The sequence below is a fragment of the Panicum virgatum genome, chromosome 2N, assembly GCF_016808335.1.
Source record: "Panicum virgatum strain AP13 chromosome 2N, P.virgatum_v5, whole genome shotgun sequence".
Classification (NCBI taxonomy): domain Eukaryota; kingdom Viridiplantae; phylum Streptophyta; class Magnoliopsida; order Poales; family Poaceae; genus Panicum; species Panicum virgatum.
In genome coordinates, this window is record NC_053146.1 from 58592595 (window position 1) to 58660164 (window position 67570).

A 67570-nucleotide genomic window follows, 5' to 3' on the forward strand; every position below is an offset into this window, starting at 1 on the left:
CTTCCGGTTAATCTCCCAATCCTCAACTTGATTGAGATCTAAGGCATTAATTTCATTGACAAGAATATTTAATCGTGAGTACATGTCATGAGCATTTTCATTTGGAAGTTGTTTAAAGCTACTAAGCTCCTCGCCGAGAATATGATATTTTTGATTGTCAACATCCTTTGTGCCCTCATGATTCTCGACGATTTGCGTCCATAGCTTATGAGTATCTTCACAAGCATAAACACGATTAAACACACTATCACATAAAGCGGACAATAGAATTGATTTAGCAATGGCATCATATTGTCGCTCGGCCTTAGTCTCATTTTCTTGCCAACCTCGGTGACACGCCAAACATCAAGCCCCCGGGCTTGAAGATGTACTTGCATAAGCACTTTCTATCGTGGAAAACCCGTGCCATCAAAAAATGGAGCCCTATCGGTACTCATCCCTTCCCCGGACATGATACTCACTCAAGCTAGTTCTCTCAAGAACTAAGCCTAATCAAGCACTAAGCACTCTCACAAGTGTGCTTAAGCCTATATGATATACAATGAAGCTCTAAGGTGGTTGGAGAGGATCTTCAACTCTTTTATGCTTCCTTAGTCTCCAGCACTCACAAATGAGGCGTGGGGTGGCATATATATAGCCCAACCCCTCAAACTAGCCGTTGGGAAAATGCTGACGAAATTCCTTAACGCCGGTTGATCTGACGCTCAGTTTTTGTCATTACCGGTTCAACCGGTGAATGCTTTTTCCCAGTATCTAGCCGTTACTGCTCCAACGGCTACTTGATCAATTGCACCGATGCTCTTGAAAAGCACCGTCGGTTTTAACCGGTGTATGTAAGCTCAGAACCCCCAAAAAACGGAGTCTCTGGACAACTACACCGACGCATGTCTTCAGGCATCGTTGGTTCAACAGACGCCAAACCCTAGCCTCAGCTTCTGGGTTCATTGCACCGACGCCATCATTTTTCTCATCGTTGGTTCATCCGGTGCACTCTGCTGACTGAGTCTTCTCTGAGCTCATTGTACCGGTGTATGTAATTTACCTCACGTCGGTTTAACCGGTGAGTGCAAATTATCTCTGTCTTGGCCCTTTCGACCTGATTTCTTCGGGGTTTTGTATCTTTTCATCCCTTGGACCTATAAGCCTGATAATGATCATCTTAACACATATATTAGTTCAAGTGTTGTGTGTGTCATCAATCGCCAAAACATTATATTGAAATATGGCATGAGAGGCCATTTTCGCTACAGCATGTCCTACGACAAATACAAACATTGTATACCCTGTAAAAATAACATTTTTTTTTGTAACATACGCTTTATGCTCCAGTGGAATTAGGAAACAATGCTCTTTATGATCTAAAAAATGAACATGAGGTGGCCAGATGGGGCACAGCTTGGGGAGTCGGCGGGGAGAGATGACAAATTGATAACGATCAACAACTACCATGTAGCTAGGGATGAAAACGGGATGGGAAAATCCCGTTCCGACCGGCACCGTTTCCCGTATAAACCGACCGTGTACCGTTTCGGTAGAAAAAACAGGAAAAACCGGCAGGAACATGAACGAAAACAGGGGAGCTCTTTTCCTGACCGTTTTCACGGCAACCGAATTTCATACAAGAATCCCCGTCAGGATTTTCCCATTTCCAGGCCCAGTCCAGAGTGCCCTCCAACTTCTCCGTGGCTCCCTCACGCTCCTTCTCGGCCCAAGGCCCAAGCCCAGCCGACTCCAACAAAACTGCCCACTAAACCCTAGCTCCCACTGTCCCCCTATCCCACCCAGGCAGGCACAAGCAGGCACCTAGCCGCCGCCCACCGCCCAGGCAAGGCAGGCAGGCGCCCAGCCGCCGCCTGCCGCCCAGGCAAGGTAGGCGCAGCCGTGCGCTGCCACAACCCAGGCCCAAGCCAAGTCGCCAGCGCATGCTCCCCATCCGGCCGTCCCCGCCTCCCTGGACCACGCGCGGTCGGTTGCCATGAGCGGCGCCGGCGAGGAGAAGGAGCGACCTCGACCTGTTGTCTGTTGCCGCGCGCCCCGACCTCGACCCGGCAAAGTGGCAACCCGCCACCACCGGTCCGCCGCCGCATCAGGACTCCCCCGCCGCCTCCAGGACTCCCCGCCGCCTCCACCCTCCAGGCGACCAGGACACCGCCGCCCCTAAGAGTTACATGCTTGATTTTTCAGATCGAATCAGTAGCATTCTATTTTAGAATATAATGTACAGTGGACATTGATCAAATTAGGAGTATTATTTATGTCTTATGCATATATGTAACTTTTATCTTGAGATTTGTGTTTGAAGCGGTTACAAGTGTTACCGATTCCCGATCATTATATTCCGTTCCCGCTATCCCGTAATACCGGTCTCGGTTTTCCATCCGCCTTTCCCGTTTCCGTTTCCGTTCCCGACAAAAAAAAAAAGCAAGAACGGTTTTGGAGTTTTGCCGACCTTTTTCATCCGTACATGTAGCATCTAGTGGGCCCAGCGGGGTTGCCATTGGGGATGGCCCGGAGAAGAGCAGGAAGAGGAGCGAACAGCGAAGCACACGGAGAAGAGAATTTCCAAACGTTCGACGTCTAACATATCCAAGCGTTCGACGTCTAACATATCCAAACTTTCTAAAAATTGACCTCAAGATAACTCATTTTCTATGATGAATGAACTCGGCCAGGATAAATTGGATCCAGCAAATGTGCAAAACCGACGGCCAAACCCTCTGGTCGCCTTAGCCTTGCTTAGATGCCTTTAAAATTTCAAAACTTTACAAAATTTCTCATCACATCAAATTTTTGAACGCATGTATGAAGTATTAAATATTGTTAAATAAAATAACTAATTATACAATTTGTCTATAATTTGCGAGACGAATTTTTGAGCCTAATTAATCTATGGCGGGACAATAATCACCTAATACAAACGAAAGTACTACAAAATTTTACAATCAAAACTTTATGCATCTAAACCCAGCCTTATTTTCTATTTTGCTCCTCCGGCCGTCGCCGTCGCCGTCGTCTTCGAAAGTCTGGAACGGCCGAACTCAACCGACAGCAGAGGAAGGCAGAGGAGCACCACGAGCAAGACCCAGGCGGGGCCCGAACGCCGGAGCCCGGAAGGCCGGAACACGTCACCGTCACGCCCGGCGCTCATCACCGCCCTCGCTTTTATTATTTCAAACCCCCCTGCCCACACTTCACCAACCCTTCTCTTTCAATCTTCCGACCACCCTCGCCTCCCTCCCTCCCCTCACTTCCCGGCGAGAGGCCGGCCCCCTTCCGGCCCGCGCGGCTCCCCTCTGGCCCCTGTCTCCCCGGCGCCCGCCGGCATGGCCTCGCCCACCGTCGCCTCGCCGAGCCGGGCGAGCCCCGCGGTCACCCCCACCACCGCGCCCTCGCCGGCGTCCCCGCCGCGGCGCCTCTTGTCGGCGCCGCCCGCCGTCGACGCGTCCGGGGGATCCTCCCCGGCCTCCGCCCACCCCGGGGACCAGCTCTCCGCCCCCGACGCCTCGGTGGGTGCCGCTCGCTTGCGTGCGAATTCGAGCACCGCCGGAATCGCTCCCCGCTCTTTCCCCGCTACCCCTTTTGGTGTCTGACGTTGAGCGTTTTTTTTTATCGTGCAGAGCCCGATGCTCGCGAGCAGGAGCGAGGAGTACATGCTTCTGTTCCGGCTGCCGCCCGACGAGGTAATTTATTTCGACGCGCGGGCGATTGGGGTCCAGTGATCCCTAGCTCTTTACCCTGTTTCTGCGATCTAAGCTGTTGACTTTGGGCTGTGATCGTTCCGTTCTGGGGGAATTTGCGTGCTCAGCTTGCCGTACTGGGGCTGAGGGGATTTGATTTCGTGGGGACTTTGACTTTCTGATCACCGGTCGTTTTTTAGGACACACCGCAGCATAATTAATTCGCTGTTTTACTGTTTGCTCTGAACCATGTTGAGATCATGCTGTGGGATTTGGTTTGGTCGACAAAATGTGCCCTGCAGCGGTACTGATGGTTGATTTGTGAGTGAATGAAGAGTAACCTTGCAGTAATTATTAGTGCTGATCTTTTCGAGGATGTACTTTATTCCATACTGGTAGGCATTTAGTAGTTCCATAGTGTCTTCGATGTCTTAATTTTTTCGACATCTGATTGAATCACTGTCCTAAAGGATGCTTTTTTTAGTGATAAAACTTAATTGTATTGCTGGTAGTTGATTGGACATGATCTGATAGGATTTTGAGCAATAATTGCATTTTTGCAATGTAAGCTTATCTAACATGGCCTGTTGCCATACATGCCAAGTTTATTCTTTTGATTCAAGAGCAATTTTATGGGTTTGATGCGGATCATGTTTATGGAGTTTCATGTCCACTTAAATAAAGGACAGCACTGATTTCCATGCATGTCATTTGGATGTGCCACTTTCATTTTTGCAAGTGAGCATGCAGCTTGTTGTTTGCTGTTTACTTAACATTTGGTGTCCTCCAGGTTCTTGTGCAAGACTTTAACTGTGCACTCCAAGAAAATATTCTGCTTCAGGTGATTTTTTGTGGCATAGTTCTTTCTTATTTCGTGCAAGTTCCTGCATAATCGCCTCCATAACTATATGATAAAATATACATGTATCTATCATCCGTTATGTCTCCATGGTATTTTTTGTAATGACCTGTCACCTGTGTTTGGTGAAAATTGAAGTTCCGTTGTGGGATCTCGGACCTTTCATGTGAACACTAAGAATGAACAATAAAAATATATAGTGGGCAGCTAAAACAGTCCAATTCTTGTTCTTGTTGAATTTGGTTTACCAGTTCAGGATATATATATTTATTATTTATATGCTGAACAGTTATTCAATTCAATTTTGCATGTCAAATAAAACAATATATATACTAAACTTAATCTTGCAAGAGAATTTGCTTTTCCTATGCTAATGTGGCAAGCGTAATCTTCTTAATCGAATTAATCTCCAAAGTGCACGTTGTGCACAAATACTTAGATTTACTGCTTACATGATGCCACAAAAGTTAAGAGATCTACTCTGTCAATAAATTTTTATTTGATTTTTAGACTTACACACACAAGGAAGAAGACATAATATGAGTACAGGCTTCTATTGGTATTTTGTTGCTTTTCTGCTAATTATATCTCCTATTCTGAACTGACAAATAGATGAACAGATTTTGGTATGTTTTCTGAATATGCAGCAATGTCTGTTCAAAAACCTTATAGCCTCAAATGAAAATGAATACTTTACTTCTGAAGCATCAAACAAAAAATTGGAGGGGACACCTACTTAATGTCAAAGTCATCTGCTACCCTTGCTACCTACCTTACAAGTCTGACTTTACTTCTTCACGCATATTATACCTTTCTCTCTCATCAATAAGCCAGTGCTTTGTGCCTAAAATCTGCCAGGTCGTTTGCCAATTGTAAAACTGCTGCACTGAATTGCAACAACAACAGCAACAACATAGCCTTTTTGTCCCAAGCAAGTTGGGGTAGGCTAGAGATGAAACCCAAAAGAAACCAAGATAAGAGAAACACAAAAAAGAAAGACAGAAGGTAGAGATAGGGGTAGACAGAAACATAAATAAAGGTCATGGTTCTGGCATGTTGATTGCTAGTCTCCAAGCGCTCCTATCCATAGCTAATTCCTTGGAGATATTCCACTCCTCAAGGTCTCTCTTAACTGCACTGAATTGCAAACTTAGCTAATTTTATTTTTTCAGGAAATAAATGTGACTTAATCTCAGCGTTCTTGATGAACTTTGTTACTAATTTTTTGTTATCTTGCAGGGGCATATGTATTTATTTCTTCACCATATATGCTTCTACTCAAACATATTTGGATATGAGACAAAGGTTATAAATGATCTGAAGACAGTGTCACCATATATATTGTTCTAGCTTGCTTAGTTGCAGTTTCAGAAATGCTGACATTGTTCCTTTTTATCCAGAAAACAATACCTTTGCAGGAGGTAACTGATGTTCGTAAAGCAAAGACAGCTGCCATTTTTCCTAATGCCATTGAAATTGTTGCTGGTAGTAAAAGGGTAGGGACCTATCATTGTTTAAAGTTCTTGTATATAATGCATTATGAAACCTCATGGACTCATGTTCTGTTACTTTCAGCACTTTTTTGGATCTTTCTTGTCACGTGATGAAGCCTATCGAATTATAGTAGATGGTTGGGAACAGCATGTTAGTGATGCAAGATTGCTCCTTGAACGTCAGGTTAGCAGACTTGTTTCTTCATGACCACATGGTCACTTCATTTTATTGACATGGAGCTGCGTATGAGTGGTAGTTTGTTTCTAAACTGTTGTTAACATGTAATCTTTTAACTCGCTATAGGAGACAAAGTTAGCAAGTAGCAGTGAAGAAAATGGTTATGTTTTATTGGAAGGAACAAAGGAATCTAAACAAGATGAAGTGCCTTCACCAGTGGACAGGTTTTTTGCATTCTGAACAAAAATCTTTTGATTACTGGTTTCAAATCTGGACTTATTTTATCCATAATTATTTATAGTTCTTGATTTAAATGTATTGGACTGTAGGTCTGTCAATGGCCCAGCTGTCTCTAGTAGTAGTGCTGATGGTGGTGATTCCAACGTCAATATCTCCAAAAATCTTTCCAAAGTTGAGGAGAATGGAGCCGAAGACAACATCATTGCACTTAACCCATTCAACTTCGGGCCAGTTGATGAGGCTGCTCCTAGTGGTCGGTTTCGATCTTCCTTTTCCTGTTCATTTTTATATCAGTAATTGTTTGCTAGTCGCTCCTTACATGACTGTTTTACTAAATGGTCGTCATACATTTTCTCGCAGTACCTGAATCTTATACTATGCTTGTGGAGTCAAAGTTTCAGGTTTGCAAGATTTTTTTATGTAGTATTGGCAATAACTTTACACCACTAACATCCTGAACAACAGGTACCTGTGGAGCTCCTTTTCAATCTCTTATTGTCAGATGGTTCTTTTGACTTTTTGGATGATTTCCACAAAAAATGTGGTGACAAAGGTTAACTCCGTTTATCCTTTCATTATACAATGAACATCTTTCGTTCAATTAAAGTATTTTGAATTGTGACCTGGATGAGCTGCAGACTTTAGTTGTTCCAAATGGCATTCAGATGAGCAAGGAGGACTTGTGAGGGATGTCTCATTTTTGCATCCAATAAAATTCTTTCTTGGTATGTCAAGGGTTTTCGTCTAACAGTTTGACTGAACAAATTGATTGACATCAAATGTGCCATATTCTATGGCTTGCTTTAGGTTTTCTTAATGTCCATTTTGATTACTCTTGTCTTTAGGTGCAAAATTTGGGACCTGTCAGGAGGTTCAGAAACTTCGTGTTTACAAAAACCGGTTAGTATAAGATAGTTCCATTTGCAGCCCATCAGAAACTGTGTTCTCTAAAGCTTTTGATGGTTATGGAATAGAATTAAAAAAAAATCGAGATGTAGTGATAGCACTTATTTCATTTTCAGTTTTTTTGTTGGTTTGATTGGACTTTGCATTGTATTGTACCTGAACAAAATTCATGTCTTAATTTCTTATATTTGGACTTCAGTTAGGTTGCCTCCTTAGCTGTTTATGTGCATCTCTTAACTTTGCAACCTGATGTCCTGTGCTATCTTTTGCGTAATATTATCGATTTGGCATCCAGAGATGATTGTACTAGCATTAACATGTTGTTCTTATTGTTTGGCTTTACCACATGTTTGTTTCATGTAGTTTATGTTTCCTTCCTGAAGAATAATTGATGTTGAAACTTCCCGGTTTTAACTTGTTTGCAGACATCTAGTGATTCAAACCTCTCAATCAATAGGTGATGCACCATATGGGGACTATTTCACAGTAGAGGTGAGGAATCCACAATGTTATAATGTTGATGTTTATTTAGTTTGGAATTTCCCTTTTTTTGGAATGCAACTGTTTTTGAATATTCATTTCTCTTCTCTAAACCTTTGTTGTTATATGCCACATAAATACCGATTTGCTCTTAGCCTTAACTCCGTTTCATCTTAATTTTACCTGCAGGGGATCTGGGATGTTGAACAAGATAGCCTAGATGGGAACTGTTGTTTCCTCAGGATATATATTAATGTAGCCTTCTCAAAGAAAACCATATTTAGAGGTAAGATACATCCCTTGTATGCTGTATGCTCTAGTGAGAACCATATTTAGAGTTCAGATACATCCTTGTATCCTGGATTACCCAATACTTTCAATATATCACTCAATTTGCTTATATGCCTTCAGAATCCACCCCCACCGGCTCTAGTTTCCGTGAGAAATTAGTTTGAATTATTAAGCCAACATAACCGGGTTGTTTGGCTCTTATAAGCTTATATGTTTTTTTTATGGGAAGTTTCGGCTTATTTTTAATAAATCAAAACATAACTTGACAAGGAAAACCCCAGTGTTACAGCTTATATTAGCTCTATATTTCTGAAATGGTGGTGCACTTTTTTCTTAATATTTATGCTTTTTTATATAATGGCATAGTTGGAAAAAACATAAAAAAGTACATCTGAGTCTCATACAATGGTTTGCCTGGTTACCAAAGGCACAAGCAGTTATGATTTGTAAGTGGAGGAAACCCCTGCAGTTCAATAAGTTATATGCTTGATTTAGCCAGGTCGTTTCTTCTGATTGGTCATTAAATTCTCAATGGAATTGAGGGGTTTAGTTTATAGGAATGAATCACTATGAATAGACCTGTGGGGTGATGTTGAGACTTATGCACTCAGATCTTATACTGATGATCAAATTCCATGCCTACTTGAGTTTTGCATTTTGTTTTGAAACTATCTCTACATGTGTATGTTAGTGCAATTAGTTTATTCCAACAACCAATCATAAATGATATTGTTTATTTAGAATGTATCGTCTCACTGTTGCTTATTCTTTAAATATCTAAATCGCAGGGAAGATTGACCAGTCAACAAAAGATGAATGCCGTGAAGTTTTTGGGCTTTGGATTAAGCTCGTATGCCCTTTCTGATACTGCTACAATATTTGTAAGGGCTATTTTCCCTTTCAAGCTGTATATAATTTTTTTCCCATTTCATGTTTTTAGGGTCATGATCTTTTGAAGCAGGAGAACAATCGACCGAAAGGTATAGTTCATGTATCTATTATCTCCTCCAGTTTCTACTTTGCTTGATCCAAATTGCATCCTCTTTCACTGCAACGACTTAAGTTATGGAACAATTAAATGACTATTTCTCAATCCACTCCTACAGGCTCTTCCAACTCAACCAATGCTGGTCTTCAGTTAGGGGCTACAGACAATGTAGAAAATGCTGTGGAAAATGCAGTTCCATTGGCGAGTTCCGCGCAGGATGAATCTGGTGTAAGAAGCTCCATTCCTCCTATTCAAGATCACCAGCATAGAACAGGAAGAGATTCTTCTACAGCATCTACTTCACAAGAACTGTGGGGTTCACTAACATCGTATATGAGATCGAGCCAACTAGGCCCAGTGCTAGCAGTGGCACTGGTGGTTTTCATTATCCTAATGCAGGCAAGTATTTTGGATTCTGTACACTTGTTTGCGAAGGGTTATTTGGTCTACTGCTGGTTGTTGCTAGTTGTTTGCGCATTCAGTAGTTTGATTACAGGAATTTAAGTTGCAGTAAGGATGGTGTTACAAAATTGAACAAGGGAAGAATCTGAACATAACCAGTAGCATCAGAACGCAAAATCAAGCATTCACTCATTTCCAACTGTTCTGACACACAAACTTCTATTTCAGGTAACCATCATAGTCCTACTAACAAGATCCCCCCAGGTCCAAATGGCACCTCATGGGATTTCCACCGGCAGTTTAGGAAACAGCAAAGAAAGCATAGAGTGGTTGCAGAAGCGCCTCAGCTTACTAAGTGAGGAGATGCAGCTAGCGGAAGCGCACATGGAGACGATGAGGCGCGAGTTTGCCTGGCTCAGGTCACATCTGGAGAGACTGGAGAGGCTGAGGGGCAGTACATGACTCGTGGGTGTACTTGAGGGCATCAAGGGCTGATGGCGAGGTCGCATCGTGATCATGGACGCAAATACTGCTCAGAGATGTAATGTTCAGTGTTATTTTGTTCTTTGTTTCTATATATAGAGAGCGTACAGTTGCACACAGGATGCAGATGAATTGCCGTAAGGCAAATCGCGAAATCCCCGTATAGCATTCGATGTTAATTGTAAATAGTCGGACCTCCCATTGTGCTGGGATATACTGTATACCTATGAGGTTTGCTTGTCATCTTCACGCGAGGCACTCCCACTGGTGTATAAAAAACTTACTATCGCTCACGTAGCCATAATTGCTCTGGTTTTCGATATGATGAAATTGCGCTACGAACAGACTTGCAAGAACAGATTGTTTGCCAGAGGTGCGCTCTTAAATGGAAGGCAAATCCTTCGTTTGCGTTGGTGTGTTTAGTATTTTTACCATATGACGCACCATTCTCAAACTACAAATTGTTTTGACAACTTGTGCAAAACAACGATCGGCGATCTCACATTTGAAGCCTTAAATTTATGCAATTTGGCGCCAGAAGAGTTTTGGCTCAGCAGGAACCATAAATAACGTCATACATCACAGTTCAAAACCACGAGTGCTCATCTGATTCAGCTCAGTTCACAGCCAGGAAAAAGTACCCATCTAATTCACCTCGGTTCAGATGTCAAGAGTACAAGACTTCACAATATCTTGTTGACCTCACAAATAACTTAAAAATCAGAATGATCCATTCAGGATTCCAGTAAAGTAAGAAATTTTAGTGTTCCTTTGCGATAGCAAGATGAAAAATACAAAACTGGCATATAGGTCATGATAATTAACGGCAAGCACAGCTCATAACAAGGTTCCAAATTTCTCAAGTACATAACACATTCCAGAATCTTAACAAGACACTATTCAGACCAAAAAACACAAGCTCAGATGAGTTCTAGGAAATATCCTAATACTTTCATCATACTCCCTTCAATAGAAGAAACCTAGCACCTTGCCACCAACATTCTTCCGCCGGGCCTCCTCATGGTCCATAATGCCAGCAGAAGTTGTCAGCACTATGTAGCCGAACTGCATATCAAGTCAGAGAAAGCAAAATTAGCAAATTCAAGTGTGCAAACAATCCCAAACAGGATGTTAAAGAAAAGGAACAAACTTACCTGACGAGATGGGAGCAGTCTGGCAGTCCATCCTTCAATCTCCTTTACACCAACATCAAAGCGAGGGCTGATCACACCACACTTGTTTAGTCTTCCATTCAGTTCCACCACAATCTTCCCAGCACGGTGGTCATCCACGTATTCGAACTCACCAATGTAGCCTACATAATAGAACACTAATCAGGGACATCCTCAGAAATAGCTAGTGAAATGGAACACACAAGTGAGAACTAACCATGACGCTGCATGACCAACAAGAACTTGATGATAACCTTGGACGACGGCCTGATCATGACCTGCCTTTTCCCCCTCTTCTCAGCATTGTACATGGACTTCAGCGCATCGTTGAGCACACTGACCCTCACCATTCTGACCTTACCTGATGGGGGAAACAGTTGTAAGGGAAACAAGGTGGAGAGAGTAGCATATGAAACAACCATTTACATCTATTCAACACAATCATTGGTGGAAGGAAGAACAGCACAAGTAACCGTGTCGTCATATCAATGCAAAAGGATGTATAGGTTACTAACTCAATACAAACATTAAACAAATCATCCATCGCTAGATTGAGTTTCTTGCAGAAATGGTATGGCAAAGTTCATCATGTATTACTGTTCAGAGATAATAATAAAGTTCTCTTCAACTGCTCCGATTTAATTGAAGTATCAGAACAGCTTAATCACATGAACCCTACTGTTAACAATGATACAGTAACAACAGATTATTAATGGCACTAGCTTTAGTGCTTGATAAAAAATAACTACTCACTCATCCCATATACATTTTTTGTTTGTTTCATCAATGATCAATCAGATTGCACAGGCTGAATCTATGGTTCATCAACAACAGGTCATCAAATAAGTATTTGTACTACCCTTACCTAATATGCTCTAATTAATTTAAATAGTAATTAGCCTGTGGTGACAAACAATAATAAAATAACTGATCAATGCGCCATCTAATTAACCTGTCCAGCACCCAACTGATATCTACATTAACCATCATTCAACAGGTTTGAGACACCAGTAAACCGCCCACACAGCTGATGAGCAAGCACAAAGGCTTGCCCAATGGAAATCTAACGAACCTTAAAATCCCCCTACACAGTATGCGATCTCAAAGGCATCGCAACAATAATCCCCTGCACTGTATGCCCTCTATCCACAGCAACAAGGATGAAACACCAGCTGCCTGCTGCACTTGTCCACCAACTAACAGAACAGCCTCCCTGGACCTGAACCAAGACTCAGTTCCATTCCACAAGAACAGCAAGATTAGGCAAGCTTCGCGGATCATAAAGATGTGCGACACTCAACACAGCCATAGCCTAAATGGAAGGAACAGGAATCGAAATCAGTTACTAGTCACAATATTCCTACAAGGACCAAGCTAGCACGCAGAGGCAACAATCATACAAGATAGAAGCAGAGCCATTACCATCTCACCGCGAAACAGAGTCAAATAGCGGATCTGGAAAAAAAAACAACGCAGCTGAGGATGTGAGGACGGCGGGCATGGGACGCGGAGACTCACCTCGACGGACGGCGGGACCGCGAGGAGGTCGAAAGCGGCGGCGGCGCGGGAGAGGAGGTGAAAGGCTAGGGTTTGGCCCGGCGCAAGGCACTGCTCGTTATAAGGGCGGCCGCTGGAGCGAGGGTTTCTTCCTGGCCGTCGGATCTTACTGTTACTAGCGTGTCAGTTAAACTGTGGCCGTCCGATGCCACGGCCCGCGGGGCATTCCAACCTAGCTTTTTTTAGGGGGTGTGCCAACTTTACTCAAAGAGCGTAGCAGTACAAACTCCATCAGGAGGATAAAAAAAACCAAACATGTCTTCCTAATAATTCATAAATCGAGTTTCTAGCTAAAGCATGGGCATCAGTGTTCGACGCTCTCCCTTCATGGGCAACTTCTGCTCTTTCGAAATTCGCCATATCAGCCTTCATCTCTCTGATTACATGGCCATATCGACCCATTCCAGTCCCTGCCATGCTTCGGACAGCACAGGCGCAGTCTGTGGCAATCCGCACCCTCCTGATCAGGAGGTCCGCTGCAAGGGCTAGGCCTTCACGGCACGCCAGCACTTCCGCCGTCTCCGGGTCGGATATGCCCTTCATCACTAGGGCCGACGCTCCCATGAAAGTGCCCGCCCCATCCCTTGCCACCGCCGCCATCGCCACAATATTAGAATTCTTCGAAAGTGCAGCGTCGACATTTACCTTCATCAGGCCTTGTGGGGGGCGGAATCCATTTGGGAGCTGCAGCTGGTGCACAGCCCGCACCCACGTCCCCCTTCCTCTCCACTGTCGGCATAGCCGTCTCCAAGTCTGCAATAAACCTCGCTATGAAGCTGTGAGTGGACAACATGCTCTGAAAAATATTTTCATGAATTGCCTTCCTCCTCGCATGCTAAATTGCCCACAAAGTTTCAACAAGTCTCACCAACTTATCATGAGCGAGACTTGCTATTGCTTTGTGGATCCACCCGCGTGCATTGTCATCTTGTGCGTGACTGATGAAATCAACAAGTTCATCACATTGTAAAGTCCAAACGCACCTGGCCATATTGCATTCCAGCAGCGAGTGCTTCCACAAATCCTGACCGCCACAGATAGAGCAATTGCTTGTCTGTGCCATGTTTCTGCGATGCCGCACATCGCCTGTCGGAATGGAGTGCTTAGCGAGCCTCCATAGGAACACCCGGATCTTCGATGGGACCTTGACTGACCACAGATCCGTCCAGTCTTTCTGGTCCGCCTTGACATCTGATCTCCCCGGGTTGTGTTCAATCCAGTTCGACCGCCGTTCCCGTGTCGTGACCAGCATCCGGTAAGCCGATCTAACAGAGAAAACTCCGGACTTCTCGTAATGCCAGGCCCAAAAATCCTCCTGCCTCCGCCCAGACAGCAGAATGCTTCTGATCAGCTCGCCATCCATCGGCGGGAATTGTGTGTCCACCGCCTGCAAGTCCCATGTAAATGTCAGCGGGTTAATCAGTTCACTAACCTTTCCTGGTGGTGTGTCACTCATGCATCATATTGGTCGTAGCTGCCCATCCCTCGGAAGCCAATTTGAGTGCCACACCTCCGTATCTTCCCCGGTTCCAATCCTACGAATTAAGCCTTGTTTGAGCACTTCTTTGCCATTGACAATAGCCTGCCAAACTCTAGATGGAGAGGGTCCCAGGTCTGCCTCTAAAAATAAGTTGCTCGGGAAGTACACTGCTTTGAGAACCCTTGCGCTAAGTGAGTCAGGATCTTGCAGGATCCGCCACGCCTGTCGTGCCAGTAGTGCAAGGTTGAAAATCTCTGTCTCGGAAACCCATGCCCCCATGTATTTTGGTTTGGCCATCTCCTCCCATGCGACCCAGTATGTCTTCCTTTTACCCTCCTTGCTTCCCCACCAGAAACTCCGGAGTAGATTGTCAATGTGCTGGCATAGCCCCTGTGGTTGTCTGAAGCATGACATAGAAAAAGTTGGGATCGCTTGCGGTACAGACTTGATCAGGACTTCTTTTCCTCCAGATGAAAGAGTCGGTTCCAGCCAGCCTTGAACTCGCTTCCACACACTATCTTTTAGGTACTTGAACGCCCCATTTGTTGAGACACCAACATCCGAGGGCATGCCCAGATACTTCTCACTCAATGCAACATTATGGACCTGTAAGGAGTCCATGACAGCCTCACGAATGCTCCCACTGACACCTTTTGCAAAATGTATCGAAGATTTACCCATATTAATCCGCTGCCCAGAGGCTTGGCAATAGATGTGTAGCACATCCTTCACCTGATCCGCACTCTCCCTGTTTGCCTTAAAAAACAGCAGGCTGTCATCTGCGAACAGTAAGTGACTAACCATCGGAGCCGAGGCTGCCACTGTGATTCCCCTGAGGTTCGATGACTGGATTCTGGACTTCAAAAGGCACGAAAGGCCCTCAGCTGCTAGCAAGAACAAATAGGGTGAGACTGGATCCCCCTAGCGGATCCCTCTAGAAGTCACCCTGGGCATTCGGTAATACCAAACCGATCAGTTCGGTTCTTCGGTGCCCATACAAATTCGGTTCCTCAGTAAGTCAGTACCGATCGGTTCCTGCAAAAACTCGGTACCGAGGAAATTCGGTATCGGTACTTTCGGTTCGGTTCCGGTATTTACCGAAAGAACCGAACAGACTACAATGACATGCAATATCAAGTTTCAATAGCCAACTTTGACACAAATTCAACATGATTCCATAGAGAATAATAGTATAAAAATCATACATATAAAAGGCCACAATACTACATGAGTAGATTACTGTAAATATGTAACAAAGTTGTCCATAAATACATAACAAATACGTAACATGAGCTGCTACTTGCGTAATTCGGTACTAGTTCGGTACTTCGGTTTACCGAGATACAGAACCGAATATACCTCGGTAAATTCGGTTCCCCAGAACTAGGAACCGAACAGGGAACCGAATATTTCGGTTTCGGTACTTTCGGTTCGGTTCTCGGTAAATTCGGTTCGGTACTCGGTATTCGATATTTCATGCCCAGGGTTATCTAGAAGGTACAAACCTCTCCTGTCGCTCCTCATTAAAAAGAACAGAGAAAGAAACCGAGGTTACCAATCTCATAATGGTGTCGACCCACAAACGATGAAAGACAAGCCGTATCATAATAGCCTGTAAATAGCTCCACTCTACCCGGTCATAGGCTTTTCTCATATCCAGCTTGAGGGCAGCGAACCTGCTGTCGCGGGCTCTCTTCTTCTTAATGAAATGCATACACTCATAAGCTGTAATTATATTGTCAGTAATCGAGCGCCCTGGCACAAAGGCTGACTGCTCATCTGAAATAAGATCAGGGAGCACCTTCTTCAGCCTATTGGCCATCACCTTGGAAGCAATTTTATACACCACGTTGCAAAGACTTATTGGCCGAAACTGGCCTAGCTCCTCCGGGCTATCGAATTTTGGAATGAGCACAATACAGGTGTTATTAAATATTGATGGATCATCCTCCCCCCTCAGTACTCTGAAGACAACCGCAGTTACCTCATCGCCGCATAATTCCCAATGGCGCTGGAAAAAATGTGCTGGCATGCCATTGACCCGGGCGCCTTGGTCGGAAACATTTGGAAAAGAGCTATTTTTACTTCCTCCTTCTCGAAGGGCGCCAACAGTCCCTCATTCATAGCCGCTGTCACCTTAATAGGGGCTGTGTTCAAAACACGGTCCATATCAGTCGTGCCTTCTGATCGGTACAGCGTCTTATAGAAATCTGTCGCCATAGCTCCCATCTCGTCCTCATTCTCAGTGAACCGACCATTTGATTTCTTGAGCTTTGAGATTTTATTTTTCCTCCTTCTTTGGCTGGCCCTAAGATGGAAGAATTGTGTGTTTTTGTCGCCCGCTGACAGCCACATTATTCTGGATCGTTGTTTCCACATGATTTCCTCCCTGTAGTTCAGCTCCATAATTCTCTCCACCACCTTAATCTCTGCATGCGACGGCCCCACGCGCGAAGGAACTGATCTCATACGGTCGAGTTCCTCATTTAGCGCCTTCAACTCCTGGCGGACATGGCCAAATGTCTGTGTATCCCACAAACTGAGACTCCCAGCTAAAGATGTCAACTTGTCATGCAATTCTCTAAGAGTATGCGCCTTCCCAGCGCCCTGCCAAGTTCGAGCCAACATGGCCTCAAACTCGTCGTGAGACTCCCACATCACCTCATATCTGAACATCTTCTTCCTGTGTTTCCTTCTTCCCCGCTGCACCTCCCTATCCCAGCGGAGGAGGATGGGGTCATGGTCCAAGGCAGCAGCAGTGAGGTGCGACACATGTGCAAGAGGAAAACGAGAACACCAATCTGCAGTTGCTAGTGCTCTGTCCAGCCTCACGCGGCAGAAAGTTCCTCCCGCCACTTTCTTCTCGAAAGTCCACTTCCGACCCACAAAACCGAGGTCGTACAAACCACAAATGTCAACCATCTCCCGGAACCCCTCGATCTGCGCCCGGCTTCGTTCTTGCACCCCCTGAGTGCTCATCTCTATGCAAGACCTCATTAAAATCGCCGATACAGACCCACGATAAATTAGATGATGTCTTGATAAATTTCAGCATATCCCATGTCTTATGGCGCTCTGCAACCTGTGCCTCGCCATAAACACACGTCAACCTCCAGGGGTCATGCCCATTCTTCGTAACAATAGCATCGATATGGTACTGGGAGAACGGTAAAATCTCAACTCTAGTATTATTATTTCAGTAGATACCGAGTCCACCACTGCGGCCAGCACTACTTACAGCAAAAGCATTATCATACCCTAGAGTATTCTTCAGACCTTCTACCCGTGCCTTAGTTTCGAGCACACACAGCACGGTCGGGGCAACCTTCTTCGCGAGATCGCGAAGTTCCTTCACCGTCGAGGCGTTGCCCAGTCCTCGACAGTTCCAACTTAAGTAACTCATTGCTCCTGGCGGCGCTCCGACATGGAGCCCGCCACATCGTGTGAAAATTCACCTCCTGCGCTCGTCGTGCTCTTCTTCCTGTCTCTCGGCAAGACGTACACCGCAGCCATCCATTTGATCGCCGGTAAAATCGCGCTGTCATCCTTCGTTAGCAACACCCCCTCTCGTTCCGTCTCACTGAGGCAGAGCTTCTGCTCCTCCACCTCGATGTCCTGCTTCCCTGTCTTCGTGCGCGAAAGTCCCGCCGCCATGGTCACTCTCATCCTCACAGATCGAAAACTGAAACCCACCAAAGCCGGGCAGCTAAGTCAGATCAGCCCCATGGTCAGCCCGAGTAGGAACAGATCGAACCCAGGTGAGGAGGAGGTGCGGCGTTGGTGGAAAATCCTTCGCCCGGCGGAGATCGCCGACGGAGTCACTGGAACCCTGGCAGCGCAGCCAGGTAGATTTCTTGGTTGCTGAGTTACTGTTGTGGATAGGGGGTAGCTGAGGATTCGGATTCCAACCTAGCTGAGCTCGCTCTGTTGGCGCAGCGCTGGAGCTGGACTGGACCGGCCCGGCCCCAAAAGCTCTTCGGTGAGAACACTGAAGTTTGAAAAGATGACCGAAATTTAAATGACAGGGTAGTGTTCCTACCGTTTTTTTTCATCAAAAAGAAAAAGGAAGAAGATGACCGAAATTTGATAGCATTTCAAGTGCAAACTAAAGGCCTGATGCCTCAACAAGAGGTCTTTGCAGGTTAGTGAACGTCGTGATTGATTGAAACGGGAACGATTGCTCCTTTTTATTTTTATCAAGTATCACTGGCTTGTGGCTTCTCGTCTGGTATAAATGTAGAATTACTGGTCTGTTCAGTGATTTTTTTGGGATCACAGATCTGATTGTCGTTTCTAGTTCAGACGGGCAAGAAACGTACGCTAGGTTCAGAGAAGTGACACAACTGATCATACACAAGAGTCTACTAGTATAGCCGATCAACCACTATCTTATTACCTTCAGAAGAAGCAATTCCTCCCAATTTTGTAGTGACGGCACAAGTCGGAGCACCAGCAACTGGCACGTCAGCAAACACAACTGCAGGCAACGGCGGAACCAGGGGGGGCGAGCAGGGGCCACGGCCCCCCCTAAAATCAGTGAAAATTTTTAACCCCCACCTATATTTTAAAGCCCAACACAAAGGTCAATCAATGCAACGATGCTTTGTACTTAAGTTTTTCGGCTATCGTCCTTAACAAACCCAACAACACATATTGAACGGTGCACGTATACACATCTACCTAGGCAGCTAGCTAAATACTAGTCAAATCCAACCCGAAGACTCCAATATTACTCCCTCCGTCACCAAATATAAGGCATTCTGGAGTTTTTAGAATAAATTATGGCTATATAAAAGACTCTCCTACCCCTAATTACCCTAATTATTAAGTATTGGGACTCTATTTGGTTAACTAAATATGTGCTAATAATTAAAGTAACATGACATTTCTGTTCGCCGATGGCAAAGCGCCGACGGCAGCTACAGGGACGGCGAAGCCCTTGTTTGCCGTGTGTCAAAAGTCGCGCACACGGCGAACCTTTTCGCCGTGTGTATATATAGGCGCACGGCGAAAAAAAGCGAGAAGACGCCGTCCGGGCTAGCTGACGGCGTCGGCGTCTGTTCGCCGTGTGTCTGCACCGTGGACACACGGTGAACTTTCAGACTTCGCCGTGTGTCCTTGGTTCTGGCACACGGCGAAGAGCAAGGTTTGCCGTGTGCTGGCCCTTGGCACACGGCGAAGAGTAGGGTTTCCCGTGTGTTTTTGCTTTGCCGTGTGTTCTTCTGGCGACACACGGTAAAAAAGGTCTTCGTCGTGTGTCCGAAATAATGCACACGGCGAAGATTCTAGCACACGGCAAAATACCGTTTTCCGGTAGTGAATACCCTACATTTCTAGAAAACCAAATAAATAATGCGGTTTTCAATCATAATTGGTAGAAATAATTAGGGGTAACAAAGTCATTTGTTTAGATAAGTAATGTGTCTGAAATTTCCTAAAACTACACTCTTTGTGGGACGGAGGGAGCATGTTATAATTTTTTTCAGAAAACATGGTCAAACTAAAAAAACGAAGACATTTGATATTATTTTATGAAAGAAAGAGAATACAAATTCGCAATACGTCTGCGAAGTTGTAAAGTGCAAACAGAACATATGTAAATCATTTTCTCTATCTAAAATATTAGTAACACGTATATATATCTTGATATGTTTCCCACGTATAATATAAAGTATCTGCTCGGCCCCCCTTATTCAAAATTTCTGGTTCCGCCGCTGACTGCAGGCAATTTGATCTTCTTCTCGGTCTGATTGTTGCCACTGCTCATATCTTCCACTTGACTCTGAGTAGTACGCAGATAGTATCTGTCATTTTTGAAAAAAAATTAGATTTGTACCATTAAAAAATCCCAAAGTTAGATATATACCATCGTGACCCACATGTCATTGACTCCTGTGAATCCCACATGCCAGTGAGATAATGATAATATATATCTAACTTTGAGATCTTTGAATGGTACAGATTCAAATTTCCCGTCATTTTTTTTTGCTATTGGGTAGTTGACAACAGTATGAAGCAGGCTGAGCCTAACTCGCGATCAGTAGGCCTGTTTGCAGAGCATTTGGCCCCGTTTGGTTTATTCCTAGAAGATCCTAGAACACACTTTGACCGCTAATTAGGAGTGTTAAATAAAAATAATTTATAAAATCAACTCCACAACCCTTGTGCTAGGAACCCTAAAGAATTTAATAAGACATTTGACCATCTAATAAGACCTCTGACCGCATGATTAGATGATAGTTATTATAATATTATTGTAGCCAATCATCAATTAATTATCGTCATTAAATTTATCACGAAAAGTTACACCCATCCATAAAGAGATTTTACAAATAGATTTCATTTAGCCCGCATGCATAAAAGATTCCACGTTATAGAATTCCTAAACGGGGAACCAAACACGGCCAATAAAAACAAGGTGAATCCCTGAATCCCCAAATTTAAAACAAAAACCGTTCAAGTAAATAATAAATAATTTCAAAAGGTTTCAATATTATGAACTGGAAGAAAATATGCGAATATTTTTCGCACACCCTACTGATATTTTTTCTTTGAGCCAACTAATTATCTACATGGCCATGGGAAAAGCTGCAGCCTTTCGAGTTCCGATCATGGCGACTGCGGCGCCGGCTCGATTAGATCGCACTCGAAGTTGGTGTGCTCCAGGAACGGACCCAGCCTGACGAGCCTCGGGATCACCACGCCGTCGCGCGCTGCGCACACCGCGGGGTTCTCCCACTGCACCAGCGCGCCCACGAGCCCCGCGCGCGCCGTCAGCGGGAACACGCGCGCCCAACGCTCCGCCTCGTACGCGCGCATCGCCGCCTCGACGCCGTCCGCGCGGCCCGTGGCGCCCGCGGCCGCGAGGCGGCGTGCCAGGACGACAGCGTCCTCGAGCGCGCAGCACGCGCCCTGGCCGAGGTTGGGCGTCATGGGGTGCCACGCGTCGCCGGCCAGCACCACGCGGCCGCCCCGCGACGCGCTCGGCGCCCGGCCCGACCAGAGCCACCGGTCCACGAGCGGCGTCCGCACCACGGCGCCCTCGGGCGTGCTGCGCATCACGGCGAGGAGGTCGGACGGCCAGCCGCGGACGAGGTCCAGCGCCTCGCTCTTGAGCACTGCCGGGTCGGTGATCTTTGATCCTGGCATGTCAAGAACACAAGCAGCCTGTCATGTCAAGAACACAAGCAGCCTGTCATGCGTTGTCAGCCAGTGATGGCCATTGCAGCTGTCTTGTTATGGTCATGCATGCTAGAAACTGTTTTGCATTTTCCCCTCTTCGCGGCAAAAATACATTTTCTTTTCTTTCTTTTTATTCAATTCAGGTCTTGTTTAGATTACTTTGTATTTTGGTTTTTTGGATTTTTAGAAGGGAATCTTCAACATTTTAAGTACTTAAAATATAGACTAATTACAGATCTCGTCTGTAAAGTACGAGACGAATCTAATGAGCCTAATTAATACATTATTAGAGCATGTTTACTGTAGTATTACTGTAACAATTTAGTATCTAATCACGTCCTAATTAGGCTCATTAGATTCGTGTCGCGATTTACAGTCCATTTGTGTAATGTGATTTATTTTTCGACTACATCTAATACACTATGCAAGTGATTTATAAAATTTTTGTATTTTGACTTTATGGATCTAAACATGGCCTCAATGAAAGCCCGAATGCTAGATCTGTGGAATCATAGCAGTTGTAATCTGAATATATATACCTGAATCTTGTCTGTTGAAGCAGATGAACCAGTAGACTTTGGTCGGGGAGACCGGGACAAAGCCGGCACGGACACCTCGGCCGTAGATGTAGTTCACCTTGGGCTCGAACGGTTGCCCGTCGGCGTACTCGGCGAGCCCCCGGAACGCCATGTGCCCGACGTACCGGGGCTCTGAGAAGCCCATCCACCTCGCGATCGACGAGTTCACGCCGTCGCAGCCGATCACAATCTGCGTGTCGCCAACTCGCCATAGTTTTCATTAACGTCAGAAGGGTTTTAAAAAAAAGTGTCCTGCTGCTGTCCGTCAGCAGGGTACCTTCAGAATCCAAGCAGCATTTACTATTTCTGCTCTTTGAATGGACCAAGAATGGAAACACAATTTACTCAATGGACCTTCCTCACTAACCTTGGAGAGAATTTGTCGCCCATCCTCGAGTTCCAGCAGGGTGCCATCAGGCCCTTGCTCTGCAATCGATTTCAGTTTGGATGAGAATGATATCGTGCCTGGTGGCAGCTTTGAAGCAAGCGTCTCGAGAAGCACTCTCCTCTCCACCGCTCGCACCTCCTGCCTGCCAAAGTTCCCAGCAAATTAAACAGCGAAAGGATCACCCAGTAGGATATACGTAGCCATCATGCACACATTGCAAATTCAAAATGGAGCCCAGGAGTTCGAGTTTGCAGTCAGAATCGGAGCACAAAACTTGTCTACAGATGTATGAAGAACAGTCAAAACTGCTACAACAGTCGAAACAGTCGGTGGCAATATCTGGACTAGTTCAGTTTCACTACCTCACTGTTGTCGTCTAGATGTAACATGGTCGCACATCAACAAGTATTTGGTATTGAATAATCAAAGAAAGTGTGTGATCAGCCTGAAGCCCTGAACCTATTGACCATTTGATGTTTCACTGCCCTGTCCGAGATTCTCTGCAGAGCACAAAAAATGGGTTCGTACTTCAAAATGAGGTAGTGAACTGAACTTTTCAGTGGTATAAGTGATTGCTGTAGTGTCTGCATATTACGAATTACTCCTTTTAACAAATCGGGTGTTGTGATGAGCTTGCAATTCGTGTGTCCTGGTAACAATCTAGTTCTAGTCTAGGTACGGAAAACCCACCACGAATTACTAGCGACAGGAGACAGATCGCACTTACCCGGGGGCTTCTTCCTCGAAGGAGAACTCGCGCAGATCCCGCCCTCCCGCCGCCGGCGACCGCATCCTCATCCTGCGCTCAGCTGGAACCTCACAATGCAGCTCAGAACACACGCAACGGCTCACGAACGCGACACAGCAGCAGCAGCAGCTTGGATCGATCACGCGGGAGGAACGCACCCCTGGATGCGCAGGTACTTGGCGCGGAGCTCGTCGGCGACGCCGATGGCGTCCAGCACGCGCCACCCGTTCTTGAACAGCGTCAGGGACGTGCCGCCCGCGCGAAGGGCCGCGCCCTGCTCCAGCACGGCCGCGCCCACGCCGAGCCGGCGCAGGGCGAGCGCGGTGGCCAGGCCCGCGACGCCCGCGCCCACGATGACGATGTTCTCATCCGACCGCTGCGTCACCGCCTCGGCGGTGACGGTGGGCGCGGCGGTACTGTACCGGCGGCGGAGGCGGGGACGGCGGGGACAGGGGAGTGGAGGTGAGCAGAGGGAGGTGGAGGTGGCCAGTGCCATGACCATGGCAGGAGTTTCTTGAGCAGGGGCTCGAGAGCTGGCGCCATGGGGCTGTCGAGAATTCCAGGTTTGAAAGGCTCGAGGACCTGGAGCCACATGTTCCTGACCAGGAGTAAGCGAGCAAGCACAAGACACGTCCACGCAGGACTTCACGGCCAGAAATTCTTCACTGTAACTAGAGAAGAAATGTAGTAACCAGATATCTAAAATTGTCCGGTCCGGCACCTAGTCTGCACCTAGCCACCTGTTGTTGGTCTATCATAACAGTTACGCCTACAAAACTTTCATAGTTCATACTCAGGAACCAATAGCACAAAACTGGTTAATCAACAGAAATTGCGCTGATGTAACACGCAAAAAGAACCGTCATGCTTGTTTTATAGTAATTTCATAGCGTACCACTAATTGAACATTCACAACACATAAAGGTGGGATCCGCTAAAGCAAATAAACTTGCACTGACCTCAAGTTTCTAGCAAATACCAGGTCGACATTTTATTTCAGATCTCATTAACTGGTTTGCAATTACAGTAGATTAAAATATTAAAGCAGGAACAAAGAAAAAAACACGAATGCCACCAAGTTCAGGGCTTCAGCCTTCAGGCACATTTAACTGTTCTATATACCACAAAACACTGGACATGACTCCACAGCTAGAGCCAACCGATAACTTCAAGGAAAAACTCAATTTTAAAGGAAACCACACTTCCAGTAGTATCTCGAAGCTTAAGCCTCATAGATCCAGGGATGAAGGTTGCTTCTCCACTCTGCCACACCTGAAGGGAACCAAAGAGCAATCTCCTTCTTTGCATTGTCCACCGAGTCACTTCCATGGATGACATTCCTGCACAAGATGTAACAAATTTAGCACTGTACCAAACATGCAGGGATCCAGGAACCATGTATTATCTATTATCTTATTATTTGGCCAATAAACGGAGCCTCCATATTCGCTCTCAAGGCCTAGAAATTCCCACGTTAATCGGAGTAAAATAGAAAAATAAAAATTACCCACCACTGCCATTATGATAAAATTAGCCTAAAATACCCCTTGCCTAATTAAAAATCACCCACCAATGCCATTATGAAAAATTAAATATAAAATACAATTTAGCTATGTATCAGTTACAAATTTATACTATTAATAAAAACTAAAGCTAACAACAATCCATCAAAATAAAACGAAAATAAAAATAATTATATGCATAATATTATTAAAGCTCAACAAATCAAATTATTATTATAGGTAGATCATATTTGAATTGTTTTAACCAACAATAAGATATAATTTACGATAATGAACAGGGTGATGTATGGTAAAAAAATAGTATAATCTTTAAATAAGGATACACGACATGTAATTTTTTAAATTTTCAATACTAGCCGCGCAAATACGCGGGCTATACGTCTAGTTTCAAACAGATTACATAACCCAGAGTTCCAGCTAAGTTTAGCATGATAACCAACAGCCAAGCACAGATGATAATCTACTGCATACTTCAAACAGACCAATATTATTTGCTTCATGCTTAATCTACTACATACTTTAAACAAACCAATTATCGATCATCATGCAACTTTTACGTACTTGAAAATTCTTTTTTCTAAAACATAGGTACTCAGAATACATATTTAAGCATGGGGCATATCCACACAAGCTGATTATTTGATTGAAAATGATTAAATCCATGAACCACACATTTAGTTGAATTGGGTATCAAAACTATCAGGACAATGCTTAAAAATTAAAATCGGAGCTATATAAAGTACAATCAATGACAAAGAAAGGATTGTTCACCTGCCAACTTCAACGGCATAGTCACCACGGATGGTGCCAGGAGCAGCCTCCCAAGGCCTGGTGGCCCCAATTATCCTGCGGCCAGTCAACACAACGTCCTTCCCCTCCCACACCATTGCGACAACAGGTCCAGAAATAATGTACTCCACCAACCCAGGAAAGAAGGGCTTGTCAGAAAGGTCAGCGTAGTGCTGCTGTGCAAAGGACCTCTCCACATTCATAAACTTCATCCCTGCATTATTGTAGAAAGTAAAAAAATCATTAATTGCTTCAAATCCACTAAGACAACCACATGTGAATAGTTATGTGTGTACTCAAGTTGATTATTCATGCAATAAGCAAAGCACTGTAGTAATACGTACCAAGTCTTATATGAGCATTAAAGATTGCACATAATGGGGTATGACTAGCATGTGCCAAAATACAATGGATTCAATCCTTTTCTTTTGAAAAAAATGGGGAGGATGTTTTCTCAAATTCACTTGATACTGAATTTAGAGATTGTAGTGTACTCAATTGACTCTGAAAAGCTGGAGCATACTAATTGGGTACAGATGGGCACGCTGCAGGGCTCTTTAGGCAACAGCTGCTGCTGTGCTAGCCCAGGTAGTCCGAGCTAGGGAGCGAGAGCAACACATCAAGCGCCATGGCCGTCAAGCTACAGATGGCTTGAGCTGCGAGCTTATAAATGCTACGGCTGCTCTATGTTGTTGTTTGATGTCAAGCCAGCGCTGTGCACTTGCAAAGTTGCAATTGAGGTTGTGGATGAGTGTGTTGTGGGCTTGAGGCTTCCTAGGCTCCAACGCCGTTAGTTAGCTGATTAGATTGCAACTTTGCAGCATGGGGTTTGGATTTGGACTAGGGGCTACTGTAGACATGATGTACGTGACTGCTAAAGGCTGGGCTAGTTCAGATCTTTAGAAATTAGAAAAAAAAATGGTTGGCAAGGCAGGGCCAGAACCCAATTTCACCTCCACTTGTTCCGCCCCTGCAATCAAGGTTTTATTCTGTTTCATCTTGAAGAATCAATTAGTTTTTTCTGCATGATATCCATAATATCAATAAAACGAATGGCCAAGCACTACCAGAAAATGGAAATTTCATGGCGGTGAGGTATTTTCGTGAGAGGTATTGGGGAACCGTCATGAAAATTCTTATTTTCGTGAAGGTGCGTCAAAACCCGCCATGAAAATATATTTTTGTGGAGGTGTTCCATACACCGTCACGAAAATGTACTAATTTCGTGAAGGTGTGCCATATACCGTCACGAGAGTGTACTATTTTCGTGATGTTATCGTGTAGACTCTCACGAAAATAAGCTATCCCCCTCACGGAAAAAGTTAACTGATTGAGATGAGGAACACATAAATAGTTGGTCTTTCTCTTTTTAATCTAGAATTAAAACTTGTATATAGTATTTCTCTATCATAGATAATCCAAATTTGATGATTCTTTTTTTAAAATTTTTTCTAAAATCAAGCTCTTTCATTCATTAGATTTTGTTTGTATAGAATTGTTATTCCCCAAATTTTTTATGTAGCTTCTTTTTTCTTCTAACTAATTACAAAATAGAAAAACATTTTATGGCATAGTAATTGCTAATGTAACTTCATATTTTCTAATACTAAGATAAACATAAGTTCGTGCCAAAATTTGAGGAGCATACGAGTTTTAAAACATTCCAAGATGTGAAAACTATATCATTTAAATTGAAGTGTATGAAACCTTAAAAGAAATGTGTCCTATATATGAACAATGTATACTCCAATTTTTGTAAAATCTTATGAAACTTTTATGGCAACATTATGGGTGGAAAATATGTTGTCACGTTAATTTGTAGAATTTTATGACCAAATGTAGATATTATTTTAATTATTATGTGGTGATTTGGATATAGAAGTTTGAACTATTCGTAGAAGATAAATGTATTTTTGATCTATCTCTAAGACATGAGATGTAATGGAACATATTAGTCTAAATATATTTTTTATAAAATTTTTCAAATCTTATTGGAGGTTCACGTAGTTAAACTTGAGATTACTTTTTGATAAGGACACAAAGTCACTTAAATGAAAGAAAATAGCAGATCCACTCAATAATTACTGAAACTCCTACATAACAACGTTAGATTGTGTATTATAGGTAAAAAATATATTGGTATGTATAATATTATTATTTTTATGTGTTACTTCATAATGGTGCAATAAATAAAAGAAGAGAAAAAGAAAAACATTGACAAAACAAATCCCATTTCAGTCCTAAATGGCCCAACTAATTTTGACCATCCATTCCCGATTTGATGGTTCCGGTTGCTGCAGAATGTTGAAATTTGATGACAGTGATGTATTTTCATGGGAGGCACTAAGAAACCGTCATGAAATTTTTTATTTTCATGAAGGTGTTCCAAGCACCGCCACGAAAAATAACTGATTTCGTGATATTAATGTGTAAACCCTCATGAAAATAAAGCTATTCCCCTCACAAAAAAGTTTGAGCGCCAAAAACATTTTCATGCGTGAGATTTTCGCGCTCTTTTTTGCACATATGCGCGCTAACCCAGCGTCAAGGGCCCACTGTCATCCACGGTAAAAACCCTAACTTTACCCATGGCAATCAAACCTCTCCCCTGAAGCCGCCGCCACAGCCAAGTCCAGAAACCTGCCGCCTCCCCCCGACCGCTCGCCCCCCACCCGTGACCCGCCCTCCCGCTCGCACCCCACCCGCCCTCGCGCGAGTGCGAGACCGCCGCCGCCCCACGCTCGCGCCCCTCCCCCTCCCCCCCTTCCTCCCGCTGGTGCTCGTGTGCGACAAGAGACCGCCGCCCCCCCCTTCCTGCCAGCATGACCAGAGCCGCGTTCTGCCGCTGGATCTGCTCTCGCTCTCGCTGAATCTCGTGCTCGCACCGCCCCCTACTGCTGGTGCTCGCCTGCTGCCTCCCGTCGAGCAGGGCTGCCGTCGCAAAGGTCCTCACCCCTCCCGAGCAGCCTCTTCGCCAAGGCCGCTGCCAAGCTGCACCATCCGTCTTTGCGCTGGCGGTCGGAGGCCTCGCAGCGCGACGGGACCGGCAGAGGCGCCCACCTGGTCGAGCTGCTGCACGTCAACGCCGGAGTTGATAACGTGACAGATCTGCTTCTCCAATCGAACTGAGGTAATTTTTGTTGTTTTTTCTTCAGAAATCAGTACATGTCGAGCTCTACTAGTGAATATGCGTTGTGAAAATTGAATGTGTATTCGATTAGTTTGTAGCCAACCACTATAGCACTGCTAAGTTGATCTTTGGGGTTAGATTGTTGAGATTCTAAATATTCTATCTTTTTAAATCAGAACCAAACAATGGAAGATCGTGAGTGGATGTACACTGGTTGGTCTCGTACGCAAGTTCCCTCAAATAACTGGATTGAAAATACCAACAAATTTTTGGATCATGCCTTCTATGTGCCTAATATAGTTGAAGATGAAACCATTAAGTGTCCTTGTGCTAGGTGTCGGAATTGTGTTAGGAATAAAAGGTTTACAGTAGAGATGCACTTGTGCAGATTTGGATTTAAGGAAGATTATAAAATATGGACAGCACATGGTGAGGGACTTATTGATAGTTCAATTGAAGGTGGATATGGTGAGAGATTTGGTGAAACTAACCGCATGGATGAAATGTTAGTTGACCTAGCAGGTGAGCATCCACCGCCAATTGATGAGGAGCCAGCAGCATATGCTCGAGCTTTTTATAGGATGGTTGAGAGTGCAGAACAGTCAGTCCAGGAGAAAACAACACATTCATCTCTTTCTGCCATAGCACGTCTATTAGCTCTAAAATCTCAGTACAACATGTCAATTGCACACTTTGAAGCTGCCGGGATCTTTTGTCATTGACTTAGGGATTGAGCTGGACAATATAAATTTGAATGGCTCTGATGAGATAACAGATCCAGATGATTTGGAATTTTTGTCCAAACTGAATGCTGGAATTATTGATGAAGCAATGGATAATCTAGAAGGGGATGAAGAGTATGAAGAGGACCAAGATGATCTGCCTCAATATGCACCCAACGATCCAGATGATTATTAGATTTGTATTTTTTATGATTATTAGATTATGTTCTATTTATGGAATTCTCAGAACAATTGTAGCTGGAATTTATATGTTTTCATCTCATTTATTGGAAATATGTGAGCTTATATGTGGAGTAGAATTCTTTGTTACTATATAGTTGAAAGTTCTTTGAAAAATGTGATATTTTCTGAAATGTGTAGTGAGCTAACTATTTTTTGATAATGCAGAATATGCATGGTCTTCGACACAAAAGGCTTGCAGGGAGGACACGTGCAGCCCCTGGTGGCAGCTCCCAAGAGACCAATGATGCTGCTGCCAACTCCCAGATGAGCATTGATGGTGGTGATGACTCCAATGCTGCTGTTGATGGCAACATTCTCCATGGAGAGGAGCCTCACAAAAAAGGAAGAGGGAGAGGGAAGAGGAATAGGACACAAGTGAAAGTGCCTCCACATGAGGGGAAGGTTATGTTGAGGCCAGCGGGAAACCGGTGAGAATGCAATTCAATATCTGCATAGTAGTAGTGTCTTACTTCTGCATGGCATCCATTTGTATTCTTTTTTGTAAATTTATGAACTGATGTGTCATATCCTTTGTTATAGACAATTCACCTATGTCAATTACAATCCTACAGTCTACAAGTATGGCTCACAAGTTGGAGTAATTATCAAACGACTTTATCCTGGTGAGATCAAAATTTGTGATGATAAAGGCAGGGTTGTTGAAACACGGGCGGCATTGTCATGGCATGATTACTTCTACAAAAAGGATGAACTTGGTTTGACATATGCTAGACGAGTAAAGCAGGAATTCTGGGTAATTGAACTAGCAGCATGTACATTATCACTTCTATTTGATAGGAAGCTCCTAACTTTGTCTTTCTTATATTTATGTTTGTAGAGTTTGTTCACAACCACTCGAGATGATGTAAGAAGAGCCAGCCGTAATTTGGAGACATATCTTGTGAAAAGAGTATCTGATCTGATATATCAAGCTCGTTTGGATGCTGTAAAGAAGCATGAGGGCTGTGATGATAATCAAGCACGCGATATAGAACTTACAGAAGAACAATAATTAAAGTGCAGACCTGATTGGGGCACTAGGGAAGGTTGGGCAGCCTTATGCAAGTACTGGACTAGTGAGAAGTACAAGGAAAAGAGGAGAGCAGCTCGAGCAGCACGTCTAAAATCTGCTGACGTTGCTCAGAATAGAGGTGGTTCAAGGCCATGGGCAGAAACACAACAATTGCTGGTATGATATTTTCGAGCTTTCGATTGTGTTTTGCTTCTGCTACTAAATGAGACATGATATGAATAATAATGCCATGATTTTACATAGAGTTAATTACCTTAAGTTTCAAACATCATGTAACATTAGTATGATGGTCTTGTAGGAGCATAAATTTGGTCTAGAGAAGGCTGGCACTTTAAACACATATGCAGTGATGAAATCTGGATTCAAAAATGTGGATAGCACTGGAAAAAGTGCTCCAATCCCCAGCCAAAAAAGCACAAAAGCGCTTGGTATGTATGCCATGCTTAACATTTTGATATGAACTTTTTCTAGTCATGCTTAGCACACTGGTATTTCATTTTAGGATGAATACAATGCAAGAGCAATGCTTGCTGAGAATCCAAAGGATTTAGATGCACACACTCTGTATCACATGGAAGGTGGTTTGCCCCATGGTCGTGTACCAATAGCTGATGGTGTAGTGGATAAGGAAGAGGTTAGAGTAGTTGCAAAATCCAATAATCTACGTCCAGTCAATACTGCTTCTTATCGAACCGTGGTGGATGAAAATGATGAGCTGAAGGAGATGAATAAGGAGTTGAGGGAGATTAATCGGGATCTAAAGCAAAACAATGTTGAATTGACGGAGAAAAATGAGATACTCACCGAGGAAAATAGTGTCAACCGTGACATGATCATGGTAACATTTGCCCCTGTGCTTATAACAATGTATTGATCTTATGCATGTATATTTATCAGCTACCTACCTTATCAATTGCAGAGGTTTTATGCAGATTTTGGCAAGGAGATACCTGCTGATTTGGTAATCCGTCTAGCAAATATTGATGCCCGTCATCAACAGGTAAACACATCAGATGATTGTTGCTGGATCAGATTTTTCCAATGGAAAATAGCTTAACAACATGTGTATGTGTTTCAGGTTACAACATCATCACATGCCAGGACTAATACGGAAGATATGCAAAGCAACGGCAATGAAATGAATAGCGATGAAGATGAGGACTACATTATGGATCGTGAAGATGGCCGTGATGATGATGATGACTTGGATGACACAGATGAAGATGATGGTGGCAGCGAAGAGGTTGATGGCAGTTGATCGAATGGACAACAATGAAACTAGTGCTTGACTCCTAACTTTTGGGCTCTTTTGGCTATGCAAGGTTTCTTTTGGTAACCTGTGCCTTTGGCTAGTACTTTGGTTCATACCAAACCTTTTGCTGTTGTGGTATTGATGGCTAAACTATGGGAGCCTTTGCACTGATGTTGTGCCCTTTTGTATGATAGCTAGGCCCTAATGATAGCTAGAACTTGATGTATATGTATGACATTATTGCCTTATGAGGCTGGTTAAATGAGTGGGACTCATTCTTATGTATGTCCATTCATCTTTGTTCAATAATCTCTTGATCATGATCATATATGAGCCTGCATCTGTTTGCTGAATATATGAGCTATATTCAGATTTGGAGGATGTGATTATTCAAATTTTCATGACGGTATCAAAGTATTTTCATGACGGTTTCTCACTGTCACGAAAATAAGATGTTTCATGACGGTGTGACCACATTTTCGTGGCAGTGCTGGGCTCTCACGAAAGTTATATATTTCGTGGTGGTTCATTCATTTTCATGACGGGTTCGCGCTCCCATGAAATTAGATTTCGTGGTGGCTATACACTCTCATGAAAATATATATTCCTGTGTGTTTTGGACCGCCACGAATTATTTTCGTGTCGTGTTTCTAAACCTGGCGACACTCCATTTTCATGGCGGTGGTTCACCCCCATGAAAACGATACGTGACGGTTCACTCCCACGAAAACTCTATTTTCGTGGCGTTAGATTCGTGAGGGTTATTTCGTGACGGGCGCCCGTCACGAAACATTTTCGTGGCGGGATTCATAGTTTTCGTGACGGTTTCTCACTCTCACGAAATTTCTGTTTTCTGGTAGTGAAGCATTGATTGTCTTCTATTATATTGTTGTGTTGTAAAAGTTTATCCGTTTCTGAATTCAGATCCTAGAATCTTCCATTTTTTTAACAGTAGTGTTGATCTGTAGTTCATCCAGTTCAAGATTAGTCTTTACAATGCATCAGCAGCTGAAATGCTGAATTAATTCCACATCAATAGGACCATCTGCTTTCCAGATACAAAGATCCTATCAATGGCACACAATAGGAAGATATTGCCATTTCAATAAAAAAAAACTAGATCTCCACAACTTATTCCTATACCGTACCACAACATATGTTTTTCCAGATGCTAATCAAACCCCAATACGTGTTCTCACAAAAAGAACCCAACGAAGATAAACTGAACAGATTCAAGATATCATTAGACTGAGACTGTGAATTCTAGGTCTGTGTAGACCAACCTTAGCTTAAATTAACACTTTTTTGAAATAATAAATTAATACTCCTGTTTCAAATCAATTGCCACTCTAACTTCGTCCTAAGTCAATCATTTCTATATTTGATCATCAATTCTTAGAAATTCATATGGATTAACAACATTCTCTTCATGAATCTAAGAACATAAATCTTATGATGTTTTTTTTATTGGAAAAATCTTATGATGTTCAATGTACGATTCCTAGAAATTAATGATCAAATTACAAAGATTTTGACTTAACACCAAACTAGGATGTCAACCAACATGAAACGGAGGAATTAGGGAAATTAATATATATACAACTGAACACCGTTACCCTTGAGGTAGAACCCTTTCTTCTCGAACCGACTGATGATGTCCCCGATCTACACAAGAAACTCCCAATCAATAAATAAAAAAAAAAGCACCACCAAACATGACGCGACGAGATCCAAACCAAACCAGAATTCTTGCAGATAGATAAACATCAAGCCCCCAAGATTAGCTAAATCACCAAAATCTTCTCTGGAAAAGAACACGGGGAAGGGGAGCAAAGATTACCAGGCCCCGCTGGACGCCGTCGGGCTTGATCATGATGAAGGTCTGCTCCATCCTCGCGGCAACGGCGGCGACGCGGATCGGTCGATCGAGGAGAAGGCACGAGGCTGTGGGAGGCTGGGAGCGCAAACCCGGAGGCGATGAGCGGATGGGGGAAGGGGAAGGGGAGGGAGTCGTGGCTCGTGGGTGGCGAAAGGGACGGGGCGGGCTTGTATATGTGGGGTTTGGAGCTCCTTTTCCGCGGTGGGAAACGAATCGCCCGCGAGATATTCGCCCACCGAGACAGAAACGGTGTGCTTTGGCAGATGTTTCGGCGTCCGGGTTGGCTGCTTTCAGTTTCAGATACTGACGATACACAAACAAAACTCCGGCCACTCGCTTTGCAGGATTTTGCTGGGCTCAAATGTTTTTGTCTTCCTTGCAGCCCAAGATGGCCTGGCCATGATCCAAACCCAAGCCCAACCAAACACTGACAAAAAAAAATGCAAGAAGATGCAGTAGTAGTAGATTCATAATGGCAAAAGCATCAACCTATTGTCTGGTCCTTGTAGATTTCTGCAACGAAAAAGTAAAAGGGCAAAAAAGTTCATGACTACCTCATCACTTTGACACTGTATAACAACGTGCAGATCGGGAGCTTCTCAATAAGTGCGACGGTCACGATTAGAAGCTCTGGTACGACTTTTCTGCCGACTTCAGTGTACGGCCCTTCACAAGGATCGCAGAAAACGGCCTGCAGCACATCCGCGCCCTCAGACTATCCACACCTCATCTCCCCTAAATTTCAACTCTAAAAGGAATATTCCTGCCTGGTCAGCGAGATTCTTCCTCCTACACCAACTTCACCCACATTCCATTAACTCTACATTTTAACTCTATACCCCACTACCACATATTATATTCATCCCACCACAACCACCACCCAACCGCCCAACGGCTGCGCGCGCGGGGCTCGCCAGGCGCGGGGGTGTTTCACGGGCGCGTTGGTCTTCGTTTCACACGGGCGCGGTGTGCATGCTGTGGCCGTGCATGCGTTTGGCAGCATGCAGCGCATGCATGCAGCAGCCAGTAGCATCTAGTGCTTTTGCTTTTTCTTTGATTTTGCTTTTGCTTTTTCTTTGGTTTTGGCATGCATGGTGCCGGGACACATTGATGCATGGATGTGCATGTGTCACGTGCCGCTGTCGTTTGCGACGCGAGGAGTGAATATATGGCACACGACATCACACCGACGGCTCACTCCACGGCACTTTCATCAAGCTCACATATTCCAAACCACAGAGAAGAAATGCGTCGCCGCTCGTTTACAGGGAGGAGTTGGATGTCAAGGGCGTGGACGATGGAGGAAGAAGAGAACGACGACTCGGAATTTTTGTTCGACGATGATGCCGAGCAGGCAACAATGCTGGCACAACTTCAGGCGGGCGAAGAAGGTAGCAGCCGGCGCGGTCCGAGGCCCCCAAAGGTAATCCGACCCCGTGATCATGAAGCTGGTGATGAGCGGATTCGTAAGCACTACTTCGACGCGAAGCCTGTGTACAACGATTTCCAGTTTCGGCGTAGGTACGGAACGTCAACATAATTTGGCCGTACTAATAACGTAGGTTTATGTAATTGACGTACAATATTTTGCAGGTTTCGCATGCGACGACATGTTGTTCTCAGGATTCTTGACAGCGTTGAGAGCTACGACAACTACTTCACGAAAAGATACGACGCGTTTGGGAACGAACCATTGTCCGGTTTGCAGAAGGTCGTCGCGTGTCTCCGCATTCTCGCGTACGGGTTGCCTGCGGACGCCGTTGATGAGTATATCGGTATAGCCGAGTCCACGGCCCGCCAGGCGCTTGAGAAATTCTGTGATGCTATCATTCATCAATTTGGCCCCTACTACCTTAGAGCGCCGAATGAATCTGATGTAGCTAGTCTACTTCGCACCGGAGAGGAGCGTGGGTTTCCAGGGATGCTAGGTAGCACTGACTGCATGCACTGGGAGTGGAAGAACTGTCCTACTTCTTGGCGAGGACAGTTCACAGGTCGTGGTTCTCATCCAACCATGATCCTAGAGGCAGTTGCGTCACACAACCTACACATTTGGCATGCTTACTTTGGGATGCCCGGCAGTAACAACGACACAAACGTGCTGCATAGGTCGCCAATTTTCTCGGCATACCTTAGGGGTCAGCAAATGCCTGTTAGCTACATTGTCAATGGGAACACGTACGACATGGGGTATTTCCTTGCCGATGGCATATACCCCGAATGGCCTGCGTTTGTCAAGACCGTCCGGCACCCAATGGACCCAAAGACGAAGCACTTCGCTAAATGCCAGGAAGGAGCTCGAAAGGACATTGAGCGGGCATTTGGCGTTCTCCAGGCTAGGTGGGCAGTGGTGCGTGGTCCGGCATATGGCTGGAGTGCTGATAATATACATAGCATCATGATGACTTGCATCATTCTGCACAACATGATAATCGAAGATGAAGGGCGAGGTGCAAACAACATAAACTTTGATCGAGTAGGAGAGCTTGCAGTGCCATACACCAACTCTGTGGACAGGGAGCAATTCATTCAGCGGCACCACAAGCTTCGAAACGTGGCTGCTCATCGCCAATTGCAGTACGACCTGATTGAGCACCAGTGGGCGAGGTTAGGCTCCCAAGGAGGTAACTGAAGGTGGATTCTTTATGTGCTAGTAGTCTGAAAATGTTGGTTTATGTAAGATCGAAATGTTGTTGTTGTAGCAATGGTAGTATGTTAGTAAGTATTTTTAATATATGTATGCGCGGTCATCACCATTAGCCATGAATCCAAGTAAAGTAAGCACAAATAAATTGGTGTCCACCGTACAAACAAAATTACACAAATAAATTGGTCTCCGACTTGCAAACAAATTTACACAAATAAATTGGTCTCCGACTTACAAACAACATTACACAAATAAATTGGTGTCCGACATACAAACAACATGACACAAATACATTGCTCTGCGAACTTACATCACCATCAGTTATCCGGCTCCTCACCCCCTTCATTTGCAGCATACTTCTTCAGTATCGCCGCACGCCGAGACCGGTAAAATACCCGCAGCTCTGGAGTACAGGCAGCAAGGTCAATCTTCAGAATGCGCTCATCTTCCATGAGTTCCTGCCTCGCAGACTTTACTCTTTGGAGCTCCACAGATTCCCGCTGCAGTTTAACCTTCTCTACCTCAAGCTTCTTCATGAAATCATCATATTCACACTGCTTGTCGAACCTCTTCGACTCAATATCATTCATGGTGTCGAATCGTTCAACTTTCTTTGAATTTTCATCACTCCACATACTCATTCTTTGCAAAGACAGGTCCTCCATCCTCGATGCATACTCTGAAGACGACGATGTCGAACAACTCTTTTTACCTTTAGACTTGGCCGCATCCCTCCCAATTGGCCTCTTTGCTGCCGGCCCCCTTGCTGAATCCTCCCTCTCAACATCAATTGGAATCACTCCTGGGGTTAAGTTATCAGCAGTAGCTTCTTGTGCCATAGGCTTCCCTTTCAACGGCCTCAGGTCTTGCCATTTCGGCTCGTCCTTCAAGAACTCCCAGCAGTGCATGTATGGAAAATTAGTATTTTCCACATCAGCATACGTCGCAGCAGCCATGGTAGTCTGAAACATGAGACAAACAATCATTTCCAATGGATGTTCTTCTCCAATGCAATACCCAAAAACAAATCGAGAGGGCAGGTACCTTATCAGCGTCTAAAGTGCCGCTAGCGTGCACCCGATGGGCCTCAGCCAAGTAACCAGCAAATTTGCTCGATGCAGCTCTTATCTTGTCCCAGCGTCCTTGCAGAGAACGATCATTTCTAATAGGAAAGTCCCCCCGCCGTGTATCATACCGCTCAATCACACGTACCCAAAAATTTTCATTCTTCTGCCCGGTGTTAACGACCGGATCACAACTTATCTCCAGCCATGACTTAACTAGGTTCACATCTTCTTCAGGTGTGAAATTTGCCTGTTTCACTTTGCCCCTCTCCTTTCTCCTAGAGGCCCCTACTGGATTAGTAATAACTACAACCTCATCATCTCCACCTGAATTGTCTAAGTGAGGTGGCAGTGTTGGTCGCATAGCTGCATTTGGTGGTGGGTGCATGGCATTTTGGGGGAAGTAACCATGTGGTCCGGACATGAACCCATGCATGTAAGGGTTCCATTCTGCCAGGTTATTTTGGCTTGGCCACCATTGGCCCTGAAAATTGAGTGCAGTGCCACTTTGGTTTTGGCTTCCCTCAGGCTGGCTAAACTGGCTTGGGTGCCATTGGCCCTGAAAAGGAGGTGGAGTTGCACTTCGGTTTTGCCTTCCCTCAGGTTGGCTAAACTGGCTTGGGTGTCATTGGCCCTGAAAAGGAGTTGTAGTGGCACGAGGGGTGTGGCTGGGGTCATGCTGGTTCACTTGGTTTCCATTCCAGGGGCCCTGCATTTGGTTATCATCCATCCTGAAAATAGAGGGCCACATATTCAACATAGTGATTTATTTCAATATACAAGGGCATAGTTGGCACATCCAGAATGAAAATTCACAGTCATTATTAGCATCAGGTGCCCACAAGAAAACCAAAGCTGTATTATAAGAACACTTAAAAGACGGTTGCTTGTAATTTGCAACAATTAAACTCTCCATTCAAAAGTTTCCATGGCTGTTTCACGGATCATCAAGTCAGATACACATGGAAAATCAGTAAAATACCCGAAACAGTCAGCCTTAAAGCAGATGCTTCATAGAAAATATACTTCAAATGGAATGTATATCTATACTCTAAATTGCATATATTGTAATATGAATTGTAATATGCTCCCTAGAATTCATTTTGGTCTTAAATAACAAAAAGGGGGCCATAATTGTTAAGTTCTGTGACATGGTGGAGGATTTCTGTGGAAGAGCAGAAATTCTTGATGAAGCAGATGGTGCTGAATGGTTATCCATTCCTCTTAATGATGAAGCAAGGGGGTGGGGGAGGTCGAGGGGGAGGTGAGAACTTTGGGGTACCTGCGCCTTGCTCGATGCCGATGCGACCCGGAGGAAGAAGAACCACCCGAAGAGTTTGGAGCTCGCGCTGGATCTGGCCGCCGGCGCCTCGAATCCCTCCTTGCTCTCCGCCGCCGCTTGCGTCGGTTCTCCAGGGTGGATCCGCGCGAACCCGGAGAAGGGACGTGGCGCCGACGACCGCCCGTCGCGGATCCGGCCCGCCGCCTTCGCCTGCTCCGCCTGCGCGCCTGCGCCGTCGCCCGCTCGGAGACCTCCAGTCCGCCTTCGCCTGCGCCATCGCCCGCTCCGCCTCGGAGACCTCCAGTCCGCCGCGCGAGCCGTTGGGGAGTGGGGAAAGTAAATGAGCACAGTGCTTGGGGTGGATCCGCGTACAACTCTGCCTTTGGCGTAGCCCGGAGTTCTCCCGAGCGCGGAGGTGTGCTTGGAGCTGTGGACTGCACTGCTTTCTACTTTAAATATCACCTCCATCTGCATGCCGTACCGGTGGAGGGGAGGGGTGCGGATAGTCTCAAGCTGTCACCTGGCACAAATTGGCTTCTCCTGGGCGACTTCAACTTGATCTACAGAGCACAGGACAAAAACAACATAAATTTAAATCTACGGCTAATGCGACAATTCCGAGCGGCACTAGATTTTTGTGAGTTAAAAGAGATTCATCTGCAAAACCGTAAATTTACCTGGAGCAACGAGAGACGATGCCCTAGGTTGGTACGACTTGACCGTTTCTTCATTAACGAGGGTTGGGATTTGTCCTTTCCTGACCATACCCTGCATGCACTCTCGTCTTCACATAGCGATCACTGCCCACTACTACTGGTGCAACAATCTGGACCGAGGCGTCCGACTCCGTTCAAGTTTGAGAATTTCTGGTTTCCACAGTTCGAACAAATAGTGCAGGCAGCTTGGAACACACTCACTTCCCACACGGAACCTTTCCACCGTTTGGGACATAAGCTCTTTCTAACAGCAAGGGCCCTTAGATCATGGAGTTCCTCGATCATCTCTGATGCAAGATTAAAACTCCTGATGGCTCAGCAGGTCATTATGCAATTTGACATCGCCCAGGAAAACAGAGAGTTAACCGAGGCTGAATTTCGAATCAGAACGAAGCTCAAAAAGAGAGTGTTGGGATGGGCAGTGATTGAAAGAGCACAAAAGCGGAAGTGCGCAAGAGCTACAAACTTAAAGGAAGGAGATGCTAACACTAGATACTTCCACCTCCGGGCAAATGGTAGGCGTCGAAAAAACTTCATTCAACGACTACGGGTTGGTCCAGGTTGGGCCGTGTCTCACGATGAGAAGCAGGAAATCATACATGCGCATTTCTCCGCGATGTTAGCAACACTGCCCAACCGCACAAAAGATCTAAACTGGGACAACTTGGCCTTCCCTTCTGTGGAACTTGAGTCACTGGACGCCCCCTTCACTGAAGCCGAAATCCTCAGCACCATCAACCAACTACCAAGTGATAAAGCCCCTGGGCCTGATGGCTTCACTGGACTATTTTTCAAAAGTTGCTGGCCAATCATCAAGCTGGATGTCGTGGCTGCGGTAAATGCCTTCTACAACACCCACTGCAATGATCTTAATCTTCTCAACAAGGCAACAATCGTCCTGATCCCTAAGAAGGAAGGAGCAGAAATAATACAGGACTTTCGACCTATAAGTCTTATTCACGCGATTGCGAAGATAATCACCAAGATTCTAGCACTGAGATTGGCGCCACTTATGAATGCCTTAACTTCGCAGTGCTAGAGTGCCTTCATAAAAGGCCGTAGCATCCATGATAACTTCATGCATGTCCGCAACTTGGCGCGTCGCTTCCACAGGAATAAAACGCCGGCCCTGCTCATGAAACTTGACATTTTGAAGGCCTTTGACTCGGTCCGGTGGGACTATCTACTTACACTACTCCAGAAGAGGGGATTCCCTGCGAGATGGACGAGCTGGATCGCCTCCATTCTTGCCACCTCAACTTCAAGGGTCCTGCTCAACGGTATACCTCTTGACCCAATAGCGCACAATCGCGGGTTACGACAAGGTGACCCGCTATCTCCTTTGCTTTTCGTCCTGGCAATCGATCTGCTCCCTAGACTACTCTCCATTGCTACGGACTTGGGCCTTCTCAGCAAATTACGCGGTCGGGCAGCAAGATTTCGGACTTCACTTTACACAGATGACGCTGCAATCTTTATCAAGCCGGACAACATCGATATCAGCAACTTGGCGCGACTACTTCACAACTTTGGCGAAGCGTCGGGGCTTATCACTAATTTTTCAAAAACAAGTGTTACTCCTATTAGCAGTGAGGACATCGACCTTCAAACGCTCTTGGCTGGATTGCCGGTCAAGAGAAGCGCCTTCCCGATCAGATATCTGGGTCTACTGCTGTCAACTAGAAGACTGCGCAGAGTTGACTTCCAGCCGCTCATTGATAAAATGGCGAGCAAACTTTCAGTTTGGCATGGCAGGAATCTTACGCAAGCTGGAAGAGCAACCCTTACAAAATCTGTTCTATCGGCTCAGCCAGTTTACTCGCTCACGGCTCTCAAGCCACAGAAGGAAGTCCTCGACGAGATAGATAAAATCCGCAAGCGCTTCCTTTGGGCTGGGGATAAGATGCTAACAGGGGGGAAATGCAAAGTGAACTGGACACGGTCTTGCCTTCCTAAGGAGACGGGTGGTCTTGGACTTCTAAATTTGGAAAAAAAATTCACGAGCTTTGCGGCTGCGCTGGCTCTGGCACGAGTGGGTATCCTAAAAAAAGCGTGGGTCGGTTCCGACCTCCCATGTGATGAAGTGGACCGACTTCTATTTGCGGCCAGCACAACAATAACCCTCGGCGATGGAAAAAAGGCAAAATTCTAGCAGTCAGGTTGGCTACAAGGACGTCGACCAAAAGACATCGCGCCCAGCTTATACAAAGCCACCAAAAGAAAGCAGCGCACGGTCGCGGACGCCCTACAAAGCAACAACTGGATACGTGAGCTACGAAACGCCCCTGCCATAAGCTTAACACACCTCATAGAGTTCCTACAGCTTTGGGAGCTGGTGCAGCCAACCGTGCTACATAATGACAGACCGGATACTATTAAATGGAAGCTCTCGGCGACCGGAGAATACTCGACTGCATCGGCATACAAGGCACAATTCATTGGAAGTACCACCGCACCTAACTTGTCCAATATCTGGAGGACGTGGGCACCGCCGAAATGCAAATTCTTCGCATGGCTTATACTCCAAAATCGGGTCTGGTCAGCGGATAGGCTAGCCACTCGAGGGTGTCCGCACAACACTACTTGCGCCCTGTGTAGGCAAACGATGGAGACTGCTTTACACCTGATTGCTGATTGTCGTTTCACACGGAGAATTTGGGACCATATTGCGATTTGGGTCCAAGAGCCCCTTCTAAAACCATCAAACTGGAACATTGCGAATACTACACTTGAGTGGTGGACCAATATCACGACCATGGCAGGAACGCCATGGAAGGCAATTCGTAGCCTAGCGCTACTTGTCATGTGGGCTCTCTGGAACGAGCGTAACGCAAGAATCTTCAATCGAAAAGAGTTCAGTTTCATCTCGGTATTGGGCAAGATTAAAGAGGATGTGTCCGCTTGGATTGCGGCATGAGCGCGGCCACTTGCGGCCTTAATTGTACGAGATTAGACCTTTGTAACCATGCTCCTGTACTCTGTTCCTCTTTATCAATGAAATAGGCACACTATCGTGTTGTTCGTTAAAAAAAAACACATCATCACGTAGTAAGGGTTTCAACTGTTCCTTGATACGATGGCATTGATTTCCATTCAGACGAGATCGTGGTGAGCCTCCACGGATCAGAGTTACTATATCACAGAAATACGGAGTACAGCCACATAACAAGTGGGATTGACTTCTTGTTCAGTTTATGGAAACACTACAAAATAAGGAACGCATGAGATCCCAAAAAAATTTTCTGAAGAAAGTTTCACGGGGAACTCTGGCACCTGCCTTTTGTTCCGGAGAGGACCTCCCCTCGTCGACTGCATAAACCCCTCTTCGTGCCTCGTGAAAAAGGCAGCACCCACGCTTCAGCTCGCCCTTGCGCCTCCGTAGAAAACCCCCCATATCCGGCGAGGGCTTGCTCCAGGGCCCAGGCCTCCGATAGCGTCACGAGGTGAGCTCTACTCTTCTCTGCGCTTTGTTCCTTCGTTGTAGCCTGTTCGGCGATCCACGACTGTTAAGCCGACGGGAATGGTCTAGAGAATCTTGTAGCGTCTCACTATCGCGGAGTTCCTGGATTTTCCGTGGATTTCAGAAGAGTTTCAGGCTTTGAGAATGCAGGTTATTGGGTCTTGGCTTTCTTGATAAGAAGGATTGTTCATTAGTTTTTTTTTTAGGGTCAACGGGAGGGGAGAGCATCCCCCACCTGAATTTTCATTTCATCATGGCCCCTAACGGCCCGCGCAGTAAACAAAGTTTTTGCCCGAGTACATTAGTCTTCGACAGCTGCTTTTGATGTGCGTGTTCCTGTTCGTGGACTTAGGTTTATCTGTTCTTGAAATTGAGACTACTCTTGAGTGTTTGTTTCCCACTAATATGCTAGATTTCATAAGCTAGTAATCCCGCAGCATGCATTTTTTTTTATCTTATGATTAATATCAATTGCAGAGGGCTCCTGGGAAGAGGAAGCGAGTGAGCCATGGGCAACTCATGCGCCAAAGGTTCTGGTACTGACAGGTTCTTTACCTAGTTCAGCTTATTGCTTGCATCATTGAGAGCGCTAGAACATTTTTGAATCATTCAGAGTGCCGAAGGTTTCTCCTCTAGATTGCAGTGCTGGCTTTTGCTGTTGTTTTGATCTTTCATACTTTCTCCTTGTTTCTTCTCCGGCAGAGCATAAAACCTTCAAGTGGACCATTGACGGCTTCTCCTCCCTTCTTGACAAGGGATGGACATGCTCCAGCGTGTTTGAGTTCATGGGAGTGAGATGGTACAGTTTTGATACTGCTCTTGTTGCATTGCTTAGTTCCTACAACTAGAACTGCTCAGATCGACTTTGGTTTCTATCCTGCCTGAAAAACTGAATGGCTTCAGAAGTCTAGCCAATAATGAAACGCCGGGTTTTGCAAAATCTCCCAAATTTGTTGAGGGTTGGTCATTATTTCCATGGGAGTTGGGGGCCTTTCAAAAGAGACAACATTACCGGCAGGCATCCATCTCATGAACAGATCTTTAGTGTTGTATCTTGATTCGTTTGCAGGTGCCTAATGCTGAACCCAAAGGACAGAAAGAGAAATGATGAGAAGGAGCATGTCTCTCTCAAGCTTATGCTGATGCGAACTTCAGTGAAACCTGACACTGTCATAGAGGCATATTTCAAGTTCTTGATATATGATCAGAACTTTGGAAAGCACAGGGAGCATCTAGGTAAAGAAAGTAGCAGCTTATACCTGATAGAGATAACTGATTGGTTCACGAACACTGAGTCAACATTCCTGGTTACACTGAGATATAACTTCCAACCTGTTTTCATGTTTTTTCTCTGAGAATTCTTGATAGTGCTATACTCATTGACTAAAATGTACCCATTTTAGGCTGCCAGCTATTACTTAAACTTTTTAATGCTTTTTTAGTACAATCTTTGTATTTTCATGCCTCCATTTAGTTTTCCCATGTAAACATCTGTGCTTTTATTCCATTTGCAGACATCTTGTTGCGGTAAACACTTTTTCTGAAAAATATTTCTGCTTGAATTTATCAGGTAACCACAGTTTCCAGGCTGCAAGCACAACTTCTGGCACCTCATGCATGATACCCCTGGAGAAACTGAAGACCTCTAGATTTCTTGTCAACAACAGCTGCACCTTTGGTATCGAGTTCATCAAAGTCGCCACTGTCAAAACCAGTTCGCCGTTAGAAACACTCTTTGTCACGAAGATGAACGTTTTCAACGAGGCCAAAGTTTACACTTGGAAAATTGAGGACTACTTTGCACTGAAGAACCCAAGCTACTCACCAAAGTTTGAAGTCGGTAGATACAGATGGTAATAGCCCTTTCAGTTTACAATGCTTGACATGAGTACATGAATGGATGTCGATAATGTCGTCTGAATTTTTTTTACCATCCTAAGCATGGTTCAATACTGCAATGCTTTTGAAAATTGACCATAAAGAGTACAGATCATTAACTGAATTGTGGTTTGATATTTGTTTTTTAGGTTTATCAAAATGCATCCAACTAGTGAAGGAAACCACCTGTCATTGTTTCTTAACATGAAGCAGCGAAATGATCTCCCAAAAGACTCTGGGAACCTGGTCGAATTTACCATATCCATCAAGGACCTGGAAAATGGCAAGGACAAGAAATCAACTGGTGCGCATCTTAGCAGAAGTTTGCTTGATGAACAGAAGTACTATAAACACATATTCTTAACTTATTTTACTGGGAATTGCAGGCCGGTTCCATTTCTCAAACAATGCTCCTTCTTGGGGATGGAGGAAATTCATCTCTCTAGAGGATTTCAAGGACAAGTCAAAAGGCTATCTCATCAAAGGCAAGTGTTGCGTTGAGGCTAAAGTCACAATCGTTGGCCCCTCCAAGAAACAGTAGTTTCAGACATCTGTGAGAGCTGATGACGTTATTCTAACTAGCACCAGCTATATGAAGTGTTCCATAGCACCGTGACATATTGAGACCGTCTGCTTGTTTGGAACTTTGGATATCTCATATCCGAACATATCAGCCCTTCAGGATTTTGCCAAATTTTGGTAACAAACCAAATCTTGTGAAAGATACTTCTTCCCCCTGTACTGTAGCACTGGAAAGAGTAAGACATGTATGTGGCTAATGAACTAGTACATCAAGGGATGCCCTTCCTTCCCTGCAACAAAAATCTTTTAGGAGCCAACAAGAAAATTTGCAGGACAAACTGGAAGTTTAAGGGAAGCAATTAACACCCAAAGCGCTTCTATTTCAGTTTCTTAATTTACATCACACTCCACTTGACATAGACAGGGCGTTTCTTATTCGTGAACCACAGACTGCACACCCACATCATGTCACCAGGAAATACCTCAAATAAAACATCACACTCAAACCAACACACATCACTCATACATCGCAAATCACCACGTTCAGGATATAGTTTACAATAACACACTCAAACCAGGGACCAAACTACATCTCCATCAAAGCAGTGATTGCAACCCTCAGACGAGGCTCACAGCTTGACACCAGGAACATGAACCCATTCCAGCTGCACCACGATCAGGCCACTATCGACCTTCTTCAGCTTCAGAATCAAGTCCTGGACAACCTTTCCATCCTTCCACTGAACATGGCTCTCACCGCCAAGGTAGTTTACACCGACTGGATATATTGTCTTGATCCTGGTTCCGTTAGTGGCATGGCTCAGATCCAACTTCGCAGCATCGTATATGTCAGTTATGTTGATGTCAGCCACACCCATGCTGTCGTCAGCTGTGAATTTGTCCTCATCAAAAACTTCCTGCATGGTATTAGCAATTCAGAAATAAATATATTCCTGGTTATTGCATAGTTAGAAATGTTTATGGTCAACTCTGTTCATATCAGCAGTGATTGTCAGTGGACCTATGACAGAAATGGTCAATATCATCCTTATTCTTTAGGAGGAGTGAAGATATTTTCTATTTTGGTTAAGAAGTCGTTAATTCAAAAAATTAAATGGTCTGTTGCTTAGTACCGGAGCGATCAAGTTATATATTTCCACAATATGTATAGTTTCTGGAGAGCAAAGGTGTCGAACCAATTGAAATAGCAAACTTACAAGGTGCACTGGCTTTGTAGGATTTGTGACTGAGAGCTGCAGTACTTCATTCCAGACTGGATTAGGATTCTTCTTCTGGACACTAGTCTTCACCTTCTGTACCACCATCAAACCAAAAATTTCCATCAGGCAAATATAGAATAACAGAAAGATATAAATTGGATAGGCATCCAAGACGTTGGAACTGAAGTCAACTGGATAAAATAGAACAAGAGCTTTCAGAATCCTAAAAACTAGTCAGTGCATTATATTATGCATTCAGTTGGCAACCGTGCAGTTCAGTAGTCGTTGACCTAAGTGCTTGCACCACCCAAGCCAATCATACAGAAACTAAAAAGTTACAAAAATAATTCATGAGCAACACGAAGAGAAGTCATGTTAGCAAAATATCAGGAGTTTAACCCCCGAGAAAATAAAAAGGCTAGTAAGTAATTCACTAAGTAATATGCCATTTTGATCCTGGAAGTAGTATGCAGATCACAGAGGTACTGATTAAGTACAGGTTCAGGCTTATCTTCTGCAAAACTTGTGCAGGATCAGTCCTCAGTCAAGTAGAAATGTAACAAATGTTATCGCCCAGTTATTATTTGTTATTTTTATTATTTCGTGGTGAATATGATGTTAACATTCCCCAAACTGCGCCAGATGGGGGGCTGGTTAAAGAAAAAATTGTAATATTAGGACTGCAAACCCTGACCACTCGTGAATTTGCCACTCCCAGTGAATGACACGGTGGGACCATCTGTGCCTATGAAATGTGGGGTCAATGGCAAAACTGCAAAGGCCAATGTTTGCAGTCCCATTTTTGCAAATCTCCCGCTGGTTAAACGAATCCACGAGCAAGCCACAACTGCAGTCAACAATTCATTCCCAGGATTTGGATTCCTGCATCGTTAAACAGGAGTGAAGGATCACTCGACAGTCAATCCACAGACTAGCGACAGGAACAGGATCCTGTGATGAGGCGGCATAGCATGTCCTGAAAAGGCGCAACGCGAGCAGATTCGCAGCCCATACAGACAGACAGAGACAAGACGGGCACCTAGGACTAGGAGATCGCGCCATCGCGGAAGATCGACAGTCCCGGCTCCCGATCCCGATCCGCATCGCGCCGCGGCGCTGACCGCGGACCCAGGCACCCGACTGCTGCAAACGGGGATCCGTCCGCCGGAGGCGCGGCCGACGGAGCCCTGGCCCGATCGACCACGGGGGATCAAGCGGCAATGCTGCGGAGAAGAAAGGGGACGAAGCGGCGGAGGAAGCGCGGAGCGGGGAGCGGACCTGGGCGCCGTACTGGAGGACGACGTAGGGGTCGCTGGTGTGGGTGAGCGGGTCGGCGATGATCAGGTTGTTCCCCCGCAGCACGCGGACGTTGAGCTTCCCGATCACCTCCTCCTTGGACGCCGACGCCATCCGCTTGGTCCGGTGGCGAGTGGGAGCTGAGGAATGGGGACAAGTCGATGGGGAGCAGAGGCTCCGACGCTGGGGAGGGGATGGCCGGCTGGGGTCTGGTTGGTCTTGGTCACCAGTGGATGCGGCGGCCAACGGCAGGCGGCCGGCGCCGGGTTTTATAGGCGGCGCGGCCTGCTAGACAGCTAGAGCTAGAGGGGGACCGGCCCGGCCCTGCCTCGTGAACAATGTTGCAGCCACTAATTGTGTATTTTCTGTTGACGGACATGTCTATGGTGTGAAATTGATGTGTTATGGGACATCATTTAAAGCTACTATATGAAATGAAAATTATACTGTTTGTTTAGTTGCTCTGTTTTGGAATTTTGAAAGAGAATTTTTTATATTTAAATTATTAAATATAGACTAATTATAAAACTAATTACATAACTCGTCTGTAAACTACAAGATGAATCTAATGAGCATAATTAATTCGTCAGTAGCATATATTTATTGTAGTTTTACTGTAGCAATTTAGTATCTAATTACGATCTAATTAGGTTCATTAGATTCGTCTCGCGATTTACAATTCATTTGTGTAATGTGATTTTTTTCGACTATATTTAATACACCATGCAGGCGATTTAATTTTTTTTTGAAATTTTGAACTTTGAATCTAAACAAGATCTATCTTTAAAGAATAAATAAATATTCATACGTGACTCGAACATGGATATGCGGGTTCCACCACAAAGCAATCATAGGTTTAGTTTTTTTCGACTTGACAAGGTTGTTTCCTAGTCAAATCGTTGTAGAGAAACATGGATATAAAAAGTCTGCTTGGTTTGTTACCAAATTTTGCCATGCCAAAATCAAGATATGCCAAAAAGATTTGGCTATCATGCCTAGAAATTGGTTGTCGTGACCAACTTGGCAAGTTACAGGAAACTTCTTAAACCTTATAAGAGAAGAGAGTATTGGTTGGTACTAAACTAAATGAGTACCTAAATTTCTTACCAATATTTTTCGGCATACTCTGATTTTGGTAAGCCAATATATTAGCTTGTCATGATTTTGATTTGATAAAAATTGGCATCCTACTGATCAGGCTCCTAAATTGAATATAAAAAGGGAATAAGGTGGACCCCAAAAAAACAAAAACAAAGGGCAGGATGTACTCTAAAACAGAGTACTAGATTCGAGCTGCTTGATATTACCACATCAATTCGAGCTGCTTGATATTAGCACATCAATTCGAGCTGTTACTGTTAGCTTTCTTGTTTTCAAGCAGTCAGTTTCTGGAGGGATCTTTCATGGATTTTTGACATGTGCAGGGAAAGACATAGGGACCATACCCACATTTGATTTTGATATCCACTAGATACCATACCACGCAAGCCAAGGGACGAGAATTATTAGGGCACATCATTTTTCTTTCTTTTGGGCACGTATATGAAAATTGGAGCGAAGTGTAGACACGAGGACAGAAGAGAGCACGGAGCAATATTGACGTGTTGCATCGTAATAAAGCTTGGTGTAGGCTGTAGGAAGCTATTTGTAACACCGGATACTCCGGCCATTGGCCCGGATACTCCGGGTGTGGAGTTTCTATTTCTCTAATTTAGTTATCTGGGTCCCACAAATATAATAAATTCTCTATTTTTTCTCTCTCACCCTCACCAGCACTCTCTCCCTCTCTCTCACGCCACTCCCTCTCCCTCTCACTCCCTCACCGTGGCCTCCCTCTCCCTCACAAGCTCTCCCTCTCCCCAAATCCCAAAATCCAAATCCCCCACCCCGAATCGATCCCAAGACCAAGGAGACTTCGAATCCGCGTGGAGGGCCATCTTCCCCACGTATTCCTTCCCGGGGTGCCCTTGGTTTCAAGTTCTTCGCGCGGAGAAAAGCTCATCCTAGGTATTCAAACTTGTGCCGCCCCTTCTATGTTTATAGGAGGTTCTAAGTGATTTCTTTTGGTCAATCAACTCTATATGCATCCCTCAACTAGGATCTAAAAGGGTTTTGATTTTGGTGGGTTGGTTTTGTCAAAATCAAGATTTCAGTTTTTGGGGCGAAAATGCTGTCAAGCCCGGAGACTCCGGGTATAAGCCCGGATACTCCGGGTTTTGGAAAACTCCGGGCGAAACTCCGGGTATAAGCCCGGATACTCTGGGTTTGGGACACTCCGGGGGAAACTCCGAGTATAGGCCCGGAAACTCCGGACTTGGGGGTCCGGATACTCCGGGTATTCATCCGGATTCTCCGGATTTTTGGGGAATGTTCTGGGCCTGGGAGTGCAATTTTTGTGTAAATTACTAGTAGTTGCATCTAGTCATTGGCTATTTTAAGATTTGCAACCCATGCATGCATTCTCATATCATTTGCATACGTGTAGACGCCGCCGCCGAGGGAGCCGTGTACGAGGTGATCGCCGAGCCACAGGAGCAGCAGTGGCAAGTTCAGCTGGAAGAGCGGCGTGAGCACCCAGCCCAAGGCCCAGCTGAGCCCAGTGTCGAGCAGCAGCCCGAAGGCAAGCCCCGGTGCAACTCCTATTATTTCAAATTATAACACCTATATATGTCTTTACTACTTGTGCATTAGGTTTAGGAATTTCTTGGAACCCTAGCTGCATGATCCCTAGGTTTCCTCGAGTTTATACTAGTATGTATAGGACGATAGAGGTGCTATGCTGAATAGTTCCCGGTAGAAGACGAGTGACCTCTTACCACTCGCGAGATATAGGATGGTTAGAAGTCGAGTAATTGCCGGTTACTCGCGAGATATATGGTATGGTCATATTCCAGTACATGAGTTGTGAAATTGTTATGCAATGAATGGAGAATTGAGACCGGACGGGGAATGATGATGTATAGGTATAGCAGCAGGACAGGGTTCCTGGGTGTCTTAGTCCTGTCTGTGTCGGTTAAGGACCGAGCCGTTGTTGGCCCTGCTGATCATGATTGAACTGTACTAACCGCATACCGGGAGTAGGAGGTAGTCGAAACCGGTAAGCCAAGTACTGTCTTGTTTCGAAAGTACAGGAACTCTCATCCAACTCCTGGGGCGAGTCGAGTAGTCGCGGAGAATTGTGATGCATATGTTTACTTTTTGTGGTCTCACGTTGAGCTCGACTGACCATATGTCGTTGGGCTGGTTCCTGTAGTTCGAGGCGGGGAGGGGAATGGTTGGCATGTATAGTCCGACGGGGCAAATACATGCCGTGTTAGTTAGGTCCACCTTGCAAGGTTAAATCAGATCGATTCGCCGTCAGTCGCTCTCGGATATGAGCACCTTGATCACCGAGTCGCAGCGTAGTGCGAGTAGGGATGATAAGTGATTAATATAAGGTTTCTCTATATTGATTTTATACCTGTTGCTCCACCATGTTTGCTATAGATAGTTTATGCTAATGATAGATCATGGTTAGATATATATACAATCTGGGCTAAAATCATGAAAGTAAGGACTTACTTTAGCCGTGGTTTCTGCAAAATAACCACCAGCCAAAAGCCTTGCAAGTCTAGTTATGTGGGCTAAGTTATACCTACTGGTCGGGTAAGCCTTGCTGAGTATTAGAATACTCAGGGTTTGTTGCCACATTTATTATTACAGGACACCCGGACGTCGACTTCTGCCCCTGTTGTGTCAAGTTCATCCGCTGGGGTGCAAAGGGGTGGCAGGTCGAGGAGCGGGACCCTTAGGTTAGGGCGCTGTCGAGCTGTACACTTGTGGGTTGAGTGTGCAACCTTTCTGTTTTGCGTAGACCGGTCTGACCGGTGGAGTTGGCAGCAGGGTGCCGACCGGTTCGACCGGTTGGGTGAACCGGTCCGACTGGTCGGGGAGGATCAGAACTGATGTAAGCTAGAGTAGTTGTAGGATCTTTGTTTTCGACTTCAGTCATGCCTATGTAAGTGTTAATCTTGTAAATTATTTATGTATTTGAACTCGGTTTGTAAAACTAAATGTTTCGTGTCGTGATCACTCTTGTATTTTCAAGTAATGAGTCGTGCTTGTACCATCTGCGCCCACCTTCGCGTGGGACTACCGGTGTTGTTTCGATCGGGCCGTGGGTTGAGAAAGAATCGCCAAATTAAGCCGTTAAGCTAATGCGCCCGATGTGTTCAAATGACGGCCATTACGCTTAATTAGGGATTTTATTTGGCAGTTCTGTCACAGCTGGTATCAGAGCCGAAACACACTGGGGGTGGTACGAGCATGACTAATTTTGAGGTTTTTACGACTTAAAAACGAATTTCAACTTAAGACAAAGGTTATTTAGTAGCGTGGGCGGGGGTTAATGATAATAGCCCTATATAGTTAATGTTTGAGTCGCAGCTAGATTATTGGGATGGAGATGAGAGGTCACCGTAGGACGGTCATGCATTGTGCATCATGTCATTCATTGATTTAAAAAGATTCTTATATTTTGAGGGTGGGGACGAACTGAAACACCACGAGTGTATCCGGAGACTCCGGACATAGGTCCGGATAGTCCGGGTGGGAGTATCCGGATATTCCGGGTGAGAATCCGGATAGTCCGGATTTAGTTGCAAAAAGAATTCCGGCTTTTGATTTAATTTACGCTTTCTGCATTCTTCCAGGGTTGATTGTTTTGTAATAAAATTTTTTTGGGACTGACCCAACCATGACTGAATGCAGAATGGGCGAACCACCGAACCCTCCTGATTTGGCCCAAGCCATTGCGGCCATGCTCACCGGACACGATGAGCAGACGGCACTCCTCCGGGAGATTGTGGCACAGGGCAGGGCAGGGCACAGCGGCACGAACATCATCCCCAGCCCCCAGCTCCTGGATATCCGGAATTCCTGGCTACTCAACCACCGCTCTTCCATAAGGCGGATGAATCACTGGAGGCAGACAGCTGGCTTCGGACTATCGAGTCCAAATTCACCCTGCACCCGTACAATAATGGGGACAAGGCAGGATTTGCCGCTCAGCAGCTTAGGGGCCCAGCACGCACATGGTGGGACAATCATGTGGCAATGTTCCCCGCGGACACCCGGTTCACTCGGGCACAGTTCAAGGAAGCCTTAAGGGCACATCACATTCCAGCGGGGGTGATTAGAAGGAAGCTCACAGAGTTCTTGGCCCTAAAGCAGGGCAATAATAGTGTGCTACAGTATTCTTAGGCCTTCAACACACTGGCACAGTATGCCGGGTACCATGTAGACACTGATGAGAAGTAGGCGTGTTTCCGGCAGGGGCTTAGCAGCAAGCTCCAGGATCGCCTGTCCATGATCAAGTTTGATACCTTTAGTGAGCTAGTCAATGGGGCTATCATTCAGGAGGACGCCCACCTAGCTCACAAGGCAGAAAAAGAAGAGAAAGGCGCCGGCAGCGGGATCTTCTAGCAGTGCCCCTCAAAGGTTCCGTCTGGTGCAGTCGAGCCCTCAGCGAGCCCCCTTTCAGCACCAGCCGCAGCAGCAGTGGGGATACAGGCCCCCTCAGTACACTCAGCCACAGGGGACAGTCAGGCCTCCTGCTCCTCAGCAGAATGAGTAGAAGTTCTGGGTGCAGCAGTCGGGGGTACGCCCCAATTTGTTTCCGTGCTACAACTGCGGGCAGCCAGGTCACTTTGCACGGAATTACCCAATGCCACCCAAGCAGGGCCAGCAGTCCGGTCAGCAGAGTCAGAAGCAGCAAGTGGCTCACTTCAAGCCAGGACAAGTACACTACACCACTCTCGAGGGTATTCCTGAGGGCGCTCCGGTGATGTCGGATATGTTTTCAGTGAATGAATATCCTATTACTATCCTTTTTTATTCTGGAGCGTCTCATACTTTTATTAGCAAGGGGTGTGTTGTTAGACTGGGGTTAAAAATTGAAAGCATGTCCAAGCCATACCATATTCATTCACCTGGGGGAAAATTAATCACCAATCAGTTAGTTAAGCAAGTACCCCTCCAGTTGCAAGGAAAATTTTTTCCTACAGCCCTGATAATGTTACCAACCCAAAGGATAGATATTATATTGGCTATGAACTGGATGGAGGGTCAGGGAGTTACTCTAGACACGACCTCACAATCTGTGCACATCGAATCCTCTAATCACGGTAGTATGACTTTGAATTTGAGGGATCACGTGTCTTTGACTCATACGGTGAACCACGCCGAGAAAAAGAAGCTAGCAGATATACCAGTGGTGCGTGAATATCCGGACGTCTTTCCGGATGATTTGCCTGGACTGCCGCCTGATCGTGACGTGTAGTTTACCATTGAATTGCAACCGGGTACGACACCGATTTCTAGGAGGCCTTACCGGATGCCACCCAATGAGCTGGCGGAGTTAAAGAAACAATTGCAGGAATTGCTTGATAAGGGCTATATTCGTCCTAGCACGTCACCTTGGGGCTGTCCTGCACTCTTTGTGAAAAAGAAAGATGAAAGCCTCAGGTTGTGTGTGGACTATAGACTTCTGAATGCCGTCGCAATCAAGAATAAATATCCCCTTCCCCGGATTGATATTCTGTTTGATCAGCTATTCGGGGCCAAAGTATTTTCCAAGATTGATCTCCGCTCTGGCTATTATCAGATAAAGATTAGAGCTGAGGATATTCCCAAGACGACTTTTTTCATCAGATACGGACTTTTTGAATATCTGGTCATGTCTTTCGGGCTAACGAATGCCCCTACTCATTTCATGTATCTCATGAACTCGGTGTTCATGCCCGAGATGGATAAGTTCGTAGTGATTTTTATTGAGGACATCCTGATATTTTCCAAGAATGAAGAAGAGCATGCAGAGCATCTCCGTATTGTGCTTCAGCGCCTGCGGGAACACAAGTTGTATGCCAAATTTAGTAAATGTGATTTCTGGCTTAAGGAAGTCTAGTTCTTGGGCCACATCATTTCAGATAAGGGAATTTCTGTTGATCCTAGCAAGATTCAGGATGTCCTGAATTGGAAGACTCCAGAGTCTGTTTCGGAGATCCGGAGTTTCCTTGGGTTAGCAGGCTATTATCGCCGGTTTGTACCGGAGTTCTCAAAAATTGCTAGGCCCATGACCGAGTTACTCAAGAAAGGGGTGAGATTTAGTTGGGACGACAAATGCGAGCAGGCCTTCCAGACTTTGAGAAAGCTTCTGACGTCTACCCCTATCCTCGCTCAGCCAGATATTACCCGGCCTTTTGATGTGTACTGTGATGCATCAGGTACGAGTCTTGGCTCCGTATTCATCCCTGTTTGTCTCCGCCGGATATTATTCGGCCATTAATACTTTTTGTAATACATCAGGTACGGGCCTAGGCTGCATCCTTATGCAGGATCAGCGGGTGATTGCTTATGCCTCCAGAGCCCTCAGACGGCACGAAGAGAATTATGCTACACATGATCTGGAGCTGGCAGCAGTCATGCATGCATTAAAGATTTGGCGCCATTATCTTCTGGGCAATCCTATTCACATATACTCAGACCACAAGAGTCTTAAGTATATTTTCACCCAGAGCGAGCTGAATTTGCGCCAGAGACGGTGGTTGGAGCTGATCAAAGACTATGATTTGGAGATTCATTATCACCCGGGCAAGGCTAACATTGTAGCCGATGCCTTAAGTCACAAGGCAAGTTGTAGCTGTGTGTCCACTACAGTCCTGCATGAAACCTTGTGCCAAGAGATGGAGAAGATGAACTTGGCTATTGTGTCTGAGGGAACACTGGCTAATATTACCATCACCCCTACACTTCGTGATCAAATTGTTGCTGCTCAGAAAAATGATGTGGGCATGGATAAGATCAGAAAACGGCTCGGTGGGAATGATCCTCAGGTTCAATGCTTTCATCAAGATAGTGAAGGGGTTCTATGGTTCAAGAATCGGTTAGTGGTACCTAAAGATTTGGGGCTTCGGAAGCAGATTCTAGATGAGGCTCATCTCTCTAGGTATTCCATCCATCCTGGCAGCAACAAAATGTATCAGGACCTCAGACAGCGGTTGTGGTGGACAAGAATGAAGCGGGAAGTCGCCCAATATGTGTCTGAGTGTGACATTTGTAAAAGGGTGAAAGCGAGCCACTTGAGGCCAGCTGGTCTTCTACAGCCCCTGACTATTCCATCGGGAAAATGGGTAGATATTAGTATGAATTTTATTGTTGGACTTCCCAAGACTGCAAAGGGATATGACTCCACTTGGGTTGTAGTGGATCACTTCACGAAATCCGCTCATTTTATTCCAGTCAAAACAGGGTATAAATCCCACCAGTATGCCGAGTTGTACATTGCCCGGATTGTGAGTCTTCATGGTATTCCTAAGACCATTATATCTGATAGGGGCTCACAGTTTATTGCACGCTTTTGGGAACAGTTGCATGCAGCTCTTGGTACTCAACTCATCCGCAGCTCGGCTTATCATCCCCAAACCGACGGACAGACGAAGAGAATAAATCAGATTCTTGAAGATATGCTTCGAGCTTGTGCGCTCACCTACAGCCAGAAATGGGATGATTGTTTACCTTTGGCTGAGTTCGCCTATAACAACAGTTATTAGGAGAGTATCAAAATGGCTCCCTTTGAGGCCTTATATGGGCGAAGATGTAGGACTCCGTTGAACTGGTCGGAAGCTGGGGAGAGGAATTTCTTTGGGCCGGATATAGTTAATGAAGCTCAAGAGCAAGTTCAGCTCATACAGAAAAATTTAAAAGTGGCTCAATCCCGCCAAAAGAGTTATGCGGACAAAAAGCGGCAAGCTATCTCGTTCCAAGTGGGGGATCATGTCTATTTGCGGGTATCTCCAATGAAGGGGGTCCGGCAGTTCAGGGTCAAAGGGAAGCTCGCACCTCGCTATGTTGGGCCTTTTCCCATTCTTGAGCGGTGTGGGCCATTGGCATATCACCTGGAACTCCCTGCACGATTATCCGCAGTGCATAACATATTCCATGTCTCGCAGCTCAGAAAATGCCTTCGTGTTCCCACCAAGATTGTGGATATAGATGAGTTACAATTGGAGCCCGATCTTGTGTATCTCGAGCACCCGGTGAGAATTGTCGATTATAAGACTCGAGTCACTCGAAATCACACTAGCAACTTTTATAAAGTGCAATGGAGTAATCACTCCGAGCGGGAAGCAACTTGGGAGACGGAGGAATTTGTTCGGACTAAATGTCCGGAACTATTACAAACCTATCAAGGTACTCATCAAGTCCTAACTTTCCATTTAGCGCATTTATTAAATCTCGGGACGAGATTTCTTTTAGGGGGAAGGATTGTAACACCCGGATACTCCAGCCATTGGCCCGGATACTCCGGGCATGGAGTTTCTATTTCTCTAATTTAGTCATCTGGGTCCCACAAATATAATAAATACTCTATTTTTTTCTCTCTCACCCTCACCAGCACTCTCTCTCTCTCTCTCACGCCACTCCCTCTCCCTCTCACTCCCTCACCGTGGCCTCCCTCTCCCTCACAAGCTCTCCCTCTCCCCAAATCCCAAAATCCAAATCCCCCACCCCGAATCGATCCCAAGACCAAGGAGACTTCGAATCCGCGTGGAGGGCCATCTTCCCCACGTATTCCTTCCTTGGGTGCCCTCGGTTTCAAGTTCTTCGCGCGGAGAAAAGCTCATCCTATGTATTCAAACTTGTGCCGCCCCTTCTATATTTATAGGAGGTTCTAAGTGATTTCTTTTGGTCAATCAACTCTATATGCATCCCTCAACTAGGATCTAAAAGGGTTTTGATTTTGGTGGGTTGGTTTTGTCAAAATCAAGATTTCAGTTTTTTGGGCGAAAATGCTGTCAAGCCCGGAGACTCCGGGTATAAGCCCGGATACTCCGGGTTTTGGAAAACTCCGGGCGAAACTCCGGGTATAAGCCCGGATACTCCGGGTTTGGGACACTCCGGGGGAAACTCCGAGTATAGGCCCGGAAACTCCGGACTTGGGGGTCCGGATACTCCGGGTATTCATCCGGATACTTCGGATTTTTGGGAAATGTTCTGGGCCTGGGAGTGCAATTTTTGTGTAAATTACTAGTAGTTGCATCTAGTCATTGGCTATTTTAAGATTTGCAACCCGTGCATGCATTCTCATATCATTTGCATACGTGTAGTCGCCGCCGCCGAGGGAGCCGTGTACGAGGTGATCGCCGAGCCACAGGAGCAGCAGGGGCAAGTTCAGCAGGAAGAGCGGCGTGAGCACCCGGCCCAAGGCCCAGCTGAGCCCAGTGTCGAGAAGCAGCCCGAAGGCAAGCCCCGGTGCAACTCCTATTATTTCAAATTATAACACCTATATATGTCTCTACTACTTGTGCATTAGGTTTAGGAATTTTTGGAACCCTAGCTGCATGATCCCTAGGTTTCCTCGAGTTTATAGTAGTATGTATAGGACGATAGAGGTGCTATGCTGAATAGTTCCCGGTAGAAGACGAGTGACCTCTTACCACTCGCGAGATATAGGATGGTTAGAAGTCGAGTAATTGCCGGTTACTCGCGAGATACATGGTATGGTCATATTCCAGTACATGAGTTGTGAAATTGTTATGCAATGAATGGAGAATTGAGACTCGGATCGATTCGCCGTCAGTCGCTCTCGGATATGAGCACCTTGATCACCGAGTCGCAGCGTAGTGCGAGTAGGGATGATAAGTGATTAATATAAGGTTTCTCTATATTGATTTTATACCTGTTGCTCCACCATATTTGCTATAGATAGTTTATGCTAATGATAGATCATGGTTAGATATATATACAATCTGGGCTAAAATCATGAAAGTAAGGACTTACTTTAGCCGTGGTTTCTGCAAAATAACCACCAGCCAAAAGCCTTGCAAGTCTAGTTATGTGGGCTAAGTTATACCTACTGGTCGGGTAAGCCTTGCTGAGTATTAGAATACTCAGGGTTTGTTGCCACATTTATTATTACAGGACACCCGGACGTCGACTTCTGCCCCTGTTGTGTCAAGTTCATCCGCTGGGGTGCAGAGGGGTGGCAGGTCGAGTTGCGGGACCCTTAGGTTAGGGCGCTGTCGAGCTGTACACTTGTGGGTTGAGTGTGCAACCTTTCTGTTTTGCGTAGACCGGTCTGACCGGTCCGTGGGACCGGTCTGACCGGTGGAGTTGGCAGCAGGGTGCCGACCGGTTCGACCGGTTGGGTGAACCAGTCCGACCGGTTCGACCGGTTGTGTGAACCAGTCCGACCGGTCGGGGAGGATCAGAACTGATGTAAGCTAGAGTAGTTGTAGGATCTTTGTTTTCGACTTCAGTCATGCCTATGTAAGTGTTAATCTTGTAAATTATTTATGTATTTGAACTCGGTTTGTAAAACTAAATGTTTCGTGTCGTGATCAGTCTTGTATTTTCAAGTAATGAGTCGTGCTTGTACCATCTGCGCCCACCTTCGCGTGGGACTACCGGTGTTGTTTCGATCGGGCCGTGGGTTGAGAAAGAATCGCCAAATTAAGCCGTTAAGCTAATGCGCCCGATGTGTTCAAATGACGGCCATTATGCTTAATTAGGGATTTAATTTGGCGGTTCTGTCACAGCTGGTATCAGAGCCGAAACACACTGGGGGTGGTATGAGCATGACTAATTTTGAGGGTTTTACGACTTAAAAACGAATTTCAACTTAAGACAAAGGTTATTTAGTAGCGTGGGCATGGGTTAATGATAATAGCCCTATATTGTTAATGTTTTAGTCGCAGCTAGATTATTGGGATGGAGATGAGAGGTCACCGTAGGACGGTCATGCATTGTGCATCATGTCATTCATTGATTTAAAAAGATTCTTATATTTTGAGGGTGGGGACGAACTGAAACACCACGAGTGTATCCGGAGACTCCGGACATAGGTCCGGATAGTCCGGGTGGGAGTATCCGGATATTCCGGGTGAGAATCCGGATAGTTCGGATTTAGTTGCAAAAAGAATTCCGACTTTTGATTTAATTTACGCTTTCTGCATTCTTCCAGGGTTGATTGTTTTGTAATAATTTTTTTTTGGGACTGACCCAACCATGACTGAATGCAGAATGGGCGAACCACCGAACCCTCCTGATTTGGCCCAAGCCATTGCGGCCATGCTCACCGGACACGATGAGCAGACGGCACTCCTCCGGGAGATTGTGGCGCAGGGCAGGGCACAGCGGCACGAACATCATCCCCAGCCCCCAGCTCCTGGATATCCGGAATTTCTGGCTACTCAACCACCGCTCTTCCATAAGGCGGATGAATCACTGGAGGCAGACAGCTGGCTTCGGACTATCGAGTCCAAATTCACCCTGCACCCGTACAATAATGGGGACAAGGCAGGATTTGCCGCTCAGCAGCTTAGGGGCCAGCACGCACATGGTGGGACAATCATGTGGCAATGTTCCCCGCGGACACCCGGTTCACTTGGGCACAGTTGAAGGAAGCCTTCAGGGCACATCACTTGGACATCTTACATTTTCCTTCGTAGTGAACAGTAACATGTGTTTACAAATTAGTTGGTACAAGATTGATTTGATGCTTCTTAAAGCACTCAAATTAATATAAACAAGTTTGGACAATACCCGAAGTTGAGTTTATGGCGTGACGCTGCCGAGAAAACGGGCTTTGGATACTCGGAAGGCTTAAGCTCTTAGCAGGCCAACCTCTCTCGCGGGCCCATAAATAAAACCTTTGCTTCAAAAGGTTTTCAGGCCCATAAATAAAGTAATGCGGAGAATATGCGTGTCCAAGGCCCGCCCGGCCCGAGCTGAGGCGTCTCTTCACCCCCATTTCCGGCCCATGAAGACGAGGTCATGACGCCAGCGCCCAGCGCCACAAATTGAATACTGCGCGCCAACGCGAACAGAGAGAGTGGGCACGAACGCCGCCGCCACTAACGCGCGAGCGTGCCATCCACTACTCCGCTTCTCGGTGTCAAACCCATCACCCGATCGCCATGGGCTTAGTCCTAAAGCTCCGACCCATCAATCACCGCCTCGTTCTCCTTTCGCTTTCGCCACTGCAGCGCGCGCGCGCCCAACCATGGCGAGGGAGTCCATCTACGGAGCCTCGTGGGAAGAGGCCTTCCACTGGCAGCGCCCGGATGAGCTGGAGGTGAGGGACGTGGCCGTCGACCCCTTCTCTCTGCGGCAGTTCTCCCGGCTCAATATCGACAGGCCCCTTCCCATCCCCTCCGTCTCCGTGGACGACCGCAGTGCCCACGTGTCGCCGGCTCGGTTCGACACCGGTGCGAGCGTGCCGGCCACCGCGGCGGCGGCGTCCCCGCGCGCGTCGATCGCCGGGGGGATAAAGGCTCTGGCCACCCCCACCGGGTTAGGCGTCGACGATGCGCGCCCAGCCGCGCACTCCCCGCCCTCCGCGGCGCTGCCGAGGAGCAAGCTGTCCGACAGCTGGGAGACGGAGCTAGCGGACGCTGGTTTCGACGTTGCCCTGCCCTCGTCGTCGGAGCGGAAGGCGAGCGAGCCGCAGCGCTGGGGCAGCGACGTGCCGCTGATCGCTGCCGCGGACGCCGAGGAGTACTCCTTCGGCGGCGCCAAGGCCGGCCGGGGCAAGCAGCAAGCGAAGCACGCCGGGAAAGGGCCGTTCACCTGCTGCATGCACGTCCCGGGGCTCGCCAGGAGGATCAAACCTCCGACATCGACAGCGGCGGCGGCGGTGGCGATGGCTGCGCGCCCTTATTCGTCGAGCGCATTCGGCAACAAGACCGCCGCGGCCGTGGAGGCCGGCTACCCAAGCACGTGCTCGGCGTCGGCGCGACCGAGCAACATGTCGCTGGCCGTGTCGCTGGAGCGGTTCGACTGCCTGTCGACGTCGTCGTCCTCGCGGGGCCTGGGCCTCGACGACGGGGAGGCCGCCTCCTCGTCGTCCTGCTTCGAGCTGCCGCTGGAGCTCATCCTGGGCTGCGACGACGGCGAGGAGTCCGACCTGCCGGTGTGCGCCGCGTTCTTGTTCGACAGCGACGGCGTGCGGAAGAGCGTGCTCAAGAGGAGGCTGGAAGCTGGCGCAGGCATGGAGCCGCGGCGGCCGTCGCTGGGGAAGGTGTCCACCGACTCTCCCGGCACCGGCAGGATCTCGACCCATCACGTCCGGGTCTCCTTGAAGTCGAGGTCTCCAGCGGCATCCACATCGCCGTAGAAGTCCCCGGCGTCGAGGACAAGCATGGAGCTGTGTTGTGCATTAATCGCTGCTCCGCTTAGGACCAAATTCTTTCGTCCTGTGATTCCAAGTTCAGTTTTCTAAACTTTTTGAGTGCTTACTAATCGTGTACATGATTTGCAGAATTTAAGCGAGACCAGAATTTAAGCGTCAGAAGCGGCTCGCGTTCCAATCGCTGCACCTCGCCGTCGGAGTCGAACCGCCGCGCCGTCCCGACATACGGCGTCCACCTCGCGGACGAAGGCTGTCGAGTGTTGACCGCGCCGCCCCCCAGGTGACGCGGAACACGCCGTGAACCATCATGAGCCTCTCGCCGAGGTGCTTGACTGCTTGTGCTCGACTTCCACGCCATTGACGACGCGGATGGATCCCGCCCGCCGAGGTGTCGCAGGCGCGAGACAGCCTTGGCGAGCATGGTCGTCTTCCCGTTCCGGGCGCGACGGGATGCGAACAGGAGCACGAGGCCCGTCCGGTCCGGCGGCAGCTAGGCGGCCTCGAGGACCTCCTGCCTCTGCGCGGTATCACGTGACAGAGGTCACGACGGCATGGTTGCCGCCGATGATGGCGGGCGGCGGGCCACCCAGGGGTGGACGGTATCTCATTTACCGTCCACCCTTGGGTTCATTATAGTCGTTGGATTAGGCTTGACCGGCCGAGATTGACGAGCGCTATCTGTTGGATCACCACCCGACGCAGAACGCCGCCTCGCCACGCGAACAGAGCTCCGCCGAGGGGGTCGTCGGTGCACTCACACCTCCGGCAGTCCCCGGCCACAAAACTTGCGCGCAGTCGACTATACGCCTCACACTCGAGCTCACTGACTCACTTGCCGGCTGAATTAGCTACCACACAACGCGAATTTGGCGAGGCGAGAGGAGGAAGATGATGAACAGTGCCCGCGGACAAGCTTTGCGCACGAACGCACGGCGACGCACGCCGCTCTTCACTTGCTTGCACACTCACGATCACAGGGTTACACCGAGGCTTTATAGCCTGGGCTGACGCGCCCACGACTCACGCGCTACCATATCCGCTCCGCTCGACCCGCTCTGCTTCGCCGCGACGCGCTCCGACGCGCACGACGTGGGCAGAGATACCCGGCCGAGGTGGGCGCTCTAACGGCCTCAACGTCCACCCTCCTGCTCGCTCGGACGAGCCCCGATCGCAGCCACCTGATCGCCACACGATCACGTCCGAACCGCGGCTGCGCACGCAAACGCTCGCCGCCGTTCGCGCACACAACACACACGCGCGCACCGCGCTCTGGAACGCACACACGGCCTCTCGCGCACAACGCGCGCACACACACATCCCAGCCACGCACACACGTGTGCTGGGTTTATTCCTAACAATCTCCCCCTAAACCAAGCGCCCTACGCCGGATCCCAGCGTCGCCGACGCCGGACTTCACAGGAGAGCTGCTTCGGTCGACTCCTCGCCGACATCCACCGTGGCCGCCATGACGACCTCCTTCTTTGGCTTGCGGCAGTCACGCGCGAAGTGGCCACGGACGCCGCAGTTGAAGCATTTTCCAATGCCGGACTTCGCCTTGCGCCGCGCACTCCACTCCTCCTCCGTGAGCAGGAGCCGCCCGCCGTCGACTTGGCCGCCTGACGAGCCTTGTCCGCCGGAGAGCTGAGCGCGCCGCCTTGACCGCTCGTTGAACGCCTTGAGCCGCCCAAGTGCCTCCTCGAACGGCATGACCGCGACATCGCAGAACTGCTCGATGCCCGCGACCGCCGAGTATAGCCGGTCGGGCACCGAGTCGAGCAACTTCTTGACCATGCCCGCATCGTCCAGCGTGGACCCGAGGCTGGCGAACCGCGCGGCCATGGCGCTGATCTTCCCCGCGAACTCGTCCAACGCATCGCCGTCCGCCATGATCAGGGAGTCGAACTCCCCCTTGAGTGTGGCAAGGCGCGCCGTCCGCACGCGATCCGCACCGACGAACCGGGTCTTGAGTGCCTCCCACACTTCTCTCGCCGTCGGCTTGGTCGACACCTGCATCAAAATATCCTCTGGCAGAGCTTGGAGGAGATGGGCCCGCGCCGCCTTGTTCTTGCGCACGTCCACCTCCTCGCCGTCCGCTGGTGCCACCGCCTCCCAGAGCCCCTGCGCATCAAGGATCGCCTCCACCTTGATTGCCCATGCAGTATAGCTCGACGGCGCCAACACCAGATAGCTGACGGAGCCCGACGTCGCGACCCGCTCCACGACGCGCTCCAACACGACGTCACGGGTCCGCACCCTCCTCGGCGGAGAGCGACCGCGACGACGGAGCGGCGACAACGAGCGCTCCGGTGGCAACGACATGGTGCCTGGACCTCGCCGGCTCTGATGCCACTTGTTGGATCACCACCCGACGCAGAACGCCGCCTCGCCACGCGAACAGAGCTCCGCCGAGGGGGTCGTCGGTGCACTCACACCTCCGGCAGTCCCCGGCCACAAAACTTGCGCGCAGTCGACTATACGCCTCACACTCGAGCTCACTGACTCACTTGCCGGTTGAATTAGCTACCACACAACGCGAATTTGGCGAGGCGAGAGGAGGAAGATGATGAACAGTGCCCGCGGACAAGCTTTGCGCACGAACGCACGGCGACGCACGCCGCTCTTCACTTGCTTGCACACTCACGATCACAGGGTTACACCGAGGCTTTATAGCCTGGGCTGACGCGCCCACGACTCACGCGCTACCCTATCCGCTCCGCTCGACCCGCTCTGCTTCGCCGCGACGCGCTCCGACGCGCACGACGTGGGCAGAGATACCCGGCCGAGGTGGGCGCTCTAACGGCCTCCTGCTCGCTCGGACGAGCCCGATCGCAGCCACCTGATCGCCACACGATCACGTCCGAACCGCGGCTGCGCACGCAAACGCTCGCCGCCGTTCGCGCACACAACACACACGCGCGCACCGCGCTCTGGAACGCACACACGGCCTCTCGCGCACAACGCGCGCACACACACATCCCAGCCACGCACACACGTGTGCTGGGTTTATTCCTAACACTATCGCGGAGCAAACCTTTCCTCTGTCGTCCAAGACTCCAAGTCCGCGCGGGCCGCCGACACGAGGCACCGGTTCGGTCCGGTCGCCGCACCGCCGCCCGCACGCCGGCCTCGCCAAAGCTCTCCGCGGCGACCTCAACGCCTCGCGGGTTCCTCCCATGTCCAGCCTCCTGGATGATGTCGCGCAGCTATCGCACGCATGGAACGCGAGCCGCACAGCTGCAGCACATCCCCGGCAGGCAGCCGCCGAGCCTGCTGCAGCGGCCGTATCACACTACCCCAGGCGACCTGGAAGACGTCCGGCGCACCATGGTGAGCCCGTCGACGAGCTAGCTAGTTGGCGGCGAGGGTGAACCGTGAACGCAGCAGAGGCGGGGCGTACGATGGCCTTGGTGGTCACTCGGCGAGCATGTTCCTGCGGATGCCAGGCGGTGGCGCACAAGCCGTGCGACGGGTCGGCGCCGAAGCCAGCGAGGAGCTCCGGGTGCGCGGCGGCGGCTTGACGGCCGGCTGCTTCTGTGACTCGCATTCGCACCCAGGACCCAGCGATGGCATCAACTCATCATGTGATGACGATGACGATGTCCCAGCCTCCCAGGCGAGCTAGGGAGCCCGCCGATGACGATGAGACGCCCGCTGAGGTCCTTTCGATACGAGATCAAGATAAAGTGGCACGCATGCAGATTTTGGTTAAGATTTTACGGTATGCGCCAAGAACTTTTTCTGGCTTTCAAAACCGGCTAGGCGGCTACAGATCGAGATCGGTGCCCAGGTTGAGGAAGAACTGGCTACAGATCGGTGCTAGGAAGTACAAATCCAGTGCGTGCGTGCGTGCATGGCTGCGCGTCACGGGTTTGGAGCTCGCCGGAGGGCGGCGGCGAGACCGGCGAAGCAGCGCGAGTGTGCGACGGGATGACGAGAGGGCGGCGAAGCCCATTCAACGTCCCGTTTCTACGGGGTCTCCTTGCTTAATCTGGACCGTCGGTTGAGGATTGAACGGCTCACAGGTACCAGGGGTGGACGGTAAATGAAATACCGTCCACCCCTGGTCGCGGCGAGGGGGAGGCCAGCGCCGCCCGCTGGCCAGCTGCGACGCGGAGAGGGAAGCCATGGCCCATGGAGAGGATCCGAGAGCCTAGCCACCCCTAGCAGCAGCGGCGCCAGGCGCCGGGCGCGCCGCGGTGGCCGGCCATGGCTGCTCCGGGTTGCTACTGCCGCGTGGCGAGCGAGAGGTTGGAGGAGTTGCAGCGGGCAGCGTCGGTGGCGAGCGGGCGCATGTCCGAGCCTCCGAGGTCCAGGGTGAGGTGCCTGGACCAGTGCAGGGGAAGCCACGAGCGCTATGACCCGTGAGCCCACTGCCATTGCAAGTTCAAGCCCTTGTGTAAGCCGTGGTGGTAGCCCCTTCAGGAATTACAGTTGGCTTAAACGTGACACAGCTTCAGATAACACAACTGCCGAGATAATGAAGAAGCAAAGTTGTTTCCAACGGCGGGATTGCTGCAGTTGTCACGTATGCTTCTTCATAATCCACGCACCTCCACATCGCCGGTGATCTGCGTTGGTGTTTGACCGATGTGTTAGTTGGTCTTGCGTCTCTCTGTGTGCACGCACAAGGATTGCTGTGTCTTCAGCTAGCAAGGATCGAGTAGTATTTGATGTATCTTCTCGTAAAAAATCTTCAGTTGTTGAGCTCGGAGGCTTGGTCCCCATACTCACCTACACTCCGAGATCCACGAAAAGAACACAAGCGAACCGAACATGAATCCCCGAACTATCAGCTTCCTGCCTACACTGTCCCATCTTGCCTTTCTTGTGTTCCAAAACAAAAGAAGACGGAAAAAAGAGAGGAGCTTTTTCATATGATTTTGTAAAAGGCAGATATACTAATTCAGATGCGTAGAGAAAGACAGCTTCATAATTCATAAACCAAGTGAGCGCCAGAACCTATGACGAGCCATACTAAACGTCATAGCGAAACCACCAGTACGGTTTTTAAACATCTCAAGCACACAGTGCCTTTGAGCTTTCCAATGGCCTCTACCCGCTTCTGCCTGCATTGCGTTGGGCACAAAAAGAAGGGCACTGCATAGTTCCAACACCCAAGAACAAAACAGCCGCATAACCTCCAATGCTGGAGAGCAAACAAACTGAGCGCACATTCACAAAAGGGTTTAATGAGCTGTTTACTGTTTGCCCATGGAAACTTTATGGGAAAACGATGGCTGTTAATGCTCAGAAACTTTAGGATCAACCTGACTGCTGTCACAAGTTGGCACATACTACAAAGGAGCCATACCATAAACATAGTTTGAAAATGACTAAGAAACTGCCGTCACAAGTCTGCCACCATATCACCCTGCAGATAAACAGTACCCGTCAAAGCATTGGTTTCATGATGTAATTTAAGGCATGATTCTAGAGGAAAATCTACTTACATCAGATCATGTACCAGCTCAGAAAATCAGCATTGCAATATTTACATGGCGTCCAGTGGCCACAAAGCTTCTTACCTACCTACAAAGACATTCTGGATGAGACTACTAGCATGCAAAACAATATCGAGACATTGAGAAGCAGGTGTTCACATCCTATACAGTGCCTTGACATCCTGACGCATTGCTTTAGTA

General features: G+C 47.1%; 9 protein-coding genes, 1 long non-coding RNA gene and 1 pseudogene across 13 annotated transcripts; 4 read left to right on the plus strand and 7 right to left on the minus strand.

Moving 5' to 3' along the window:
* The first annotated feature begins 3235 nt into the window (after window positions 1–3235).
* On the plus strand, window positions 3236–10319 carry LOC120661377 (protein VASCULAR ASSOCIATED DEATH 1, chloroplastic-like). Of its 2 annotated transcripts, none has more exons than XM_039940230.1 (18): window positions 3236–3506; window positions 3618–3680; window positions 4468–4518; window positions 5776–5841; window positions 5937–6032; window positions 6112–6213; window positions 6334–6431; window positions 6537–6700; window positions 6808–6848; window positions 6913–7000; window positions 7086–7172; window positions 7293–7347; window positions 7779–7845; window positions 8023–8119; window positions 8913–8974; window positions 9065–9104; window positions 9231–9511; window positions 9595–9733. In XM_039940230.1, the coding sequence occupies exons 1-18, from the start codon at window positions 3324–3326 to the stop codon at window positions 9595–9597; spliced, it is 1644 nt and encodes a 547-aa protein (XP_039796164.1). In that variant the 5' UTR covers window positions 3236–3323; the 3' UTR covers window positions 9598–9733. The 2 variants fall into 2 exon arrangements, with proteins under 2 accessions (XP_039796164.1, XP_039796163.1); XM_039940229.1 differs by lacking the exon at window positions 9595–9733 and adding an exon at window positions 9743–10319 and having other exon boundaries at window positions 3242–3506.
* Window positions 10320–10713: 394 nt separating this feature from the next.
* LOC120661378 (40S ribosomal protein S15a-1-like) lies at window positions 10714–12838 on the minus strand. Of its 2 annotated transcripts, XM_039940232.1 has the most exons (5): window positions 12688–12798; window positions 12242–12388; window positions 11387–11530; window positions 11152–11312; window positions 10714–11062 (listed from the first exon to the last, which is right to left on the minus strand). In XM_039940232.1, exons 3-5 carry the CDS (start codon window positions 11517–11519, stop codon window positions 10964–10966), a joined length of 393 nt encoding a protein of 130 aa, XP_039796166.1. In that variant the 5' UTR covers window positions 11520–11530; window positions 12242–12388; window positions 12688–12798; the 3' UTR covers window positions 10714–10963. The 2 variants fall into 2 exon arrangements, with proteins under 2 accessions (XP_039796166.1, XP_039796165.1); XM_039940231.1 differs by lacking the exon at window positions 12242–12388 and having other exon boundaries at window positions 12688–12838.
* Window positions 12839–20522: 7684 nt separating this feature from the next.
* LOC120661379 (monooxygenase 3-like) lies at window positions 20523–23649 on the minus strand. 2 transcript variants are annotated; one of them, XM_039940233.1, is made up of 5 exons: window positions 23261–23649; window positions 23082–23153; window positions 22334–22496; window positions 21928–22156; window positions 20523–21348 (listed from the first exon to the last, which is right to left on the minus strand). In XM_039940233.1, the coding sequence occupies exons 1-5, from the start codon at window positions 23602–23604 to the stop codon at window positions 20816–20818; spliced, it is 1341 nt and encodes a 446-aa protein (XP_039796167.1). In that variant the 5' UTR covers window positions 23605–23649; the 3' UTR covers window positions 20523–20815. The 2 variants fall into 2 exon arrangements, with proteins under 2 accessions (XP_039796167.1, XP_039796168.1); XM_039940234.1 differs by having other exon boundaries at window positions 20662–21348; window positions 23082–23163; window positions 23261–23400.
* Window positions 23650–24067: 418 nt separating this feature from the next.
* On the minus strand, window positions 24068–33828 carry LOC120661380 (nucleoside diphosphate kinase 1-like). The gene is made up of 5 exons (XM_039940235.1): window positions 33742–33828; window positions 33635–33699; window positions 33411–33459; window positions 25397–25628; window positions 24068–24442 (listed from the first exon to the last, which is right to left on the minus strand). Exons 2-5 carry the CDS (start codon window positions 33683–33685, stop codon window positions 24325–24327), a joined length of 450 nt encoding a protein of 149 aa, XP_039796169.1. The 5' UTR covers window positions 33686–33699; window positions 33742–33828; the 3' UTR covers window positions 24068–24324.
* A 1500-nt stretch (window positions 33829–35328) lies between these two features.
* Window positions 35329–36407, plus strand: LOC120658935 (protein ALP1-like). The gene has a single exon (XM_039937047.1). It carries the CDS (start codon window positions 35595–35597, stop codon window positions 36303–36305), a length of 711 nt encoding a protein of 236 aa, XP_039792981.1. The 5' UTR covers window positions 35329–35594; the 3' UTR covers window positions 36306–36407.
* Window positions 36408–38010: 1603 nt separating this feature from the next.
* Window positions 38011–39174, minus strand: LOC120661382. Its single transcript, XM_039940236.1, has 2 exons — window positions 38667–39174; window positions 38011–38115 (listed from the first exon to the last, which is right to left on the minus strand). Exons 1-2 carry the CDS (start codon window positions 39138–39140, stop codon window positions 38107–38109), a joined length of 483 nt encoding a protein of 160 aa, XP_039796170.1. The 5' UTR covers window positions 39141–39174; the 3' UTR covers window positions 38011–38106.
* A 3575-nt stretch (window positions 39175–42749) lies between these two features.
* On the plus strand, window positions 42750–45518 carry LOC120661383 (ubiquitin carboxyl-terminal hydrolase 15-like). The gene is made up of 7 exons (XM_039940237.1): window positions 42750–42825; window positions 43320–43378; window positions 43545–43641; window positions 43912–44078; window positions 44413–44695; window positions 44870–45024; window positions 45107–45518. The coding sequence occupies exons 2-7, from the start codon at window positions 43351–43353 to the stop codon at window positions 45259–45261; spliced, it is 885 nt and encodes a 294-aa protein (XP_039796171.1). The 5' UTR covers window positions 42750–42825; window positions 43320–43350; the 3' UTR covers window positions 45262–45518.
* Window positions 45519–45587: 69 nt separating this feature from the next.
* On the minus strand, window positions 45588–48084 carry LOC120661384 (protein C2-DOMAIN ABA-RELATED 8-like). The gene is made up of 3 exons (XM_039940238.1): window positions 47741–48084; window positions 46460–46555; window positions 45588–46159 (listed from the first exon to the last, which is right to left on the minus strand). The coding sequence occupies exons 1-3, from the start codon at window positions 47870–47872 to the stop codon at window positions 45872–45874; spliced, it is 516 nt and encodes a 171-aa protein (XP_039796172.1). The 5' UTR covers window positions 47873–48084; the 3' UTR covers window positions 45588–45871.
* On the minus strand, window positions 46956–47734 carry LOC120661385. The gene is made up of 2 exons (XR_005669875.1): window positions 47502–47734; window positions 46956–47344 (listed from the first exon to the last, which is right to left on the minus strand). It is a non-coding gene; the product is annotated as an uncharacterized LOC120661385 (long non-coding RNA).
* A 12675-nt stretch (window positions 48085–60759) lies between the features above and the next one.
* Window positions 60760–61913, plus strand: LOC120662829. Its single transcript, XM_039941897.1, has one exon. It carries the CDS (start codon window positions 60801–60803, stop codon window positions 61911–61913), a length of 1113 nt encoding a protein of 370 aa, XP_039797831.1. The 5' UTR covers window positions 60760–60800.
* Window positions 61914–67062: 5149 nt separating this feature from the next.
* LOC120661386 overlaps window positions 67063–67570 on the minus strand; it is a 5932-nt pseudogene continuing 5424 nt past the window's right edge.

What these genes read in the sequence shown, in the direction of transcription:
- LOC120661377 (XM_039940229.1), top strand. Translation starts at nt 3,324, where the DNA reads ATGGCCTCGCCCACCGTCGCCTCGCCGAGCCGGGCGAGCCCCGCGGTC. An exon ending in TCTCCGCCCCCGACGCCTCG is followed by an intron (nt 3,507 to 3,617) that starts GTGGGTGCCGCT and finishes TTTATCGTGCAG; the next exon opens with AGCCCGATGCTCGCGAGCAG. An exon ending in GGGACTATTTCACAGTAGAG is followed by an intron (nt 7,846 to 8,022) that starts GTGAGGAATCCA and finishes TTTTACCTGCAG; the next exon opens with GGGATCTGGGATGTTGAACA.
- LOC120661378 (XM_039940231.1), bottom strand. Translation starts at nt 11,519, where the DNA reads ATGGTGAGGGTCAGTGTGCTCAACGATGCGCTGAAGTCCATGTACAAT. An exon ending in GTTGGTCATGCAGCGTCATG is followed by an intron (nt 11,313 to 11,386) that starts GTTAGTTCTCAC and finishes TCTATTATGTAG; the next exon opens with GCTACATTGGTGAGTTCGAA. An exon ending in GACTGCTCCCATCTCGTCAG is followed by an intron (nt 11,063 to 11,151) that starts GTAAGTTTGTTC and finishes CTTGATATGCAG; the next exon opens with TTCGGCTACATAGTGCTGAC.
- LOC120661379 (XM_039940233.1), bottom strand. Translation starts at nt 23,604, where the DNA reads ATGGTCATGGCACTGGCCACCTCCACCTCCCTCTGCTCACCTCCACTC. An exon ending in AAGTACCTGCGCATCCAGGG is followed by an intron (nt 23,154 to 23,260) that starts GTGCGTTCCTCC and finishes AGCTGAGCGCAG; the next exon opens with GATGAGGATGCGGTCGCCGG. An exon ending in TTCGAGGAAGAAGCCCCCGG is followed by an intron (nt 22,497 to 23,081) that starts GTAAGTGCGATC and finishes GAACTTTGGCAG; the next exon opens with GCAGGAGGTGCGAGCGGTGG.
- LOC120661380 (XM_039940235.1), bottom strand. Translation starts at nt 33,685, where the DNA reads ATGGAGCAGACCTTCATCATGATCAAGCCCGACGGCGTCCAGCGGGGC. An exon ending in ACGGCGTCCAGCGGGGCCTG is followed by an intron (nt 33,460 to 33,634) that starts GTAATCTTTGCT and finishes TTTCTTGTGTAG; the next exon opens with ATCGGGGACATCATCAGTCG. An exon ending in GAAAGGGTTCTACCTCAAGG is followed by an intron (nt 25,629 to 33,410) that starts GTAACGGTGTTC and finishes ACAATAATGCAG; the next exon opens with GGATGAAGTTTATGAATGTG.
- LOC120658935 (XM_039937047.1), top strand. Translation starts at nt 35,595, where the DNA reads ATGCTAGGTAGCACTGACTGCATGCACTGGGAGTGGAAGAACTGTCCT.
- LOC120661382 (XM_039940236.1), bottom strand. Translation starts at nt 39,140, where the DNA reads ATGCAGATGGAGGTGATATTTAAAGTAGAAAGCAGTGCAGTCCACAGC.
- LOC120661383 (XM_039940237.1), top strand. Translation starts at nt 43,351, where the DNA reads ATGGGCAACTCATGCGCCAAAGGTTCTG. An exon ending in CTCATGCGCCAAAGGTTCTG is followed by an intron (nt 43,379 to 43,544) that starts GTACTGACAGGT and finishes CTTCTCCGGCAG; the next exon opens with AGCATAAAACCTTCAAGTGG. An exon ending in GAGTTCATGGGAGTGAGATG is followed by an intron (nt 43,642 to 43,911) that starts GTACAGTTTTGA and finishes ATTCGTTTGCAG; the next exon opens with GTGCCTAATGCTGAACCCAA.
- LOC120661384 (XM_039940238.1), bottom strand. Translation starts at nt 47,872, where the DNA reads ATGGCGTCGGCGTCCAAGGAGGAGGTGATCGGGAAGCTCAACGTCCGC. An exon ending in TCCTCCAGTACGGCGCCCAG is followed by an intron (nt 46,556 to 47,740) that starts GTCCGCTCCCCG and finishes ATGGTGGTACAG; the next exon opens with AAGGTGAAGACTAGTGTCCA. An exon ending in CTACAAAGCCAGTGCACCTT is followed by an intron (nt 46,160 to 46,459) that starts GTAAGTTTGCTA and finishes AATACCATGCAG; the next exon opens with GAAGTTTTTGATGAGGACAA.
- LOC120662829 (XM_039941897.1), top strand. Translation starts at nt 60,801, where the DNA reads ATGGCGAGGGAGTCCATCTACGGAGCCTCGTGGGAAGAGGCCTTCCAC.